The sequence below is a fragment of the Phyllobates terribilis genome, unplaced genomic scaffold (genome assembly GCF_046119375.1).
Source record: "Phyllobates terribilis strain yellow unplaced genomic scaffold, ASM4611937v1 Scaffold_79__1_contigs__length_6888602, whole genome shotgun sequence".
In the NCBI taxonomy this organism is placed as follows: domain Eukaryota; kingdom Metazoa; phylum Chordata; class Amphibia; order Anura; family Dendrobatidae; genus Phyllobates; species Phyllobates terribilis.
The window spans coordinates 3,278,072-3,350,160 of record NW_027362839.1 but is presented as its reverse complement, the minus strand read 5'-3'; positions in this window follow the sequence as shown (position 1 = coordinate 3,350,160).

Sequence of the window (72,089 nt, the reverse complement as noted above, 5' to 3'; positions counted from 1 at the left end):
GTTAGCTGCATACACTACACACATCCCATTTCCGAGGGACAGACCGATGATACTCCCACCAGTATATGTGCAGGTACGACAGTGTCTGTCCCTGGCTGGAGTGGGAGGGGGGGTGGAACATCCCAGTAGTGTAGGGGCAGATAGGGGGAGCAGTCTGGGTAATGCTAGGAGCTCATTGGGTGCTGGTCACCTGAGCTCACACATAGAGGGAGTATATAAGGTGGGAACCATCTTAGATCAGGGTCAGTCTTCTGTAGAGGGTTAGTCAGTCCTGAGAGAGGTCCAGGAGCACCTGCAGAGAGAAGAGAGAGAGAAGAGAAGGACCCAGAGGGGGAGAAGAAGGAACCCCAAGAACCCAGAATTAGACCAGAAGGGTGAAGGGTTGGCACGCAAGGGAACCGGATCCCAAATTAGTGGAGGAGAGAAACAACCCTCAGCTAAGAACCGGAGGCTGCGTCATTACAGGTGGAGCAGCCCCTCACTAAGTCCACTAAGAAGGCACACCAGGCATAGGGTCAGGGAACCCCGAAGAGGTGCACCCACCAAGAGGCCCGAGGGAGCCGGATATAAGTGGACCCCTGGTGAGGAAGGCCAGTAGAAAGGACAGTCAGAAAGGGAGCTCAGGACCACGCTCCAGAATTGCTTGGGGGTTGGCCTAGTCCAGGACCTGGTGGACGCAGCACGGCTCGGGCGGTCACTCAAGGCCGGAGTGACCAACAGAACAGCAGTAAGTAAAAACCCTGAACTGCACAGCCCGACTCTGAGTCTTCTTACCATCCACACTGCACCACCACTACCACCATCCTCTACACCTGACCCCCTGAGGCTATACCCCTCCCGTCGGGGGTTATACTACCCGAAGCTGCACACATACCACCAGCCTCAGCGGACCCTGCTGCAGCGGCGGCCGTATTGACCGCAAATCAACGGGTGGCGTAGTCGACACTAAGAACTAATAACATCTGTAAAGACTGCCACACACTGAGTTTGACACCCTGGGCACGGACCGGGTCGCAGCCACTCGGAGACTACAACCCCCATCTGATCCGGCTCCGGGTATCCCTAACAACACTGGCCCAGGGGGCGCGTCACTTGCCTATGATAAATCTACCATTACCGGCAGTTGCATTTCCTCATACTTATGACAGTGTTGTCATAGGAGTGGGGAAAAAGGTGAGAGATGGCCGGCTATTAAGGGGTGGCAGGAGGCCGGATTTTTTATTTTTTTTTAAATAGGGAAAATTTGGCCTATGGAGAACACAAGAGCTTACAGCTAGTGGACTTGTACATCCTCCAGATGTAAGCGTAAAATGAGAGCCGCAGTCCTAAAAAGTACATTTTGTTAAGACGCTGAGGATGGCAGAGCCGGCAGATCCACCTATGAGCTGGAGGTAAGAATGGAGGACTATTTCATCAAAGTCCTGTGAAGACACCCATGCCAATGTCATTCCAGTCCATGACAGGGGTACCCATTCCAGAAGCCATTGAGCCTTCTCATGGAACATCTATATAGTTAAACAAAACAAAAAAACCTGCAAAGCTTTTTAATGCAACTAAAACCTCTTACATTTTTCTTACATCTGTAAATAACAACAGAATGAAGTGGGTTAAAAGTGTATTTTGAATATTCCCATTTTTTAAGGCACCTAAACAGGAAAGGGTTCTTTACAGTCAGAGCAGTGGGACTGTGGAATTCCCTACCACAAGAGGTAGTGATGGCAGACACTATAACAGCTTTCAAAAAAGGGCTGGACGATTTCCTCGATACACATAACATTGAGGGTTACAGTAAAATTAGACAAAATGTTACACCTATAGAAGTACATTTAATACCAAAATAGTAATTACATAATTAGTATCATAATTAGGTTTGATCCAGGGTTCTAGGACTGATCGCCTTGTCTCGGGGTCAAGAAGTAATTTTTCCCCTGTGACACAAATTGGCTGAAGGTGTCCTGGGGTTTTTGCCTTCTTCTGGATCAACAATGTAGGCATAGGGCAGTATTATTAGTGATAGGAAAGTAAGAATAATACTGTAATAAGATAGCAGGATGTTAATAATAGTAACGATATCAAATAGTCACATTTATAAAAATAAAAACAAATTAATTAATAACTGCAGTAGTACAATAAGTAGTGTAATATTAAATATATAACTAGTAATAACATAATTAGGTTTGAGCCAGGGTTCTAGGACTGATCGCCTTTTCTCGGGGTCAAGAAGGAATTTTTCCCCGTGATGAAAATTGGCTGAATGTGTCCTGGGGTTTTTGCCTTCTTCTGGATCAACAGATTTAGGCATAGGGATTCTGGTAATACCATTATTAGAATCACAAGAGTAATACAAAATATAAAACTAATTAAAAAATTAAATTATAAACGGGTACATTCTTAATTGTTATAGTGCAGCAATGATAAAAATGGTAATAATAATAATAATAATAATATTAATAATACATTTGTGAGGCCTAGTGCCAGTTAGTTAGTAAGTTAGTGTAGTGTTAGTGTACGGAGTACAATTGGGGGAGGAAAGTTGAACTTGATGGACCGAGGTCTTTCTTCAACCTACGTTACAATGTTACTAATATCTGCGCTTTATTCCAATCATAGGCATGTGCCAAACATTTTTCACTGACCGGTAATAGGATTTCCTCCTGCTCATTTTAGCTCCAATTTTTGGTGCTGTCTTGGGCAATGATGAAATACTGAGGTGCGTGATGGCCGGATATTAAGGGGTGGAGGAGGTTGGATTTTTTTTTTTTTTTAAATAGAGAAAGTGTTTGACAAGTCAATGTATTGCTCAACCCGGCCACACAAGGCTTCAATACTTTATAACCCTAGAGACATTGCTTCATCTTCCGGCTCAGCTGTAAATGGAGAAAATCATAATCTTTGAATGGGCGTTAATATACTTTTTTTTTTTTTTTTTAAATCAAAGCAGCAAAAGCATATATAAATATAAGAGCTATAAAATACATACACATTTTGCCAAGACGTTCTTTCTGTAGGCTTTAATTCTGAAAAAGAAGAGGTATAATATAGCAGCACAGGCAGAAATAAGCATGCTGTTACATTGTAACCCAATGAATGAGGTTATGACCCGGAAATATGAGCCCCGAGTCGCCGTCTGCTGTAAAGACTTAATATTCTATTCTGTATTGAATGATCTTAAGGGCAATAAGCACAAGAAGAACAGTTACTCGCTCCAACACTTTTAATGCTCTCACTATTGTAAGACTACAATATGTTTACATGGGGCGTAATTATTGAGGATTCACCATCAAAATCTGCAATAAAGTTCAGTACAGAATTTGTGTTTATAAAGGAAAAATATCTCAGCAGATTTGAGAATTTCTTGTAAGGCATGGATGCTCTTAAAAAATATATATTTAAAAAATAAATCCAACGCAGTTCGCTCTGAGGTCGGTGCTGCCTGCTCCGTTTGGAGGACCCAAGACTGCTAAAGCCTGTGATTGGCAGCAGCGCTCAGGTGACTAGAATTGGATGTTTCTTTATTGTCCCCATCACAGCCTCGGTGCAGGAGATTTTGGGAAGCGAGTGACGTCTTACACTAAAACTATGACAGGGACATTGAACTCTTCTTCAGTCACAAAGAGGGGGCATGATTATAGCACATGAGGCCGGGCTAGTCCCGGCCAATAGATGCCCACCCCCCTCTGGACTAGTATTGGCGGCCAATAGATTGCGCATCCCCACTTCCCCCTCTGGACTAGTCCCAGACAATAGATGCCGCTGCCCCCCCCTCCAGACTAGTCCCAGCCAATAGACCCCCCCTCTGGACTAGTTCCAGCCAATTTGCATATTGCTAGCAGCGATGTAAGAAATGTTTTTACTGCACGTAGCAATCAACTTTTGGTTCCTGCATCATAATGAAGGATAATAACAGTTTGGGAGACTTGGAAGACATCACAGGTTTCCTTTGATAGGAATATCCCATAAAGTGTCATACATGACAAATCTATAGACTGCGTCTCTTGTTGGGATACCCCTTTCACTTTCCAGTAGAATAGGATTTTATAGCAGAAGTATAAAAAAAAAGTGCTAGAGGACACACATGCTCAGTCTCCACAGCCAGATCTCTGTGTCCGTGCACAGGAAACTATTCCCATTGGTCCTTTACAGTGAACAGAGGATAACTGTGCAGAGGACAGGATGGGGGGACATAGGTCCATTAGCATTAAGCTTATTAGATGGACATGCAATTTGATACACACTTTGAACACTGTTAAATGGTTAATTATGGAAATTCATTTGGAATGTTAATTAATAATGGATATTCATTTTATCCTTAATTTTGAGTTCTATACAAGGATTGCCTCAGCCATTGTGTCTAGTTGACATGCGCTATTTGTGTGTGTATTTTTGGTTCACTACCATATGTAGAACAGGTGTGCCATACGACTGGCTATAAAAGCCCATGGTACAGAAAGGGGGGGCTCTCTTGCTCTTCCCACCCCACAAGAAGAATCTTCATGCTGAGAAGCAGTTGACATGTAGGCCTGGACACGTGCTGGATAAAGACATGATTTACCAGCCAGGATCCAAGGAAAGATGGGTGAATCTCAACCATTAAGCTAATTATGGACAAATGGACAATTACTTTATAACTAATTATTATATGTACCTGCTGCAATTTGATTCTTTTTAATGGACAATCCAAAAATAAATAGATACATTTTTTTATAAGAATATCGTGATATTGATACTTTGCGAAGTCCTCAGTAGGAAAAAATAATACAGGAAGAGTATTATTTTACAATGGTGAGCCAGCCAGTCCTGTTTTTTCATTTTTTTAAATTAAGTAAGTGAATTTCTTCCGTGAACAAGGGGGGGAAGTCCTGACGAGCTGAACAGCTGTTGTTCACGTGTCAGTAAATTCACTAGTTTGTCACGAGAAGCAGAAAGGACCTACAGACTGAGGTACTAACAAGGAACAGAATCACACAGGAAAAGAATCAGACGAACTGAAGACAGGACGTGCTGATAAAGGGAAGCCAAGGAATCTTAAGGTAAGCAAAATATGGATATAATTTCTTCTTTTGCTAAACAAAGTAATATTAATTTCAAAGTTAATGTAGGAGATGACATAGAAGTTTTGTGGCTCAGTTTATACAAAGAATGTGAATTGCAGAATTTACAGTTAACTTCTAAATTGGTAAATAGAGAGAAACAGAAATTGAGAAATATTCTACATTTGGTAGATTTTTTTCATAGTCTTGTGTTAGAGATTTCTAAGCAGGAAAATAGTGTAGAAGTGTCAGATGGTGATACTGATTCTGACTGTAATGTGGAAAATGAACAAGAAGTAAGACACGTGTCTGTAACTGAAGGTGACCTTGGGTCTGACCAAGAGACGGACATACAGAAACCTGACATGGGAGGAGACATGACTGACATACGAGAAACCGACATACTAGGTGATGTGGGAGGAGACGTGAGTGACGTAGGAGGAGCGGACGTACAAGAGCCACTAAAAATATCAGAGAATTCAGGAATTACCCAGGCTCAGCTGCAAATTAAAATGAGGAAAAATTTGCTGAAATTATACAAAATCATGCCAAAATATGATGTCAAAATCCATGCCTGTAGAAATTCAGAGACATTTGAGAGCTTTTCTGATAAGTTTGATCTAACCAATGAGGAGAGGAATCAATTATTTAAAATATGGATTCCTGTGACATTGTCCAGACGTTTACATTTAATGCCCTGTGAAAATGACTCTCCTAATGGATGGGAAAATGATTCGGACAGGTTAAGATATTTGATTTATTGTGTCACAAAGGATTTTCCCAACATAGAAGATCTGCAGAAACTAAGGATTGGTAGGAAGGAATGTACATATACATTCATGTCCATATTTGAACGGTTGTACAAAGCTCTCATCAAAAATGGAAAAGTACAACAAATGGTAACAACTTTTGTACAAAAATTCAAATTCCTAGATCCAGTATCTAGAGTTATAGCGTCACAAAAAGAATCCCTATTCAAATGTGCGCAGTTGCTGGATTCTGTTAGAAAACATGAGAATCGTGAAAAGAAAATAAATCAAGTTAAATTTATAAAACCAGGAAAGGTAAAATCTTACCAAAAGCCAATATCAAACTCTTCTAGACTGAGTCATCCCCATAGTGAACTCTATCAAATACGCAGGAGATTTCATATCTGTTATAAGCCATATCAGATGATTCAAAACTCCATATCTCCACAGAAAGAGTTAAAAATGCAAAGCTGTGACTTTTCCCTAGAAAAGAAAATGGCCGAAATAGACGGACAGAGACAGGTGAGACGACCAGGAGAGAGTGACGTCAGGGAATGTGGACAGAAGGACAGGCAGTTCTCTGAGGTTTTGAAGGATAGAAAAATGTCTTTCCTAAATAGGACGTTCCTGGAGATATTTGAGAGAGACAGAAGATTTGGTTTAGGGAGTGGCTAAGGAAAAACTGTAATTATAATGTAGCATAGAAGTGTTATAATGTCTCAATATTTATTTATAATCTTATACAGTAAAATTGTAGTTACATAGTTTCTAATAGTTCATATATATATATATATATATATATATATATATATATATATATATACACTTGTCTAAGTAGAGATTGTGTATAATTGTATTTATATATATATTTATAAAATATATATATATATTAATTAATAAATTAGAACTTCATATATAAATTTAAGTAGCAATATTTTGAATTACATTAGAACCAACCAATATATGTATAAGATATTTAAATAATTCTGTTTCTGTATGAATTTGATATTTAATTTTATCTTCTTATATTTCCTTAGAGGTTTCATTCCAAAGCAGGATTTGATCAAACAACTCTAAAATGGATTTATTTCTTTATTCACACAGGAAGTTGAAAAATTGCATGATTTTATGTGTATAACATTTTAAAATAATAACAATATAACTAGTTGGATTATTATGTGTAGCACTTATGAATTAATATTTTCTGTGCATGAAGTGTTCGTTATAACAAGTAGCTTTACAGCATGACGTGTGACAGCTGCGGCCTTTGAACTTTGAGCTAATAGTATAGATCCCATTCATTCTATTTTCAGCTGATGTAACTTAAAACCTGGCAGCCAGTGAAAAAGGAATCTAAGTCAAGAGTTTTTTCAAGTGTCTGAAATTCCAGTGACTTACTCTCATATTATATAATATGTACTTGGGGAATATTCAAAGAAATATAAAGATATTCAATTTAACTGATAGTTTACAATGCGCATTAATAAATTGGGATACAATTTTGGGTTAAATATATATATATATATATATATAAAACTTCATATGTGGAATGTTTGAGTTGAACAGATCTGTGAATGTCAGAGTGAAGGTGACAGATGAGTAAATCAGCAGCTGCTAAGTGTGATTGATGTGACAGAGGACTCGTATGTTTGTATGTTTGGAAAGAAAAAAAAATGTTTATGTGAAGGTACAAAAATATATTTAATTCTGAGGAAATTATAATACATAATTAGGTATTATCTACATATATATATTTCTATATTTCTTTAATAATTATTATTTCTTGATTTAACTAATAGTGGATAAGAGCAACCACACATCAAATGGTTTACAAAGCAAATTTACATTTAGAATAATTTTCCACATGATAATATTCTTGAATAACTATAATATTATTTTTAATGGTTACCTAAATAGGTACACACCTCTCTTTAGACAAATCTATGCTACTCATCGATATGAAATTTATGCACAATATTTCTAGAAGAATAATTATTTTTAATTTGGTTCTGATATATACATAAATTTTATAAAATAATATTTTTGATTACATAATCACTTTTGATCAATACTTATTTTCCACACATTTTAATAAAGAAGAAACAATAATAAGGTACAATGATATAATTAAGAAGGGTGTTACATGCAAAGTTGCATAGTTTAATAATTTTTTGGTGATACAAGGTTATGACAAATATGAAATCATCCAGATAATGGAGATATAAGGGTATTTTTTATGGAGAATATAATTACTCTGCATTTGTCATTAAAATGTAAAGGCCTTATTTTTATTTTTATTCTTATTTTTACTCTTAATTTTATTTTTCATTTTTAAAATTTTATTCTTACTTTATACTTCTTATTTTTCTATTTTTTCATTTTTTAATTCTCATTTGATTTTATTTCAGTTCAATATCTCAATTGAGAAAACACATTAATATTTAATAAAGTAATGTCTAATACAAGAGTATTGCTTCATTAAATATATATTGTTAAGGAAAAAAATGTTTACATTTTCTGAGTAAACACAACAATTCATTCATTCATTTATTCATTCATTCATATATTTATTCATTTTGATTCAGGAGTATACATTCTTTGGTATTATTGGTTTAATAAAGATATAAACACTTGTTGTTTCAAAACACACTGACACCTATGGGTTGGAAAAGGTAATTACACCTATGACATAAAAATGTTCTATCATATGGAGAACTTGATTAATAATGAATTATTATCTATTATTGTTTATTATTCCAAACATAATTTATTTTAATGTTTTGATAATAATTAGATGGATATTATTGATTGCTATGGTATGCTGTGATATTATAGGTTAGGAAAAATTGCCAGATTTGGTATCAGATTAGGGAATGAAGACTTCAATCAAGACATCGCAATTATGAATTCTATCTTAATAAAGACTTTTCATATTTATAAATCAAAGAGACTCTCAAAGGTTACAAGAAGAAGCAACCGATATCCGGAAGTCTCAGAAGGTAACAGGTGTGAATGCTGAGTGATAATAGACTGTGTCAGATACAATTCACACCACTGATCACCGGGACGGCAGAGGACGATGATCCTATATGAACTGTGTTGTGTTCAAGTTTCATCACGTTCCAGTGGTTTCTTATCACCTGCAACGCTTCAATGAAAGCTGGTGAACAGGTAATACCTGGCGTATGTGTCCTGTATATAAAGGACTGAGTACTGGTTATGGTGTTATATAAAGCAGGGAAGTGTCAAGTTAACCCTTGCTTTACTGACCAAAGACGTCACATCTGTTCCAAAAGTGACACGAGACCAGTGCGGATGACACGGAAGATTCCAGAACTATCCAACGTAAGTCCAGGTGACATCACACAGATATTAAAGCTACATTTCATCTATGGACTTTGTTTTCTTATCAATTGACACACATGATCTTTCTAATAAAGAGTACAGTTTATAGACTGCACAATAATGAATACAATTATGGACTGTACAATATCTACACGCTGTCATTTATTTCAAAGGAGTTTTCATCTAAAGACTGTGTTATACAAGAACCAAGAAGAAGACGAGACGACGACCCGATGACATCAGACGATGACGATTGGACCCGCGATTACTTCAATTTAGATATAGGGAAGTATAATTATACATATTAAATGAATATTAGTCACGGCTTACCATAACATGAATTCACATCATTATATAAGAATAATCAGATATTGATACTATTATTACTATTATTATTATTATGGAAATTTGATGATATTGCCAAGGAAGAAGGAAAGAAACAATGATTGTTATCCTAATGATGAACCTATCTTCTTTTGAGGATTTTCAGTTGAACTCTGTCATCCTCAAAAAAGGGGGAAATGTTAAATGGTTAATTATGGAAATTCATTTGGAATGTTAATTAATAAAGGATATTCATTTTATCCTTAATTTTGAGTTCTATACAAGGATTGCCTCAGCCATTGTGTCTAGTTGACATGCGCTATTTGTGTGTGTATTTTTGGTTCACTACCATATGTAGAACAGGTGTGCCATACGACTGGCTATAAAAGACCATGGTACAGAAAGGGGGGGCTCTCTTGCTCTTCCCACCCCACAAGAAGAATCTTCATGCTGAGAAGCAGTTGACATGTAGGCCTGGACACGTGCTGGACAAAGACATGATTTACCAGCCAGGATCCAAGGAAAGATGGGTGAATCTGAACAATTAAGCTAATTATGGACAAATGGACAATTACTTTATAACTAATTATTGTATGTACCTGCTGCAATTTGATTCTTTTTAATGGACAATCCAAGAATAAATAGATACATTTTTTTATAAGAATATCGTGATATTGATACTTTGCGAAGTCCTCAGTAGAAAAAAATAATACAGGAAGAGTATTATTTTACATGGTCCTGGAAGCGTACCACGATGGAGCGGGACATTTTGGATGGAAGAAGCTGGAAGTCCTGCTACGTGAACGGTTCTATTGGGTTGGCATGAGGAAAGCAGTCGAGAGGTGGTGTCGAGAATGCGGACCATGCAACCTGAGAAGAAAAGACCGTGACAGCCAGAGGGCTCCCCTGCAGCCCATCATCACCAAGCAGCCACTCGAACTGGTAGCCCTGGACCATGTGAAGCTATCCCCGAGCAGGTCAGGCTAAGTCTACGCTCTCACCATCGTAGACCACTACTCCCGGTTCCTGGTAGTAGTGAGAGTCAAGGACCAAACGGCTCAGACAGCAGCCAGAGCTTTCCAACAGCACTTCTGCCGCCCGCATGGTTACTCAGAACGTGTGCTAACTGACCAAGGTCCGGCCTTCGAAGCAGAAGTATTCCAGGAATTCTGCAACCTGTACGGCTGCAAGAAGATCCGTACAACTCCTTATTATTAGTGTTGAGCCACCCCCGTAGTGTTCGAGTTCGGTTCGGTTCGTCGAACACCCGTGTGTTCGCCGAACTGTTCGTCGAACTGTTCGTCGAACACCTTCGAACACCGTTAAAACCAATGGCAGGCAAACAAAAACACATAGAAACACATAGAAAACACCTTCAAAGGTGTCCAAAAGCTGACAAACTGCTCAGAAGACATAACTAACACATGGAAAAGTGACAAGTACATATAGTCATGCGAAAATAAAAGAGGTGGAGGAGTAAAAGGAGGGGGAGACACAGATATAGGCATGTCATGCCCTTCTAAAATCCAAAAAGTGAGAAGCCGACACGGCCAGTCCGCTCCTGCCCGTGCCACCTCCGTGTCGCCGGGTTTGTGCCAGAGCCGCGGTGAACCCTGACGGCCAGCCCCCCTCTCCCAATACTGGTGCCTGTCCGCTGGTGGGTCGAGCGAGCCCCACTGTGGTGGAGGCAGCTCTAAGCTTTTTAATTTAAATTGTCTCTCTAATTTGAATGAATACACTTTAAATCCATTTACAAGGATCTATTGGAGGGCAAGTCTCATGCCAGCAGCCGCGGTAATTCCAGCTCCAGTAGCGTCCACTAAAGCTGCTGCAGTTAAAAAGCTTTTATAAGGATCGAGCTCGGCTGTCCACCGCAAGGCATCCTACTGCCAGTCCCAGCCCCTATGCCTTGGGGTGCCTCCTGATGCTCTTCACTAAGTATCCCATGGTCCCGAAGCATTTCCTTTGAAAAAATTAAGTGTCTAAACTACAGGTGGTGCAGCTTGCTTAACAGCCGGGATAATCCGCTTACTAGCAGACACTGCTACTAGGCACAAAGTATTTCCTGGGCTAGATGCAGTTAAAAATTTGTAATTAGATACTCTCGTTGGATGCTGAGAAAGCATTCCATAGAGTCTCCTGGCACGCCATATATGATTCTCTTAAAAAGCTTGGGGTAGGGGTCTAGGGGACCCTTTTATAGCCAAAATCACGGCCCTGTATCGCAATACGTCACCTAGGCTGAAGATGAATGGAACTGTAGCACCCTGAGGGCTCGGTTGCTAAAGACGTATTGCACCTCACCCAGAGGTGTGATATCTCACTCTCAGGTAAGGATGGAGTGTGGATCAGGACCCGACACCTGCATGCATTACACCACATTGCCGTGGGGCAGGGCGACCAATATGCCCCTGAGATGGGCACGACAGTTCCTGTCCCTGGCTGGAGTGGGGGGAGGGAACACTGAGGAAGGGGAACCCTGTAGTGCAGGAGCAGGGAGGAAGCAGTTCCTGGGTGCATTGAGAAGGGAGTATAAAAGGTGGGCACCATCTTAGTTCAGTGCAGAGAAGTCTGAGCAGAAGTGGCAGGGAGCAGGGGCTCTGCATGAGCTCTACTCCGGAGGCGGGCCTAGTAACAGAGGCCCAGGCCTGGAAGAGGGAGAAGGAAGGAAGAGGAGCGGAGAAGGCTCCAGGAACGAGGAATGAAGGGATCCCAGGGGTGCGGACGGGCGAGTCGCCACCGCACGCCCGAATCCACCTGCGTGGAGGGGTCAGGCCAAAGGGGGAGACCGGTCCCCGAACTAGTGGAGGCAGGAAACGACCCTCAGCTAGAAACCGGAGGCTCTGACATTTTATGTGGCGCAGCCCCTCGCTACACCCGCTAGGAAGGCACCACATAGGGTCAGGGAAACTGGCGCCAAGTTTACCAAGAGGAGGCCCGAGGCAGCCGGACAGAAGTGTTGGTAAGAAAGGCCAGACAAAGGACACACAAAGGGGGTCCTGTGAAGTGCTCCAAAGTTATCTGGGAGTTGTCTGAGCCCCTCACCTGGTGAGCACAGTACGACGTGGGCAGCCGTTACCTGCAGACGTGGTCTGGATAATAAGAACTGTGAGTAAAGGCCCTGAACTGCATCACTGACTCCGTGTCGTTACTGCTGCTGCCCTGCACCATCACCCCCATCCTCCGCATACACTGCCCTGAGGCTATACTCCTCCCGTGGGGAGTTATGCTACGCTCTGCTGCACCCACAACACTAGCCTCAGTGGTCTGCCCTGTAGCGGCGGTTCACTCTGACCCCAATCCACGGGTGGCGTAGTCGGACATTTAAACATGAAAACCACATAAATAGTTCCGCCACTGGTTTGACCGCCCTGAGCCACGGAACTGGGTCGCCGCCACGAAGACTGCAACCACCAGCATCCACCAAAAAGGGTCCGGCTCCGGGTGTCCCAAGGCCCAGGGGGTGCGTCAGAACATTTTCATCACCTTTCACAATCACCAATGGGACAAGGCAGTGATGTCCTCTGTCCCCTCTCTTATACATCCTAGTGACGGAGCACCTGCTCTCATCAATTCGCCATAACCCCAATATTAGGTGGATTGAGGTGGGAGGCACCGAGTACAAGTGCTCTCTATTTGCTGATGATGTCCTAGTATATATCACTCAATCACATATATCCATCCATGCTGTTATGGCTGAAATAGATCACTTTGTTACATGGTAAAATTTTAAAATCAATGCAGCGAAGTCTGAGGCCCTCGATGTCTCCCTCCCCAAATCCATATAGGATTCCATCCAGTCCAACTTTCCCTTTGCCTGGCCCTCACAGGGTATCAAATACTTAGGAATTCCTATTCATAGAGACCTCTCCCATCTATGTTATCTTAATTTTGGGCCCTTTATTGAACAACTCCATACAGACCACGGTTGGCAAGTTAGAACTGTAAGATTCACTACGTGAACCACTGGTGTTTTGTGGAAAAGCACATGTACACTGCGTTCCAAATTATTATACAAAAAGTGTTTAGGAGTGATAAGGGAAGAATTTGTTTGTTTGTCAGTTAAACTCATTGATGGTGATGTGTGTCAGGGCTCTTTATATCACTGTAAGCAATTGCAGACACCTGTGCTAATTAGTTTGGCAGGTGTGTCCAATGAAAGGCAAGACTACTTAAGAAGGCTCTCTCACATTATTAAGCAGCCTACATTTTCTGCCAAAATGGGAAAGAAAAAGGATGTGTCGGCTGCTGAGAAGCAACAAATTGTGGAGTGTTTAGGTCAAGGCATGACTACAATCAACATTGTGCGATGATCAGGATGAAGTGTCCTGGCAATCAAGAAGTATGTAGCTGATTCACAGTACACACGTGTGCGTGCTGATAAGGGCAAATTGAGGACTCTTTCCTACAGGCAATTACGTCAGGTTGAAAGAGCAGCGGCAAAAAAGCCTTGTCATAGCAGCAGACAAGTTTTTGAAGCTGCTTGTGCCTCCAACGTCCCCCGAACAACAAGATGCAGGGTCCTTCAGAGGTTTGCAGCTGTGCATGCGCCATCCTGTCGACCTCCTCTATCCACTTCACACAAGCAGAAACGGCTCCAGTGGGCCAAACATTACATGAAGACTGATTTCAAAACTGTTTTGTTCACGGATGAGTGCCGTGCAGCGCTCGATGGTCCAGATGGATGGAGTGGAGGATGGCTGGTTGATGGACACCCCACGCAAACACGGCTACAGCGCCAACAAGGAGGAGGTGGAGTAATGTTTTGGGCTGGAATCATGGGGAGAGAGATTGTCGGCCCCTTTAGGATCCCTGAAGGCGCTAAAGATGAACTCCATAATGTATGTGGATTTTCTCAAACAGCACTTCCTGCCATGGTTCAAGAAGAAGAACCGTGTATTTCACAGCAAGATCATTTTTCTGCATGATAATGCACCATCTCATGCTGCACATAAAACATCTGCATCTCTGGCTGATATGGGCATAAAAGGGGACAAACTTATGGTGTGACCCCCATGCTCCCCTGACCTCTACCCCATTCAGAACCTTTGGAGCATCATTAAAAGGAGTGTCTATGATGGCGGGAGGCAGTTCACATCTAAGCAACAGCTCTGGGAGGGTATTCTGTCCTCATGCAAAACAATTGAAGCAGAAACCATCCAAAACCTGACAAATTCAATGGACGAGAGAGTTCAGAAGCTCCTTTCGAACAAGGGGTCCTATGTGAAAATGTAACATCACCTAGAATAAAGTTTTGAGTTGAAAACTGTTTGATTTCAGTTTCTAACAACCTGCTAATGCTTATAATTTCAAAAATGACCATTTTTTTGGTCTTTATTAAAATGAAAAGGTTGATCGAAAAGTTTGGGGGATCTAAGAGTGTGGCAACCCAGTAGTCATGATTACTTCGAATTCTGACAATATGAGGGTCATGCTGCAGGTAGTGCAGCAAGAAGGCACTTATGTGCCTTGCGCATCTCGGAGCCCCAAAATTATTTTCCGGGCTAGATGCAGCTAAAAATTATTTTTAATTTTAAATCTGGTGAAGCTTTAGTATAGATGGCCTAATAGGATCAGTGCTGCACACTGCTACAAAGCCCAAATTATTTTCCAGTCAAGATACAGATAAACATGATTAGTAATTTGAAAGCTTAAAACGGTTGGTAGGGTGATTTTAACCAATCATCAAGCTTTTACTCTCCCCAGGATGACACAGGGGTAGAAAAGTCGTTTCGGATCCATGATTTGTTCATCTTTATGAACGTGAGTCTGTCTACATTATCAGTGGAGAGCCGCGTGCGCTTATCTGTCAGCACACCATCAGCAGCGCTGAACACACGTTCAGACAGAACGCTGGCTGCGGGGCATGACAAGATCTCCAAGGCGTAAGTGGCTAGCTCCGGCCATTTATCCAGATTGGAAGCCCAAAAAGAGCAAGGGTCCAGTGACACAGTCGTGGCTTCAATGTTTACTTGGAGATACTCCTGTACCATCGTCTCTAGGCGTTGACTATGTGTCAGACTTCTTGTCTCCTGTGGCCTTGCAAAGGATGGGCTAAAAAAGTGGTGAAATGATTCCGCAAAATTGATGTTACCAGCAGATACTGTGGTTCTGTTACGGTTTGAGTGCTGAACACTTGACGGTCCCACGGTTGGCAAGTTGGAACTGTGAGATTCACTACGTGCACCACTGGTATTTTGTGGAAAAGCACATGTAAGATTCTGCAACAGTCTCTGCTGATACTCCTGCATGCGTGCATCCCTTTCTATGGCAGGAATAATTTCTGCAAATTTACTTTTGTACCGGGGATCTAACAGTGTGGCAACCCAGTAGTCAGGATTATTTCTAATTCTCACAATTCGAGGGTCATGTTGCAGGTAGTGCAGCAAGAAGGCACTCATGTGTGTTGCGCATCCAGGAGCACCAAGTCCCTGTTGTGTTGGTGGCGAGGTAACAATCATGCTTCCTTCCTCTGTCCTCTCCCCCCAACCTCGCACAACAGAAATGTGATCAAGGTCTCCCTCATCTGATGAGTCTTCCATCAGTTCGTCCTCCACTTCTTCCTGGGCTCCTGCACCTTCCTCACTAGTTTGGCTGCTACCATGCGCCCTGGTAAAACCATCTCCCCCACCCTCACATGCCTGCCGCCTTGGTGCTGCCGACCGACTGGACCTTGCAGATGTTAGCCCTTCCGCATACAACTCCTCCTCCTCTACTTCCTCCACCTCCTCTTGTGCCACCACCTGACTCCGAATTCTGTTTAACATGTGCTCCAGCATGTAAATCACCGGAATAGTCATGCTGATAATGGCATCGTCAGCACTAAACATCTTCGTCGCCATTTCAAAACTGTGCAGAAGGGTGCATAGGTCCCTGATCTGAGACCACTCCTCCAGCGTGATTTGCCCCACCTCTGAATCTCGTTGGCCCAGGCTATACGTCAGAACGTATTGCACCAGGGCTTGTCGGTGCTGCCACAGTCGCTGCAACATGTGCAGAGTTGAATTCCACCGGGTAGGCACATCGCATTTTAGCCGGTGAAGTGGCAGGCCCAACGACTTCTGTAGAGATGTAAGTCGCTGAGCTGCGGGATGCGAACGGCGGAAGTGAGCACACAGTGACCGTGCCCTCTGCAGAAGGCCATCTAGTCTGGGATAGTGGGCTAAAAATTGCTGGACAACCAGGTTCAACACGTGAGCCATACAAGGCACGTGTGTGACATTGCCCCGGCGAAGGGCCGCACCCAGGTTTGCAGCATTGTCGCACACGGCCTTCCCTGGTTTCAGGTCCAGTGGAGACAACCATTCATGAAATTGGTTCTCCAGAGCTGACCACAACTCCTCAGCTGTGTGACTCACATTTCCCAGACATTTCAATGTAAAAACCGCCTGATGACGTTGAGCCCTACTGCCAGCATAGTAAGGAGGTGTGCAGGATCCCTTCTGCGCAGTTAGAAAGCTTGTGGCATGACCAGACAGGCTTTGGGTGCAGGTGGAAGACCGAGAGGAGGTTGAGGAGGCAGAAGCAGTGGAGGAACTTTGACATAAAGAGGATTGACGCACAACTCGTGGGGACGGCAAGACTTGGACAGCAGCCCCTTGTCCTGCTGTCACCATAGTTACCCAGTGCCCAGTTAGCGACATGTAACGCCCCTGTCCATGCCTACTCGTCCAAGTGTCTGTGGTGAAATGCACCCTGTCACACACAGAGTTTCTCAAAGAAGCGGTGATGTTGTGTGCGACATGCTGGTGGAGCGCAGGCACACCTTTCTTTGAGAAGTAGTGCCGACTGGGCATCTGGTACTGGGGCACTGCGACGGACATAAGGTCTCGAAAATCCTCTGTGTCCACCAGGCGGAAAGGCAGCATTTCTGTAGCCAAGAGCTTGCAGATGGTGAAATTCAACCTCTTAGCTTTCTCATGGCTAGGAGGAAATGGTCTTTTACTTGTCCACATCTGAGGGACCGAGGGCTGGCTATTGTGCTTAGACGGGGTTGATAAGGGTGTCCCCGGCAAACTGCCGGTCTGTGAGGAAGATGCAGGCGGACATGTTAGGTTGCCTTGATCCAAAGGTGGTGCTATCGATGTCGGACAGCGCTCAACACCAGCTGGTGTTACCACCTCCAAAGAAAATGATGACCTGCCAATCACGCTGGCTGTTGCGGGTAAAGAGGTGGCAGGTCTGCGCCCCAAAACAGGTGTGACTGCTGTCCCCCCAGTCACAGAGGATGAAGAGGCCGCGGATGCACAAGATATGGCAGACGGTGATTGGCCCGGCCGGCTAGGCCACATTGTAGCACACTGAGCTTCCCACTGCAACTTATGCTTCATGTCCATGTGCCGGTTCATGCATGAAGTACTCAAACTATGTATTTTTTGGCCTCTACTTAGCTTTTGCTGACAAATGTTACAGATAACACGAGTTGGGTCATCTTTATCGATCTGAAAAAATGCCCAGGCTATGCAAGGCTTAGCACCCATGCGACCTGAAGAGCCACCACGACTTGTGGTGAGAGGCAGAGTTGTGTTTGAGGATGCAGTTGTTGACGTGCTTCCAGTACTACGTCTCTGTCCAGGAAGGCGCAACCTGACCTCGTCGTCACTAGCATCTTCCTCCACCTCCTCTGCTGACCTCATCTCTTGGCTGACTGTGGGTTGACAGTAAGTGGGATCTCCGACCTCATCATCATCACCCTGTGCGTTATCACACCCGTCGTCCTCAGAGCCAACCTGTTCCTGCCCTGACAAAAAACTAAAGTTGTCGCTCCAATCAGGTATTTGAGTCTTATCATCGTCTTCCTCATTGTCTCCACCAACAGGAGTTACAGTTTGGGAATGAAGGTCTACATTATGGTCAGAACCTTCTGCGTCTGGTCCTGGATCCGACTCATAAAGATTCTGGGCATCAGTGCAGATCATTTCCTCGTCTGGATTCACAGAAGCGCTGGAGTCGACCTCTGATTCCCAGGCTATAGTATGAGTAAACAGCTCTGCAGACTCAACCATCTGTTCTACCTCACACTCAGACGGGCAGCTGGAGATTTGGGAGCTGTGAGGAAGCAAGTGCGATTTGGGTGACACCTTTGAGGACTGGAGTATTTGTGATGTTGAAGTTGATGTGGAGGAGAGCCCACTTAAAGGAGCACTTGATATCCGTTGAAGCACCTGCTGTTTTTGTGCCTCATCTGGAATTTGTAGCGATTGGCGTGGCCGTAAGAAAGGGATCTTATCACATTGTCCGCTAAAAGAAGTAGACATTTTAGTTTGGCTGGAAGATGGTCTTTCTTCTGCACCTACCCCACGGACACAACCTTTTTTCCCCTTCCCAACATGCCTATTCCCCTTTCCACCAGCAGCAGGCCTTTTTCCACTCATTTTGGTGGTTAACTAATTCACAACTCTGGAGTTGTTTGCACAAAAAAACAATGGATGGTAACCGAGCAGAGCTGAGTGGCCAAACTGTGGTATTAGGCCAAAACTATTGGCTGGGTTAGATGCAGAAAAAAAATATTTTTAATTTGCAACCTGATGGAGGTCAGTATAGATGGACTAATAGACCAAGTCCCACACACCGCTAGAAGCCCAAATATTTTTTCAGAGCTAGATGCAGAAAATTTTTTTATTCAATTTGCAACCTGATGGAGGTCAGTATAGATGGACTAATAGACCAAGTCCCACACACTGCTAGAAGCCCAAATATTTTTTCAGAGCTAGATGCAGAAAAAAATTATTTTTAATTTGCAACCTGATGGAGGTCAGTATAGATGGACTAATAGACCAAGTCCCACACACTGCTAGAAGCCCAAATATTTTTTCAGAGCTAGATGCAGAAAAAAATTATTTTTAATTTGCAACCTGATGGAGGTCAGTATAGATGGACTAATAGACCAAGTCCCACACACCGCTAGAAGCCCAAATATTTTTTCAGAGCTAGATGCAGAAAATTTTTTTATTCAATTTGCAACCTGATGGAGGTCAGTATAGATGGACTAATAGACCAAGTCCCACACACTGCTAGAAGCCCAAATATTTTTTCAGAGCTAGATGCAGAAAAAAATTATTTTTAATTTGCAACCTGATGGAGGTCAGTATAGATGGACTAATAGACCAAGTCCCACACACTGCTAGAAGCCCAAATATTTTTTCAGAGCTAGATGCAGAAAAAAATTATTTTTAATTTGCAACCTGATGTAGGTCAGTATAGATGGACTAATAGACCAAGTCCCACACACTGCTAGAAGCCCAAATATTTTTTCAGAGCTAGATGCAGAAAAAAATTATTTTTAATTTGCAACCTGATGTAGGTCAGTATAGATGGACTAATAGACCAAGTCCCACACACTGCTAGAAGCCCAAATATTTTTTCAGAGCTAGATGCAGAAAAAAATTATTTTTAATTTGCAACCTGATGGAGGTCAGTGTAGATGGACTAATAGACCAAGTCCCACACACCGCTAGAAGCCAAAATATTTTTTCAGAGCTAGATGCAGAAAAAAATTATTTTTAATTTGCAACCTGATGTAGGTCAGTATAGATGGACTAATAGACCAAGTCCCACACACTGCTAGAAGCCCAAATATTTTTTCAGAGCTAGATGCAGAAAAAAAATATTTTTAATTTGCAACCTGATGGAGGTCAGTATAGATGGACTAATAGACCAAGTCCCACACACCGCTAGAAGCCCAAATATTTTTTCAGAGCTAGATGCAGAAAAAAATTATTTTTAATTTGCAACCTGATGGAGGTCAGTATAGATGGACTAATAGACCAAGTCCCACACACTGCTAGAAGCCCAAATATTTTTTCAGAGCTAGATGCAGAAAAAAATTATTTTTAATTTGCAACCTGATGGAGGTCAGTATAGATGGACTAATAGACCAAGTCCCACACACCGCTAGAAGCCCAAATATATTTTCAGAGCTAGATGCAGAAATTTTTTTACACAATTTGCAACCTGATGGAGGTCAGTATAGATGGACTAATAGACCAAGTCCCACACACTGCTAGAAGCCCAAATATTTTTTCAGAGCTAGATGCAGAAAAAAAATATTTTTAATTTGCAACCTGATGGAGGTCAGTATAGATGGACTAATAGACCAAGTCCCACACACTGCTAGAAGCCCAAATATTTTTTCAGAGCTAGATGCAGAAAAAAATTATTTTTAATTTGCAACCTGATGTAGGTCAGTATAGATGGACTAATAGACCAAGTCCCACACACTGCTAGAAGCCCAAATATTTTTTCAGAGCTAGATGCAGAAAAAAATTATTTTTAATTTGCAACCTGATGTAGGTCAGTATAGATGGACTAATAGACCAAGTCCCACACACTGCTAGAAGCCCAAATATTTTTTCAGAGCTAGATGCAGAAAAAAATTATTTTTAATTTGCAACCTGATGGAGGTCAGTATAGATGGACTAATAGACCAAGTCCCACACACCGCTAGAAGCCCAAATATTTTTTCAGAGCTAGATGCAGAAAAAAATTATTTTTAATTTGCAACCTGATGTAGGTCAGTATAGATGGACTAATAGACCAAGTCCCATACACTGCTAGAAGCCCAAATATTTTTTCAGAGCTAGATGCAGAAAAAAATTATTTTTAATTTGCAACCTGATGGAGGTCAGTATAGATGGACTAATAGACCAAGTCCCACACACCGCTAGAAGCCCAAATATTTTTTCAGAGCTAGATGCAGAAAAAAATTATTTTTAATTTGCAACCTGATGGAGGTCAGTATAGATGGACTAATAGACCAAGTCCCACACACTGCTAGAAGCCCAAATATTTTTTCAGAGCTAGATGCAGAAAAAAATTATTTTTAATTTGCAACCTGATGGAGGTCAGTATAGATGGACTAATAGACCAAGTCCCACACACCGCTAGAAGCCCAAATATTTTTTCAGAGCTAGATGCAGAAAAAAATTATTTTTAATTTGCAACCTGATGTAGGTCAGTATAGATGGACTAATAGACCAAGTCCCACACACTGCTAGAAGCCCAAATATTTTTTCAGAGCTAGATGCAGAAAAAAAATATTTTTAATTTGCAACCTGATGGAGGTCAGTATAGATGGACTAATAGACCAAGTCCCACACACCGCTAGAAGCCCAAATATTTTTTCAGAGCTAGATGCAGAAAAAAATTATATTCAGTTTGCAACCTGATGTAGGTCAGTATAGATGGACTAATAGACCAAGTCCCACACACTGCTAGAAGCCCAAATATTTTTTCAGAGCTAGATGCAGAAAAAAATTATTTTTAATTTGCAACCTGATGGAGGTCAGTATAGATGGACTAATAGACCAAGTCTCACACACCGCTAGAAGCCCAAATATTTTTTCAGAGCTAGATGCAGAAAAAAATTATATTCAGTTTGCAACCTGATGGAGGTCAGTATAGATGGACTAATAGAATGATACTATGCCCAAAAGATTTTACTTCACTAGGTGCAGTAAAAAAATTGGTATTCTATACACAGGTGTTATATCTTGCAACACAGATAGGCTACTCCACTGACTAACACACTCTGCAATAGGCCAAAAAGGATTAGCTTTGCTAGATTCAGCCAAATGCTGTGAAAAAAACTTGCACAGCACTGGCACAGACCTGCCTGGCAAAAACTGATAGGAACTCATGTAACCTAGTCCTGAAAAGGACTCCAATTACAATTAGTCTTTACTCCCACAACCTATCTATTTAAGAGCACAGACCTCCCTGATAAAAGTCGCAGGAAATGCTGTAACCTAGTCCTTAAAAGGACTGCAATCACAACTATTCCCTACTCCCAAGCTATCTGTATATTTTGTGCGAAAATTGGCTTGAAATTAACAAGGTATAGCACACACAGCAACAGCGGTGCCGTCTAACACGCAGCTGCAGCAGTGAGAAAATGGTGGCGACGGGGAAAATGGCTTGGTCTTATAGGGCAAGGACATGTGACATACACTGCCAATCACACATGCCCTTGCTTGTGTGAAAAAAAGCACTTCGCTCCGTGTGTGCGCTGCTGATAGGCTGACAGATTGCACCTCCCCACTGCAAATGCGGGAAAGAGAAAAAAAAATGGAGATCTTCATTGTTCCTGCAGAGATCCATCCCCTGCCCCTCCCCCCGCCCCGCTGTACACTCAAACTGCGTATTAACATTAATTTTCATCATTACTGAGAAAAAATCCAGTTATGATTTTGGTGCACGAACAGTTATCGAACATAACCTCGAACAGCCGAATTTTTCTCAAATTGTTCGTGTTCGCCGACCGGCTCGAACACCGACCAAAACAGCTCGAATTTGAGATTGGCGAACAGTTCGAGTAGAACAACGCTCATCTCTACTTATTATCTCCAGACCAACGGGATGTGTGAAAAGATGAATCAGGTGGTGATAGACCTACTGAAGACGTTGCCCCTGGAGGAACGTAGCCTGTGGCCAGAAAAGTTGCCAGACCTGGTGGATCTCTACAATCACATTCCAGTGAATTCCACCAACTGCACACCTGCTTACCTGATGAGAGCAAGACCTGGTAAGCTGCCCATCGATCTGGATATGGCAGTTCTGACACCAGAGGACGCCTCACCAGATGCGGATTGAGATACTGAGCGGAAACTACAATACCGTAAGGTACAGGAAAGTGCTGAAAGAAGTCTGTCCCAAGCAAGAGAAAGGCAAGAGAGGACTTACAATCAACATGCACCAGCAACCCCCTTGTCACCTGGAAAGCAAGTCCTAAAGAGAAAAAGGCGGCTCCATAAATTGGATGACCAGTGGGAAAAAGAGCCGTATACCATTCTTGTTAGAACCTTGCTGTTAGGTTTTTTTTCCTTTGCTGGTCACATGACCTTGTTGGCCTATTTAATCCTGCTCCGCCCTTCTGGCTTTGCTGGACTTCATTGTATATCTACTTTCTAGCTAGCCTGTGCTCTGTGTCTTGCTCTGTTAGTTTGCTTGGTTTACTGACCTCTATGTTCTATATATTTTGTTTGTTCGTCTGTCTGCTACTATTTCTGTTAGGAGGTGTCCCATATTCCTCCCAGTCCTTAGTACTTGTAGGGATTCCTCCCCCACATCTATAGGTCTTCGTACAGACTAGCTTAGGACTTTAGCAGGTCTGATCGCAGGATCAGGTTCCCTGTTACATCGTAGGGATTCAGCTGAGTTCTATCGTAGGGACAGATCTCCTCTCTTTCCTTAGCTCTGGTAGCAGAACATAACAGTAAGTCCAGCCAGCAAATTCTCTAAGGAAAGATTTTTTTTTTTTGTTCCATCATGGTGTCGGTTCAGGATTTGGCTAAACACCTGCAGGGACTCTCTCTGGAAGTGGCCGAGCTCCGTCAACACGTGAGTAACTGTTCTGGAGCACATTTCTTGGAGCCTAAGGTATGTTTGCCGGATTTATTTTTTGGTGAACATCGAGAATTTTTTTCATTTAAAAATGCTTGCTTATTGTATTTTCGTTTGAGACCCAAGTCCTCTGGGGATGAATCCCAGCGCGTAGGGTTCATAATGTCACTTTTGCGCAAAGAGCCTCAGGAGTGGGCCTTTTCTTTGCAACCTAGTGATACATGCTTCAGATCAGTGGATAGTTTTTTTTCTGCTTTAGGACTATTATATGATGATCCTGACCGTGTCGCATCAGCTGAGACTGAGTTGAGACGTTTAAAACAAGGATCAGGTAATGTCGAAAAATATTGTACTCATTTTCGTCGTTGGTCCACTCAAACAGGGTGGAACGATTCTGCTCTGAAAAGTCTATTTCTTGCTGGGCTCAGTGAAAGGGTTAAAGACCTGCTAATTGCTTATCCTACACCTGAGGATTTGCAACAGGCTATGCAATTAGCTATACGGGTGGATAGAAGACTGCGTGCTAGGGTTAATGAGAGCAAATCCTCTGCTATGTCAGTTTCTGGTTATGATAATGTGTGTACTAACAGTGGTGAACCGATGGAGATTGGATCGGTGGCACCTCGCTCTCAAGAAAAAGACCGTCGTTTTTCGAAAGGCTTGTGTTTCTATTGCGGAAAATCTGGTCATTTGATTAAAGGCTGTGAGCTTCGTATGAAGAAAGAAAAAAAAATGGTCTGTCACGCCAGTATTGCCTGTTTAAATTCCAAGGGTATATTTTTAGCTGCTTCCACGATTGCTCAGGAAAAATTAATGGAATTTCGGGTGTTTGTTGATTGCGGGTCTACACTGAATGTAATTGATGGGGGATTCGTGGAAAAACTCAATTTAAAACCTGAACCTTTATCATCCCCCATTGCTGTGGTTTCTGTGGATGGTTCCCCTTTGAAGAATATTACTCTCAAGGTCTGTGAATTTCCTCTCACTATTAATGGTGTTCACCATGAGAAATTGGATTTGGTAGTGTTGAATAACTTGCCTTCTCCAGTAATATTGGGATTGCCCTGGTTAAAATGTCACAATCCTGTACTGGATTGGTCTACCAGTGAAATTAAATCCTGGAGCCATAAATGTTATGACAAGTGTTGTAACGGGCGTATTGCAGCTTTGGATAGGGGAGAATTGCCTGTTCCTATTCAGGATTTTTGGAGAGTTTTTTCTGAGAAAGAATCGCAGGTTTTGCCTCCCCATAGAGACTATGATTGTTCTATTGAATTTGTCCCTGGAGCGACTCTTCCTAAAAGTCGTTTATTTAACCTTACTATTCCTGAGAGGAAGGCTTTGGAGGAATACATACAGACAAGTTTGGCCGCCGGTCACATTAGGCCCTCTAAGTCTCCTGTGGCGGTTGGATTTTTTTTTGTAAAAAAAAAGGACGGCGGTTTACGTCCTTGTCTGGATTTTCGTGAGATTAACAAAATTACGGTACGCAATCCTTACCCACTGCCATTGATTCCTGATCTGTTTAACCAGTTATTGGGGGCCAAGTGGTTCTCTAAAATTGACCTTAAGGGGGCATACAATCTGTTGCGCATGAAGGAGGGTGATGAATGGAAGACTGCTTTTAACACTCCTGTGGGTCATTTTGAGAATCTGGTTATGCCTTTTGGTCTTACTAATGCTCCTGCATTTTTTCAGAATCTGATTAATTACATCCTTAGACCTTTGATCGGTAAAAATGTGGTTGTGTATTTGGATGACATTTTGATTTATTCGCCAGATCTGGAGTCTCATTGGCGGAGCGTGCGTGAGGTATTACAGTTATTAATGGACAATTCGCTTTTTGCTAAGCTGGAGAAATGTGAGTTCGCTGTACAGAGAATTAGTTTTTTGGGCTACATTATCTCCAGCAAAGGTTTTGAGATGGATCCGGTTAAGGTTCAGGCTGTGCAGGAATGGCCTAGGCCTATTGGTTTGAAATCGATACAGAGGTTTTTGGGTTTCGCCAATTACTATAGAAAATTCATAAAAAATTTTTCTAGTATTGTCAAACCTCTGACTGATCTCACCAGGAAAGGTGCTGATGCGGTTCAGTGGTCTTCTGAGGCCATTGAAGCTTTTGTGTATCTCAAGGAGAGGTTCACCTCTGCTCCCATCCTTATGCAGCCTGATGTTACTAGGCCGTTTTTGGTTGAGGTTGATGCTTCCTCTGTGGGGGTTGGCGCAGTATTGTCTCAGGATAACGGGGATGGATTACATCCCTGTGCCTTTTTTTCAAAAAAATTTTCGGAGACTGAATTGAATTACGATATTGGTAATCGGGAATTATTGGCTATTAAACTCGCATTTGAACACTGGCGCCACTTCTTGGAAGGTGCGGAATTTCCCGTTCAGGTTCTTACGGATCATAAAAATCTGATATATCTTGACGCTGCCAAGCGCCTGAATGCCCGTCAGGCTAGGTGGGCACTGTTTTTCTCGCGGTTTAATTTCTCCGTTACTTACATCCCTGGTACTAAGAATGTTAAGGCGGATGCCTTGTCTCGCAGTTTTTCTCCCATAGTCGGTGCTGAGAAAGAGGAAAACATTTTACAAGAAGGTGTTGTGATAGCTGCTTTAGACTCCGTTTTGGAAGATGAGATTCTTAAAGCTCAGGAGAATGCCCCATCTAACACTCCTCATGGGAGGTTGTTTGTGCCTGGGACCTTTAGGAGAGATTTGTTTGTTGAGTGTCACGAATCTCGGTTGGCAGGTCATCCCGGAATCTCTGAGACCAAGAGACTGGTGAGTCGCAGTTTTTGGTGGCCTGGATGGCAGAAGGAAGTCATTAAGTGGGTACGCCAATGTACTGTATGTGCTAGATCTAAGTCCTCACATACTCCTGCTGCGGGGTTGCTTTGTCCTTTGGAGGTCCCCAGTGCTCCTTGGACACATTTGGCTATGGACTTTATAACTGACCTTCCCCCCTCTGAGGGTTTTACTGTCATCTGGGTGGTCGTGGACCGTTTTAGCAAGATGTGTCACTTGGTTCCCTTCATCAAACTGCCCTGCGCTAAAACTCTCGCTAAGGCCTTTGTCAAGGAAATTGTCAGACTTCATGGCGTTCCTACTGACATTGTTTCTGATAGGGGTCCTCAGTTCGTGGCTCGTTTTTGGCGTGCCTTTTGTGACAGGTTGGGAATTCATTTGTCGTTTTCGTCCGGATATCATCCTGAATCTAATGGCCAGACAGAAAGGAAAAACCAGGATGTTGAGCAGTTCTTGCGTTGTTTTGTGGCAGACAATCAAGAGGGGTGGTGTGAGTTTCTGCCACTTGCCGAATTTGCTCTGAACAATCATACATCTTCTTCTGCTGGTTGTTCGCCTTTTTTTTGTTGTTCTGGGAGACATCCGTCGTTTGGGTCGTTCTCCAAGTTGGGATCTGCCGTGCCTGAGGAGGAGAATTTTTCCGGTGATTTGGAAAGAGTTTGGACGGATGTGCGTGGTAATCTTCAGGAGGCCAACAGAAAATCTAAAGACTACTTTGATAGGAAACGACAGGAGGTTTTGTTCGCTGTTGGTGACATGGTTTGGTTGTCCTCTAGGAATCTGCGGTTGAGGATTCCTTCTAAGAAATTGGGTCCCAAGTTTGTAGGGCCCTTTAAGGTGCTTCAGGTTGTCAACCAATCTGCTGTTAGGTTGGAGGTTCCTACCTCCTGGAGAATTAATCCGGTCTTTCATGTCTCTCTGTTAAAAAAAGCTGTTGTGTCGGATGGTGACGCCTCTGCCTCTGTTCCTCCGGTGGTGGAGGACGGGGAATATGAAATTTCTCGCATCCTTGACTCTAGACGGTATAGAGGTAGTTTGCAGTATCTTGTGGCCTGGAAAGGTTTCGGACCCGAGGATAACTCTTGGGTGAGGTCAGATGATGTTTCCGCGTCCAGACTTATCAGAGCGTTTCACAGGAGATTTCCTGATAAGCCTGGTCCTAGGGGATCCGGAGGATCCTCTTAGAAGGGGGGGTACTGTTAGAACCTTGCTGTTAGGTTTTTTTTCCTTTGCTGGTCACATGACCTTGTTGGCCTATTTAATCCTGCTCCGCCCTTCTGGCTTTGCTGGACTTCATTGTATATCTACTTTCTAGCTAGCCTGTGCTCTGTGTCTTGCTCTGTTAGTTTGCTTGGTTTACTGACCTCTATGTTCTATATATTTTGTTTGTTCGTCTGTCTGCTACTATTTCTGTTAGGAGGTGTCCCATATTCCTCCCAGTCCTTAGTACTTGTAGGGATTCCTCCCCCACATCTATAGGTCTTCGTACAGACTAGCTTAGGACTTTAGCAGGTCTGATCGCAGGATCAGGTTCCCTGTTACATCGTAGGGATTCAGCTGAGTTCTATCGTAGGGACAGATCTCCTCTCTTTCCTTAGCTCTGGTAGCAGAACATAACAATTCTACCATCAAGTCATGATAACACCAAGGTGTACATCATAAGTAAGGATGGAGGAGAAACGACAGCAACAGTTTCCAGAGACCACCTGAAGAAATGTCCTGAGCAACTACAGCATGCTGAAGAAGGCCAAGATATCCCTCAACCCGCAGAGGAAGTGGAAGGAATGGTCAGCACAGTACTCGGAGAATTTCCCCGGTCATGGACGCAAGTGAATAATGCCATTGTTGTGCCAGTCCTTACATTTCTCCAACCAGCCCCTCAGGGAGCTGTAGAAGTCCCAGTAGAGTTGGAAGAACCATTGGCCCCAGAGACAGAAGATTCCTCATCGGCAGACCAGGAGAATCTACTCTCTGCTAGTAGCGAACCTGTCATACCCACGGTAAGCCAAAGGATCCATAGGGAGCTGCCCAACCTACCAGAGACACCTCCAAACACCTGTAGTGTGGTGAACATTGAACCCACCACACCAGGGGTAAATATAGGGGACCAAGGTAGAACACAGATAGACAGTGTGTTACGTAGATCTACCAGAAGCACCAGAGGTCAAATCCCTGCTCGCTGGAGGATTTAGATGTAACCCATAACTGTAGTATTGCAAATGTTGAAATGTTTTATATGTGTGTACTGATTATGTTTTTCCAGTTACCCGACAGGGTTCAAAGACTTTCAGGTTATGGACAGTGAGTAACCAAAAACTTGCCCTGTAAATAATTGCACCTATAAAGTGCCCCCCTTGCAACAGACCACGGAACAAAAACCTGTCTGGTGTGGCCCCACTTGTGGTCCAACGGGACTGCCTAAGCCTTGCAGCCACGCCCAAGGCCAACTTTGGGGTTTGTTTTGGACACGTCCCCCATTCTACAACTGTACCTTGTTGGGTGAAATGGACACCTGGTTACGGATGATACCGTGACCTATAAGGACTGTAATGCCTGTAAATATGTTCATGTATTGTTATTGCTATTGTTTATTGTTATCTGTTATATTTTTGCAAAATATGCTCAGTCCCAGAGTATTGAAATTTACTAGGGGGGGAATGTGGCACCCCAGAGGGTCTGGTTGCCACAGTGGTAGTAATACCATGTCTGGGAGCAAAGCAGGAGTTTCCTGGTCAGGAACACATTACATGCAACACCTCCTGCCCCAGACCAGAAAGGGGAGGATCCTGCCCTTTATAACTGGATCTGGAGGCGGTGTTAGGGAGTCTGAGTCTAGAGTTCAGTGTGTGGAGTCAAGTAGGACACGAAGGAGTAAAGAGCCAGGGACTGGAGCTGGAGTTAGCTCGTCCTGGATAGTATCCACATAGGACCGGAGTCCGAGGCTGTGGGCATTCCATATCCAGCAGCAGATACCGCAGGGCAGGAGATTGCAGGTCTCCTGGCCCAACATAAGCCAGGAGGCTCAGCCACACGAAAGGACCTGTACCGCCACAGAGGAGTGAGGAATACACAAGGCCCGAGTCGCCAGCCATACGGGTGAGCGCAGCACGTTACACTCAGGAACGTGGGCTACAACACGACTATAAGCGGGATAGCCCAAAAAGTATAGTCAGAACGGCAGGCCTACAACTTCACCTGGCCAGGAGGACTCTAGGATTGTTCCCAGACTGATCAGGCCCTCATCACTAGCCGGTACTCCCGTTGGGGCCCATATAATTGCCAACAGTAAAGACCCTGGGACTGCACTGCAAAGACTCCGTGTTGTCATTACTGATACCTTGCACTACCACCACCATCATCCATACACGCTGCCCTGAATCTCCACTCTTCCTGTGGGGAGTTACATCACCTTGCTGCACATACCACCAGCTTCAGCGGACTGCTTCGCAGCGGCGGTTCCCAATAACCGCATTCCACAGGTGGCGTAGTCGGACTATACATAACAGATATACATAAACTACCCTTAGGTTGACCACCTGGGTCACGGACCGGGTCACCGCCACGGTGACTACAACCCCCAGCATCTACAGGCTCCGGGTACCCCACGGCCCAGGGGGCGCATCACCGGCTGTTCATCTATAGAGAGAAGCTGTGCCAGAGGTACGTCAACCCTAAAACCCATGAGATGGTATGGCAGATCGTAGTGCCAAAGACAGACATCCATATGGTTTTGGAAGCCTGCCACGATCAGGCGGGGCACTTTGGCTGGAAGAAGCTAGAAACCCTGCTGAAGTGTTGGTTTTATTGGGTAGGAATGCGCAGTTCCATTGAGAGGTGGTGCTGGAATTGTGGACCCTGTAGCCTCAGAAGAAATGACTACAGCAGCCAGAAGGCACCCCTGCAACCCATCAAGACAACTCGACCTTTGGAGATCGTGGCCATGGATCATGTCAAGCTGTCACCCAGCAGGTCAGGATATTCCTATAGCCTGACCATGGTGGATCGCTACTCTCGGTTCCTGGTGGTCGCCCCCGTCAAGGATCTAACGGCAGAAACTGCGGCGAAGACGTTTCAGGCGTACTTTTGCAGGCCCCATGGAAACCCGGAGCAGGTGCTGACGGATCAAGGCCCAGCCTTCGAGGATGAATTGTTCAAGGAGTTCTGCCATCTGTACGGGTGTAAAAAGATCCGGACCACACCGTACCACCCCCAAACCAACGGTCTCTGTGAAAAGATGAAGAACATCGTCATCGACCTGCTGAAGACCTTACCACTAGAGGAGAGAAATCAGTGGCCAGACGTACTACTTGACCTGGTAGATCTGTACAACCACATACCTGTGAGTTCCACCAATTGTACTCCAGCATATCTCATGCGAGCCAGACCCGGGAAGTTGCCCATGGACCTGGAGCTAGGTGTAGTGGAACCAGAAGCAGATATGTCCACTGAGGACTGGGACACGACCAGACAAGAGCAGTACAGAAGAGTACAGGCTTGTGTCGAAGACAGTCTCACTCATGTGAGGGACAAGCAGGAAGCAAACTACAATAAAAGTGCGCCCGCAGAACCCTTCACACCAGGAGAAGTGGTGTTAAAAAGAAAAAGGAGAAACCACAAACTTGATGACCAGTGGGAGAGAGAACCCTACACTGTGTTAAATTCAAGATTTGGTAACAGGAAGACCTGTCTAATTAATAAGGACGGAGGAAGAACGACTGCAATGCTATCTAGAGACCATCTGAAGTTGTGTCCAGACCTGCTAAAGCCCCAAGAAGAAGTGCCTCTCACCGTACTGGAGGAGGCTAAAGAAGCAGTACTCCATACTGACTTAGGAGATTTCCCGGCAGATTGGCCTCAACTAGGAGGAGCAGTAATAATACCTGTGATCCACTTATTTCAACAGGCAGAAGACCCTCCACAGCAAGTAGAGCCTGTAAGTGCTTCAGAAGAGCCTGCTCAAGAAGAATCCCTGGTTGGAGCAGAGCAAGAAGGCCCAGCCAATGGTATACTCGCCAGTCCCTTAGAGAGGTTAAGGCAACCCTGCAGTTCCCCAGCACTTAGAACTGACAGAATGGGAGGTAGTGCAAATACTAGTGCCTCATGCATCCCAGTACCACGTAGGTCGACACGTAGCACACGAGGTCAGACCCCTGTCAGATACAGAAAGTAAAGAAGGAAACTCTGACAGTGTAAATAGTGCCCCTGGGGTATTATGTTGTGTATTTTCATGTATGTATTTATTAACTTGTGTTTTGCTTTACAATGGACAATTTAAGTGAAATGGACACTTTTCTTTGTTGCCTTTAGTTACCCGTAAGGGTACATACAGAACTTAGTGGCTGAGGAGTATGTGCAGCCCAAAAACTGATTCTTGTAAATAATTGCACTCCTTGGAGTGCCCCTTTATGTGACCTCAGAAGAAAAACCTGTCTGGAGTGGCACTAACGGAGGTCCAACTCAGGATCGCCATGCCCTGCAGCCACCCCAGGGCCTACGTTGATGGTTTGGGACAGGTCCCTCAAGCTATCAAATACTATGCCCTGTGAGATGGACATCCTGTGAGGGAACCTCACCAAAAGAGACTTGAATTCTGAGGTTGCTTATTGTACATATGTCTATTATTTATAATGTTTATTATGTAACGTTCAAGCAAGTGCCTCCCATAAAGGGAAAATTGTTATTATTGTTGTTATAAAAAGTACTTCACTCTGGGAGTACTGAGCTTTGCTAGTGGGGAATGTGGCGCCCTGCTGTGCATTGGTGCCACAGAGCCTAGAGGGGTGCATGAACAGATTCTTCCACAAGAGGCCCTCATAGCATACACACACCTCCACCTTCCACCTCAGACCACCAGAGGGAGCCGTTAGGTATATAAAAAGGGAAGGTGGAGCTAGGCAGTCAGTCTGGAGAACAGTTTCCTCTGGGACAGAGCTAGTTCCAGTCTTTGAGGATCCAGTCTGTAGAAGGAAGCCTGTTGAGAGGAGCTCCTGCAGTAGCCATCCTGCAGTGGAGCACAGTCCAGACTCATTGAGCTCAGGTAGTGAGCCCAAGGTGTGCCGACGCCATAAGAGCGGTGAAAAGTAGCGAGGCCTACTGCCAGTGTGAAGCCTAGTGAGGGCCCCGAGCAGGCCGAAGGCAAGTGGAGTAAGCGAGCTACATAGGGGGCAGAGGAGCTTAACCATCTCACCCCATAAGAATTTACCGAACGCCGGGTCCGTGTCTGCAAGGATCTCTAGGACCAGCAGAAACAACCGGGATCCCTGGTGAACTACATGTCCCAGGAATACCAAAAGCTGACCGTAATACCAGGGTCAGGAGTCACTGAGGCCCAAGAAACCAGGGAGTGTGAACTCCAACAGAAGGCCCTACCACCAGGTCAGCAGGTGCAAGACAGAGACCAAGTTAGGCCTAGCTTCAGGCAGGTCATAAACTTACTAGGAAAAGGCAAGAAACAGGAGGCCCCACACCCGCTCACTGGGGAGAGTCCTGAAATGCACCCTTCACCCTACAGTACCGCGGATCGTGCCTGAAAACACCACAAGTAAAGGTACTGAAGTGAACTGTCGTGTGTGTGCCTATTCTTCCTTTGACCCGGCTGGGTCCCCTCTGTCCTGCATCCCTTCTCCTACGCTGCCCTGAGGCCCCGCTCCACCTGTGGGGAGCAGAACCAACTAAGCTGCCCAACCACCGGCCTCAGAGGACTGTAGCAGCGCTGGTGAGTCTCACCAGACACCACAGGTGGCGTCACGAACTTTCCCTTTTTCCCATACACCTTTCCCCCAATTCCTTGCTTTTTTTTAAGAGTGACCCCAGGGTACGGCCCCGGGAGCCGGCCACCGCGGCATCCCTCAAAACTAACAGCAAGGCCCGGGCGCTGAGTCCCCATCCCTTGGGGGCGTCACAAATGTTCATCACAATTTTCAGATTTATATTTTTAAAATAATTAGAAAACCATGTGTTATTTCCTTTACACTTCATAAATACTTGCTATTTTATGTTGGTATATCACATATAATCCCAATCAAATACATTTAAGTTTGTGGTTGAAATATGAAAAAATGTGGAAAGGTTTGACTAGCCCAGGGGATGGGGATAAGTCGGTACCCGGGCCTTTGCCTCGCCTTGGTGATGTCGCGGTGGTCGGCTCCCGGGCACGTACCCTGGGGTCACTCTTCAAAAGGGTGGATATTTGTTTATTTTATAAAAGTTTGTGACGCCACCTGTGGTTTCTGGTGAGAATCACCAGCGCTGCGGCAGCCCACTGAGGCCGGTGATAAGGCAGCTCGATGGCATAGCTCCCCACAGGTGGAGCTTGGCCTCAGGGCAGCGTACGGAGAGGGGGATGCAGGACAGGCGAGACTCAGCCGGGTCAGAGCAAGAACGGGGACGGACACGATAGTCACTTCAGTACCTTTTACTGATGGAAAATCAGGCACATCCCGGAGCACTGTAGGGTGAAGGGTGCATATCAGGATCCTCCCCAATGAGCAGGTGTAGGGCCTCCTGTTTCTTGCCTCTGCGTAGTAAGATTTTGACCTGCCTGGAGCTAGGCCTAACTTTGTCTCTGCCCTGCGCTGGCTGACCTTGTAGTAGGGCCTTTTCTCGGAGTACACGCTCCTCAGCTTGCGGGGCCTATGAGTCTCCTGGCTCTGTTACGTATCAGCACTTTAGCGATCCTCGGACTTGTAGTTCTCCAGGGATTCCGGTTATACCTTACTGGGTCGTAGAGATCCCGGCAAGCTTAGGACCCGGTGTCCGGTAAATTATTCGGGGTGAGCTAGGTAAGCTCCTCTGCCCCCTATGTACTAACTCTCCACTCGCCTTCGGCCTACTCGGGCCCTCACTAGGCTACTCACACTAATGGCAGCTTGCCGCGCTTCACCGATCTTATGGTGCCGGCACACCTAAAGCTCACTATTCTGAGCTACAACTGAGTCTGGACTATGCTCCACTGCAGACTGACCTCTCTCAGGATTCTCTTACTGCAGAAACTCTCTCAACAGACTGACTGAGCTCGACTCTGTATTCAGATGTGTACTAGCTGAACTCTCCAGAGGAACTGAACTGCCTGGCTCCACCTTCCCTATTTATATCCCTAATGGGCTCCCCCTGCTGGTCTGAGGTGGAAGGTGGAGATGTGTGAATGTTTATGGGGGCCTCTTGTGGAGGAATCCATCAATGCACTCTTCTAGGATCTGTGATACCAAGCGCAGCTGGGCGTCACAGGTTCACTGGGTATGAATACTTTTTCAAGGCACTGTATATCGGTGACCAGATGTTTTGGGTGACACACAGAATAGCATTGTGGGGTGCATTTGGTTCTCCAGGTCACAGGTTGTGTTCATCTCATTTAAAAAGAAGATAATCATTAGATGATACTAGTCGGTAGAAAGGAACTAGTTGGTAATTGGCAACACATCAACACATTTATTATGTCATTAATTGCAGTGGAGGAGTATGGTTTGGGATGTAAACCCCTATAAAAAAAACTTTGTGTCAGATCAGGCAAATTAGAATATATTTGTCATTCGCATCAGTGATTTCTATGAATGGATGAGATTGCTTAACCAAGACTGTGGCGACTGTGGTGCCTCTGGCTAATGATCAATGTGAAATGATATGACCACCCAAATCAGTGTTTTCTTAGTAGGAGACTGTCCCTAGATATGGGTGTCTCTTAGAGACCTATTAAATTGACAACTTGGCTTTGCAGATACAGTTGAAACCAGAAGTTTACATACAGTACACTATATAAAAAGACACATATGCAGGTTTTTCTCAATATCTGACATGAAATCAGAATAAACATTTCCCGTTTTAGGTCAATTAGGATTACCAAAATTTTTAATATTTGCCAAATGTCAGAATAATGAGAGAGAGAGAATGTTTTAAGGCATTTTTATTACTTACTACAAAGTCAAAAGTTTACATATACTAAGATTACAATGCCTTTAAACAATTCTGGATTGCCCATATGATGATGTCATGTGTTTGGAAGATTCTGATTTTTTTGGCAACATCTGAGTTAATCAGAGACACGCCTGTGTCTTCTTTTCTCATGATGCCATTTATTTTGTGAAGTGCACCAGTCCCTCCTGCAGCAAAACAACCCTACAACATGATGCTGCCACCCTGATGTTTTACAGATGGGATGGTGTTCTTATTTAGAAGATGTGTATAAGGCTGCGTGCACACGATGCGTTTTTCATGCGTTTATGCTGCGGAATTTCCGCAGCGGAAACGCATCAAAAACGCATGGTAATCCGCACCCCATGGTTCCCAATGGCATTCAGCAATGTCAATGCACATGCTGCGGATTTTTCCGCAGCGTTTCTGCAGCGCAAATAAATCCGCAGCATGTTCATTAATTTTGCGGAAGCGCAGCGGAAGCGCCGCTATTGACTTGCATTGAGACGCATAATATCCACGTCTGTACATTTGTACAAGCGGATAACATGCGTCTCAATGTGCGGATGGTACCCAGTTCTGGAGGAGAGAAAACTCTCCTCCAGACCTGGGTACCATAGTACCTGTAAAAAAAAGAATAAAATAAAAAATAAAGTTTATATTCACCTGTCCGGCGGCTTCTCTCTGCTTGCCGGCAGCGTTTCTCCTTCCAGGACCTGAGATGACGTCGCGGTCATGTGACCGCAGGCTGTCTCGCGATGTGCCGGCAACCCGGAAGAAGCCAGGATGAGCGAGGCAGCACACGCTGCGGGGGATCGGGGGTAAGTATAGCTTTATTTTTTTTATTTTTTACGGTCACACTGTATAAATCCATGCCGTTTGCATGGATTTATACAGTGTGACCTAGTTGTCAAGCACTTTCCAAGTGATGCTATCGCCTGGAAAGTGCTTGTCAGTCCGCAAGCGGAAACACATGCGTTAATGCATGTGGATACGCATGTGAATCCGCATGTATTCTGCAGGGAAAACGCATGCACAATCTGCACGCGTTTTTTCTGCCAGGGAGATGCAGAAATGCTGCAGAAATTTTCTGCTTCATTTCTGCATCGTGGGCACTTAGCCTAACAGTTTACACTTTCAACATGTCAAATAATTGTGATCACCTAGGTCTGCTGCCTCTTGAATCTGATGAAGGAGAACAGCAGTAACCATTTCATAACAAAACGCCTGGGTCAGTCCGTTCTGTATATTGCCCTGGATTGTGTTTTTAAAGGTGCCATTTGTATGGCACCGGTAATTCCACTAGTGGAGAACCAAAATGCTGCAAAGGTCACTGATATAAAAATGTTACCTTCTGGTCTGAAACTGCCCCAACTGCAACCTCTTTCATCAGGCGTCACTACTCTTACACTGTGGATGGCACTGTTGATGCAAGTGTGGTGCATGCATCCAAGCATATTAGTGAGGCTGGGGCTGGTGGTGATGTCCAGCTGAAGAGTCTGTGGACCCGGTTCATCAAAGCTAAGCTAAGTGGCTAGCTCCAAGAGTGTTTGTGAGAGCCCTTTTAAAAGTTGCAAAAACTCCATGAACCGTCCCCTGTAACAACTTTTTCTAACTTTGGAAAACCAGAATTGGTTACCTCCATATAATAAAATGTTGAATTCACAGTTTCACTGCCAGTCAAGAGCTCATGTACTATGGTATCTAATTAATACTTTTGAGATATGCTCTGGCATTTTTAAACAGGAGCTGAAAAGGAGCTTACTGTTTTAATATTTTAGCAAAAAAAAATTTTTTGTAAAATCTACTTTAATCATGCCTTAGACTAAGTCCATTGCCCACAGCCCTGCTCACTGCAGATGTACTCCTCAGCCCCTCAGCTTCCTACCTCTTCTCCCTGCCCACAGCCCTGCTCACCGCAGCTGTCCTCCTCAGCCCCTCAGCTTCCTACCTCTTCTCCTTGCCCACACCCCTGCCCTGCTCACCGCAGCTGTCCTCCTCAGCCCCTCAGCTTTCTACCTCTTCGCCTTGCCCACACCCCTGCTCACCGCAGCTGTCCTCCTCAGCCCCTCAGCTTCCTATTCCTTCCCCTTGCCCGCAGACCTGCTCACCGCAGCTGTCCTCCTCAGCCCCTCAGCTTCCTACCTCTTCTCCTTACCCACAGCCCTGCTCACCGCAGCTGTCCTCCTCAGCCCCTCAGCTTCCTACCTCTTCTCCTTGCCCACACCCCTGCTCACCGCAACTGTCCTCCTCAGCCCCTCAGCTTCCTACCTCTTCTCCTTGCCCACACCCCTGCTCACCGCAGCTGTCCTCCTCAGCCCCTCAGCTACCTACCTCTTCTCCTTGCCAACACCCCTGCTCACCGCAGCTGTCCTCCTCAGCCACTCAGCTTCCTACCTCTTCTCCTTGCCCACAGCCCTGCTCACCGCAGCTGTCCTCCTCAGCCCCTCAGCTTCCTACCTCTTCGCCTTGCCAACACCCCTGCTCACCGCAGCTGTCCTCCTCAGCCCCTCAGCTACCTATCTCTTCTCCTTGCCAACACCCCTGCTCACCGCAGCTGTCCTCCTCAGCCCTTCAGATTCCTACCTCTTCTCCTTTCCCCCTACCCCTGCTCACAGCAGCTGTGATCCTCAGCCCCTCAGCATCCTACCTGTTCTCTTTGCCCACACCCCTGCTCACCGTAGCTGTCCTCCTCAGCCCCTCAGCTTTCTACCTCTTCTCCTTGCCCACACCCCTGCTCACCGCAGCTGTCCTCCTCAGCCCTTCAGCTTCCTACCCCTTCCCCTTGCCCACAGCCCTGCTCACTGCAGCTGTCCTCCTCAGCCCCTCAGCTACCTACCTCTTCTCCTTGCCCACACCCCTGCTCACCGCAGCTGTCCTCCTCAGCCCCTCAGCTTCCTACCTCTTCTCCTTGCCCACAGCCCTGCTCACCGCAGCTGTCCTCCTCAGCCCCTCAGCTTTCTACCGCTTCTCCTTGCCCACACCCCTGCTCACCGCAGCTGTCCTCCTCAGCCCTTCAGCTTCCTACCCCTTCCCCTTGCCCACAGCCCTGCTCACCGCTGCTGTCCTCCTCAGCCCCTCAGCTTCCTACCTCTTCTCCTTGCCCACACCCCTGCTCACCCCAGCTGTCCTCCTCAGCCCCTCAGCTTCCTACCTCTTCGCCTTGCCCACACCCCTGCTCACCGCAGCTGTTCTCCTCAGCCCCTCAGCTACCTACCTCTTCTTCTTGCCCACACTCCTGCTCACCGCATCTGTCCTCCTCAGCCCCTCAGCTTCCTACCTCTTCGCCTTGCCAACACCCCTGCTCACCGCAGCTGTCCTCCTCAGCCCCTCAGCTACCTACCTCTTCTCCTTGCCAACACCCCTGCTCACCGCAGCTGTCCTCCTCAGCCCTTCAGATTCCTACCTCTTCTCCTTTCCCCCTACCCCTGCTCACAGCAGCTGTGATCCTCAGCCCCTCAGCATCCTACCTGTTCTCTTTGCCCACACCCCTGCTCACCGTAGCTGTCCTCCTCAGCCCCTCAGCTTTCTACCTCTTCTCCTTGCCCACACCCCTGCTCACCGCAGCTGTCCTCCTCAGCCCTTCAGCTTCCTACCCCTTCCCCTTGCCCACAGCCCTGCTCACTGCAGCTGTCCTCCTCAGCCCCTCAGCTACCTACCTCTTCTCCTTGCCCACACCCCTGCTCACCGCAGCTGTCCTCCTCAGCCCCTCAGCTTCCTACTCCTTCCCCTTGCCCACAGCCCTGCTCACCGCAGCTGTCCTCCTCAGCCCCTCAGCTTCCTACCTCTTCTCCTTGCCCACAGCCCTGCTCACCGCAGCTGTCCTCCTCAGACCCTCAGCTTTCTACCGCTTCTCCTTGCCCACACCCCTGCTCACCGCAGCTGTCCTCCTCAGCCCTTCAGCTTCCTACCCCTTCCCCTTGCCCACAGCCCTGCTCACCGCTGCTGTCCTCCTCAGCCCCTCAGCTTCCTACCTCTTCTCCTTGCCCACACCCCTGCTTACCCCAGCTGTCCTCCTCAGCCCCTCAGCTTCCTACCTCTTCGCCTTGCCCACACCCCTGCTCACCGCAGCTGTTCTCCTCAGCCCCTCAGCTACCTACCTCTTCTTCTTGCCCACACCCCTGCTCACCGCATCTGTCCTCCTCAGCCCCTCAGCTTCCTACCTCTTCTTTTTGCCCACTGCCCTGCTCATCACAGCTGTCCTCCTCAGCCCCTCAGCTTCCTACCCCTTCCCCTTGCCCACAGCCCTGCTCACCGCAGCTGTCCCCCTCAGCCCCTCATCTTCCTACCTCTTCTCCTTACCCACACCCCTGCTCACAGCAGCTATTCTCCTCAGCCCCTCAGCTTTCTACCTCTCAGCCTATAGCCTCTCTGTGCAGCTCCTCTGCCCCATCCTCCCTCAGCTGCTCTCTGACTGCTCTCTGACAGCAGCATCCCCTCAATCCCCTTGTGCTCTAGAAGTACTCAGCTCAAGTGCCCTCTCTCCTTGCGTCACTTTCCTCTACTTTTCTCATAGCCACACCAAGTGCCAAGCAGCCCAGAATCAGCCTGACGACAGCTACTGGGCTAAGTATCGCACTATTAGGCTGCATGCCCACTATGCGTTTTTCAAGCGTTTTTGCTGCGGAATTTCTGCAGCGAAAATGCTTAAAAAACGCTTGGTAATACGTGCTCCATGGTCCTCAATGACAATCCTCATGTGCTGTGCACATGCTGCGGAAATTTCCGCTGCTTATTATCATTGCGGAAAAATACGCATCAATTGCCGCCATTGACTTTCATTGAAACGCATAATATCCGTGTCAGTACATTTGTATACACGGATATTATGCGTTTCTATGTGCAGATGGTACCCGGGTGTGGATGAGAGGAGACTCATCCAGACCCAGGTTCCATAGAACCTGTTAAAAAAGAATTTAAAATAAAAAATAAAGATTATACTTACCTTCCGATGTCCTCCCGGGGTTTTCTCCCCTCCGTCTGGTCTTCTCTATGGGTCGCGGTGTTGTGAAGGACCGGCCATGATGTCATTGAGTCATGTGACCTGTCACATGACTCATGGACGTCACCGCAGGTCCTTCACACCACCGCGAGCCGCCCAAGACACCAGACCCATCGGAGAGAACATCGGGAGGACATCGGAAGGTGAGTATAAAATAAATTTTTTATTTTTTACCATTCTTATTCTTTTTTTTTAACTAACTTGGTCACACTATATAAAATCCATGCCGGTTGCATGGATTTATATAGTGTGACCAAGTTGTCAAGCACTTTTCCAAGTGATGCTAATGACGCGCCCCCTGGGCCTGTGCTGTGCAGGGGATACCCGGAGCCGGATCGCTGGGGGTTGTAGTCCTCCGTGGCGGTGACCCGGTCCGTGCCCAGGGCGGTCAAACCAGTGGCAGTCTGAGTGTGATAACAAATGTCCGACTACGCCACCCGTGGATTGCGGTCAGTGGGGACCGCCGCTGCGCTGCAGACCGCAGAGGCTGATGTTGTATGCGCAGCCAAGTATGGGATGACTCCCCACGGGAGCAGTATTGCCTCAGGGCAGCTAGTGTGGATGATGGGAGTGATGGTGTGAGCGTCCCAGTACTGATGGTGCTGGTGCGGCGATGAAACACAGAGACGTGTGGTGCAGTTCAGGGTCTTTACTGATGGAATAACGCAGACCCTCCCGGGAGTACTGGTTAGCAGTAGGGGCCTGGTCAGTCTGGGCCGGCTGCTCTTCCAGCTCTACCTGGTCTTCTGTAGGCACTTGAGGGGCTGGGTGGAGAAATGTGAGGACGGGCACCACGATAGCATTGTTTACTTGTGTCCAGGACCGGGGAAAGTCTCCGAGTACGGTGCTGATCATTTCCTCCTTTTCCTCTACGGGTTGAGGGTCTTCCTGATCTTCATCCGTGCTTTGCAACTTCTCCGGGCACTTTTTCAGGTGGTCTCTGGAGACAGTGGCTGTGGTCTCTCCTCCATCCTTGCTGATGACGTACATCTTTGGATTATTGTGGCTTGAGGGCAGTACGGTGTATGGGTCCTTTTCCCACTGGTCGTCCAACTTATGGAGCCGCCTTTTTCTTTTCAAGACCTGCTCTCCAGGTACCAGGGGAACAGCGGGAGCATGTTGGTTATAAGTCCTCTCCTGCCTTTCTCTTGATTGACAGAGACTTCGCTCGACGCTCTCCTGTACTTTCCGGTACTGCTGCTGCCGTTCTGTATCCCAGTCTGCCTCTGGCGAGGTGTCCTCGGGTATCAGGACTCCCATATCCAGGTCAATAGGCAGCTTACCAAGTCTTGCTCTCATTAGGTAAACCGGGGTATAGTTGGTGGAACCTACCGGGATGTGGTTATACAGGTCCACCAGATCGGGCAGTTTCTCAGGCCACAGACTGCGTTCTTCCAGGGGCAATGTTTTTAACAGATCTATCACCACCTGGTTCATCTTCTCACAGAGTCCATTGGTTTGGGGGTGATAGGGCGTTGTTCTTATCTTCTTGCAGCCATACAGGTTGCAGAACTCCTGGAAGACCTCCGCTTCGAAGGCTGGTCCTTGGTCCGTCAGCACTTGGTCCAGGTACCCGTGTGGGCGGCAGAAGTGCAGCTGGAAGGCTCTAGCTGCTGTTTGTGCTGTTAAGTCTTTGACGGGGACCACCACTAGGAATCGGGAGTAGTGATCCACGATGGTTAGGGCGTAGACATACCCGCTTCTGCTTGGAGCCAGTTTAACATGGTCCAGAGCGACCAGTTCCAGCGGCTGCCTGGTGATGATGGGCTGCAGGGGAGTCCTCTGGCTGGCACGGTCCCTTCTTCTTAGATTGCACGGGCCACAGTCTCTACACCACCTCTCAATGGCTCCTCTCATGCCTATCCAGTAGAACCGTGCACGCAGCAGGAACTCCAGCTTCTTCCATCCGAAGTGCCCTGCCCCATTGTGGTAGGCCTCCAGCACCATAGCTGTGTCCCGTCTCGGTACCACCACCTGCCAGATCAGTTCATGTGTCCGGGAATTGACCATTCTGCGGCACAACTTCTCCTTATAGAGAAACAGTCTGCTCTTTTCCGTCCACAGTTGCTTGGTCTCTTCCGGAGCGTCTGGGTCCAGGCGGGCGTCAGCCTGGGTCAGCATCTCCTTCACCAGACGGACTGCAGGGTCACTGTCTTGCGTCTCCGCCCAGTTGTAGTGGGGTAAGGGGTTGAACGTAGCGGACCGCTGGCCCCTCACACGGTGGGAATACTGGGTAATCCCATGACGGTGAAACGCAGGGAGTTCGATCTCTTCCAATTCTTCTGGATCCTCCCCTTCGTCCGGTAGGTTTGGCATCCTGGACAGGGCGTCCGCATTGGTATTGGAGCGCCCTGCCCGGTATTTGATTGTGAACTCATAATTGGACAGGCGGGCCATCCATCTTTGCTCCAGGGCACCCAGTCTTGCAGTGTCCAGGTGTGTCAACGGGTTGTTGTCCGTGTACACGGTGAACCTGGAAGAGGCAAGGTAATGCTTGAAACGTTCGGTTACTGCCCACACCACTGTCAGGAACTCTAGCTTGAACGAGATGTAATTCTCAGGGTTTCTTTCCGTGGGTCGCAGTTTTCGGCTGGAGTAAGCAATTACCCGTTCTCTCCCCTGCTGGATCTGGGACAGTACGGCCCTTAGCCCGATGTTGCTTGCGTCCGTGTGGAGGATAAAGGGCTGGCTGTAATCAGGGTATGCCAGGATTTCATCCCCCGTGAGGGCCATCTTCAGCTGGCGGAAGGACTCCTCTTCCAGCTTTTCCCATTTGAAGGGTGGCTTCTGGTTTTTGGCCTTCCTGGACTGGCCTATCAGGAGGTCCTGCATAGGAGCTGCCTTCTTGGTAAAACCGGGAATGAATCTTCGGTAGTAGCCTACCAACCCGAGGAACTGCCGTACTTCCTTTATGCTGGATGGTCTTGGCCAATCCTTAATCACGGTGATCTTGTCAGGGTCGGGAGCCACTCCGTCAGCACTCACCACGTGTCCCAGGTACTGTACCTTTGGCTTCAGTAGATGACACTTCGAGGGTTTTACCTTTAGGCCATAGTTTGCCAGGGCTTCAAACACTTCTGCCAGGTGTTCCAGATGGTCCTCATAGGTCTTGGAATAGACGATGACGTCGTCCAGGTATAATAGGACCGTCTCGAAGTTCCGGTGTCCCAGACAGCATTCCATCAACCGTTGGAAGGTTCCTGGTGCGTTGCAGAGCCCGAACGGCATACAGTTAAATTCGCTGAGTCCCATCGGGGTGGTGAATGCGGTCTTCTCCCGGTCCGCCTCTGCTACAGGAACCTGCCAGTACCCGCTAGTGAGATCCAAAGTAGAGAAGAAGTTAGCAGATTTTAATGCAGCTAAGGACTCTTCTATCCTTGGTAACGGGTACGCATTTTACTAAGCACTCTCTCTTACTCTTGAACCACCCGATAGACTCCCTGTTTTTGGTGTGAGGGAGTGGAGTCAGTACCCAAATGCAGTTGCTGACACCAGTCCTCCATTGGTTTCTTAGAGCCGTTACCTTCCTCTGGTTGAGATGGAGGCAAGGGTTCCACGGCCTGTACAGAGTTCTGGTTGATGGTGAACAATTTGGCTAGCGTGGCATACCGGGGCAGGTATACTTCTCTCTCCCCGATATTTATGATGTGGACGGGCACCCTCCCATGACGTACATCGACCACCCCCCGTGCTGTCAAAATGGTGGGCCTACTGTCTGAGTAGACGGGTTCTACCATTGCTTGGTAGTCTCTACCTCTTAGACCAATAGCTGCCCGGCACCAAATCATCATCTCACTTTTTGGGGGCATGGCAATAGGGAACGGGTCACACATTCTCACGCTACCTATCTCACCAACAGATAGTTCCACCTGTTGCCGTTTCATCAGTGCCCGGACACGCTGCTGGCTGGAACTGGCGTTCTTGGCAACCTGTTGCAAAATAGGAATCACCTCTGCAAGACAGTTTTCGATTACATTAGTACCTAGGGTTATTTTTGGGTGACTCTCGCGACGGTCAATGTCCACAATGATCAGTCCTTGTGCCGGCAGTTCAACTTTACCGACCTTGATGGTCACTTCCTTAAATCCTATCTGTGGCACGGGCTGACCATTGCTGGCGATAATGCTCAGGTCGTCATCTGGATAGCGGGTTATGTCCGAGTCATTCCAGTACCGCTTGAAGAGCAAGTACGGGATGGTAGTCACCTGTGACCCAGTGTCTAGTAGGGCACTCATAGGAATGCCATCCAGTACCACAGGCAAGACCGGACGTCCCCCTACGTATTTATCACGCCAGTTTGATGGGCCTGATGATCTTATGCCTGGGGGTTGGCCCTCTACCCCAGGTTGTGCCCGTTTAAATGACAGTACCTTGCCATATGTCCGGGTTGATTGCAGCGGCGGCAGATGGGTCGTCCGTCCTCGTTGTATCTGTCGCTGGGTCTCCCTCTGGCCGGTGGGGTCCTCCTCAGTCGGCGCCACGGGACGTCCTCCGGTCCGGATGCCAGCTGGATCTTTCCTGGAGAAGAGACCTGTAAAGACTGCACAGTTCTGGTTAGCGCGGCAAAGCTTTTAGTCAGCTCTTGGACCTGATGGTGCAGGTCTGTAGCGGGGTCATTGTTCAAAGCCTGCGCATCAGCTCCCACAGGCTCTGCAGACAAGGGCGCCGCGTCCTGGTGACAAGTGATAGCAGGGCGCCTGTGGGTCACAGCGCCACCTGGTGCCGGTTCTCGGAGCACCCGGATGGCTCTGTCCTTGAACTGTGCAAAGTCCAGGTCAGGGTCCTGTAAGGCCATTGCTCGCAACTGGGTTCGGTGGGCATTGCAAAGTAGACCCTCAATAAATTGTTCGGTCAACAGCTTGTCTTCATTTCCCACGCTGTCAGGGTCTGCCTGCTTAATGGCTCTCAGGGCCTCTTGTAGGTTTAGAGCATAGTCTCTTATACTTACATGTGCCCGCTGTTTGCACCCGTAAAATCTGAGTTTTATCTCGGTAGAGGTGCGGGTGTCAAATGTGTCTTTCAGCCGGGCTAGTATCTCTCTGACAGTCCTCTTCTTCCCAGGTGACCAGGACTTTACCTCCCTTTGGTCTGCCCCGATTAACTGGGCCACCAGGATGCTCACTTTTTGCTCTTCTGGAAGAGGCTATCCAGTCTTTCCCTAAAGTCACTTAGAGTATGTGACTCCCCTGAGTACTGGGGTAGCCAGGTTGCCCCCGGGATATAGGGCATGGTGAATGGCATGACCGCTGCTGTGGTTGCGCTGGCGGCCGGTGTGGCGGTGGAGCTCCCCTCGGTGTCCGACATCCTCCTTCCCCCCTAGTGGACCGTGGCCTACCTTGCGATGCTCTTTTTCCGTAGGCCGCGGCTCCGCAGTCAATCGTCGGGGTAGAGGACCTGGAGTCGCGCTCCGATGACGTCAGCGTCTCTCTCTTCCTACCTTCCAGGACCTTGCGCAGCGTCAGTGCGTGGGGCAGAGCTTCGGATCTCGCGCGCTTTCGGCGTCCACGCCCCTCTTCTTCCCGTGCGGCGTCCCGAAGATAGCGTCCGAAGGCGGGAAGCAGCTGCGGATGGCGGGAAGATGGCGGGAAACGGTCCAAGATGGCGTCCGATGGCGGGAAACGACTCCGGACGGCGGGAAACTTCGCCACAGGTAAGTATAAAAGTCTTTTTTCAGGCACGCAGTACCCGGTGGTTGCGGGCACGAAATCCTGCCGACTACGCCAAAGTTGACGCGCCCCCTGGGCCTGTGCTGTGCAGGGGATACCCGGACCCGGATCGCTGGGGGTTGTAGTCCTCCGTGGCGGTGACCCGGTCCGTGCCCAGGGCGGTCAAACCAGTGGCAGTCTGAGTGTGATGACAAATGTCCGACTACGCCACCCGTGGATTGCGGTCAGTGGGGACCGCCGCTGCGCTGCAGACCGCGGAGGCTGATGTTGTATGTGCAGCCAAGTATGGGATGAAGTATTGCCTCAGGGCAGCTAGTGTGGATGATGGGAGTGATGGCGTGAGCGTCCCAGTACAGATGGTGCTGGTGCAGCGATGAAACACAGAGACGTGTGGTGCAGTTCAGGGTCTTTACTGATGGAATAACGCAGACCCTCCCGGGAGTACTGGTTAGCAGTAGGGGCCTGGTCAGTCTGTAAGCAAGTAGGATCTCCCCTGGCCAGATGGAGTTGTAGGCCTCCCCGTCTATCTGCACTCTTTCCTGGCTACCTTGCTCTATGCGGGTAGAAGTAGCCCACGTCCCTGAGTATACCGTGTGGTGCTCATCCGTATGGCCGGTGACTTGGGGCCTTCCGTTAGCCTCCGCTTCACGATGGCGTTGCTGGTCCCTTGCTTGTGACCGTGCCTCCGGGCTTCTAAGGCCAGAGGACATGAAATCCCCTGCCGGTTGGATTCTGCTGCTGGACCTGGATGTCCCCACAGCCTCGGACTCCGTGTCCGGGTTTAGTGTCTTCAGCCAAGGCGAGCTATCTAGCTTCCAGCCTCTGGCACTCACTCCTGCTCTTACAGAGCTCCTAGTTCTTGCTTTCCCTCTGTCTGCTGTCCTCCAGACCTGACTGCGTCTCTGTCTGGGACTTCACACTGACTCTGACTGTTCTGCAGGCTCTGTCTGTCTAATCCCGCCCCAGACCCAGTTTATAAGGGCAGATTCCTCCCCTCCCAGGTCTGGGTGGGCCGTGTTGCATGCTTAGGGCTCCTGACCAGAGAAACCTCCCACTTGCTCTCAGACATAATATTTCTATTACTGTGGCAACCAGACCCCTGGGGTGCCACACTAAAATCGCTTGGAAAAGCGCTTGATAACCCGCATGCTGAAATGCTGCAAAAAACGCTCAACAAACGCTTCTACCTGGCTGGAAAAACACATGAAAAAAACGCATGTGTTTTTCCTGCAGGGAGAAGCGTAAAAAATCTGCAGCATTTCTGCATCGTGGGCACATAGCCTCATAAACCCCTTGATTGCTGTAGGGATAGTAGGTGATAGGCGGGTGGTTTGTAATTAATGTTTGTATGCTTTTAGGCAAGTGGGTGGGAAGTATAATTAGGTTATTGGTGGGGTTAATTGTATATCCGTATTGTGTGCTATTGTTAATATTATTGTGTACTGTGGAAATTGGTAGTATATTAACTGTAGACTTGTGTGTAATAAATGTATTTTATTGATACACGGTTTCGTCTCAGTTAGTCGCCGTTAGTATCGCATATAGCAAAGGAATCAGAGTAGTAACAGGTGAGGTATTAGCCGGATACCGATTATTAATAGTCAAGCCTGACATTAATAATTAATATACGGAACACCACCCTGTAACATAAGGGCAGATATTATGGCGCCTATACTTACATGCAGCTCATAGGTGGATCTGCCGGCTCTGCCATCCTCAGGGTCTTAATGAAATGTACTTTTTAAGACTGCGGCTCTCATTTTACACTTACATCTGGAGGATGTGCAAGTCCACTAGTTGTAAGCTCTTGTGTTCTCCATAGGCCAAATTTTCCCTATTAAAAAAAAAAAAAAAAAAAAAAATCCGGCCTCCTGCCACCCCTTAATAGCCGGCCATCTCTCACCTTTTTCCCCACTCCTATGACAACACTGTCATAAGTATGAGGAAATCCAACTGCCGGTAATGGTAGATTTATCATAGGCAAGTGCAAGATGTTATTAAAAAAAAAAATCCAACCTCCTCCACCCCTTCATAGCCGACCATCACGCACCTCAGTATTTCATCATTGCCCAAGACAGCACCAAAAATTGGAGCTAAAATGAGCAGGAGGAAATCCTATTACCGGTCAGTGAAAAATATTTGGCACATGCCTATGATTGGAATAAAGCGCAGATATTAGTAACATTGTAACGTAGGTTGAAGAAAGACCTCGGTCCATCAAGTTCAACTTTCCTCCCCCAATTGTACTCCCTACACTAACACTACACTAACTTACTAACTAACTGGCACTAGACCTCACAAATGTATTATTATTATTATTATTATTATTATTATTATTATTACTACTACCATTTTTATCATTGCTGCACTATAACAATTAAGAATGTACCCATTTATAATTAAATTTTTTTAATAAATTTTATATTTTGTATTACTCTTGTGATTCTAATAATGGTATTACCAGAATCCCTATGCCTAAATCTGTTGATCCAGAAGAAGGCAAAAACCCCAGGACACATTCAGCCAATTTGCATCACAGGGAAAATTTCCTTCTTGACCCCGAGAAAAGGCGATCAGTCCTAGAACCCTGGATCAAACCTAATTATGTTATTACTAGTTATATATTTAATATTACACTACTTATTGTACTACTGCAGTTATTAATTAATTTATTTTTATAAATGTGACTATTTGATATCATTACTATTATTAACATCCTGCTATCTTATTACAGTATTATTCTAACTTTCCTATCACTACTAATACTACCCTATGCCTACATTGTTGATCCAGAAGAAGGCAAAAACCCCAGGACACCTTCAGCCAATTTGTGTCACAGGGGAAAAATTCCTTCTTAACCCGAGAAAAGGCGATCAGTCCTGGAACCCTGGATCAAACCTAATTATCATACTAGTTATGCAATTACCGTACTCCTCACCACATTACCGCCCTCCTCACCACATCCCCACAGTCACTTCTACCTCCTACCCACGATCTATCCCAAACTCTCGTAACCCTTCTAACCTTATACCCATCCGCCCAGCCCCCGCCTCCCCAGTCCCCCTAACAGGAGCTCTATGGAACGCTCGCTCTCTCTGCAACAAACTTTCCTACATTCACGATCTCTTCATCACTAACAAGCTTTCCTTCCTCGGCATCACTGAAACCTGGCTCACCCCCTCCGACACGGCCTCTCCTGCTGCACTTTCGTACGGCGGATTCCACCTTTCCCATGCCCCCCGACCCACCGGCAAGCATGGTGGAGGAATAGGTTTCCTCCTCTCAGATAACTGCTCCTTCACCCATATCCCTCTGCTGCCCTCAATTACTGTCCCCTCTTTTGAAGTGCACTGCGTGCGCATCTACTCCCCCTCCAACTGGCTGTCATCTACCACCCCCCAGGATCAGCCACCACTTTCTTTGACCACTTCACCACTTGGCTACTTCATTTCCTCTCTGTTGACATCCCCACTATCCTCATTGGCGACTTCAACATCCCCATTGACACTTCCCTCTCAGCTGTCTCTAAGCTCCTATCCCTCACTTCCTCCTTTGGTCTTTCCCAGTTTTCTTCCACACCCACCCACAAAGACGGCCACACGCTGGACCTCATCTTCACCCGCCTCTGTTCCCTATCTAACCTCTGTAACTCACCTCTCCCTCTCTCTGACCACAACCTACTTACATTCTATACCCTCTCCTCTCCAGGGCAACAATCCCCACTCCACAAACTTGCATACCTGTGGCACCCCAGGGGTCTGGTTGCCACAGTAATAGAAATATTATGTCTGAGATCAAGTGGGAGGTTTCTCTGGTCAGGAGCCCTAAGCATGCAACACTGCCCGCCCAGACCTGGGAGGGGAGGAATCTGCCCTTATAAACTGGGTCTGGGGCGGCATTAAGTCAGTTAGAGCTGGAGAGGGAAAGCAAGAACTAGGAGCTCTGTAAGAGCAGGAGCGAGTGCTAGAGGCTGGAAGCTAGAAAGTTCGCCTTGGCTGAAGACACTAAACCCGGACACGGAGTCCGAGGCTGTGGGGACATCCAGGTCCAGCAGCAGAATCCAACCGGCAGGGGATTCCATGTCCTCTGGCCATAGAAGCCCGGAGGCACAGTCACAAGCAAGGGACCAGCACCGCCATCGTGAAGCGGAGGCTAACGGAAGGCCCCAAGTCACCGGCCATACGGGTGAGCACCAGACGGTAAACTCAGGGACGTGGGCTACTTCTACCCGCATAGAGCAAGGTAGCCAGGAAAGAGTGCAGATAGTCGGGGAGGCCTACAACTCCACCTGGCCAGGGGAGATCCTACTTGCTTACAGACTGACCAGGCCCCTACTGCTAACCAGTACTCCCGGGAGAGTCTGCGTTATTCCATCAGTAAAGACCCTGAACTGCACCACACGTCTCTGTGTTTCATCGCCGCACCAGCACCATCAGTACTGGGATGCTCACACCATTACTCTCATCATCCACACTAGCTGCCCTGAGGCAATACTTCTCCCGTGGGGAGTTATCCCATACTTGGCTGCACATACAACATCAGCCTCCGCGGTCTGCAGCGCAGCGGCGGTCCCCACTGACCGCAATCCACGGGTGGCGTAGTCAGACATTTGTTATCACACTCAGACTGCCACTGGTTTGACCACCCTGGGCACGGACCGGGTCAGCGCCACGGAGACTACAACCCCCAGCAATCCGGCTCCGGGTATTCCCTGCACAACACAGGCCCAGGGGGCGCGTCAACTTTTGGCGTAGTCGGCAGGATTCAAACCAACCCGCCCCAACGGGTATTGCGTGCCTGAAAAAAAAAGACTTTTATACTTACCTGAGAGAAGTTTCCCGCCGTCCGGAGTCGTTTCCCGCCATCGGACGCCATCTTGGACCGTTTCCCGCCATCTTCATCTGTTTTTCCCGCCCTGGCAGAGCGGACGCCATTATGTGCGCACCAAAAGACAGCAGGAAGCCGCCTCCCATCGTGGGCCAGGTCCCAGAGTGGCGCCAAAGAAGGGGCCTGCCCCCAGCAACTATGAGTGCAGCAGTGGAAATGTCCATCAACGTGGGGGGGCTGCCCCTAAAGGTGATTGTCAGCAGATGCCCCCAAGACCACCCCCCATGGGGGCGGATAGGAAAGAAAACTGTGGGGCCGGGTGCGGCCTGGATCAGTCTGGACCTGCTGCACCCGGAGATGGAGGGAGCAGCGAACCCCTCCAGCACCCTGGCCCGCAGCCTGCTGCAAGCTGAGCCACCCTGCAGCTTAACGGAGTTGCTGGCACAGCTGTCCAGAGACCCGGACTGCGCGCGAGCTGCGCTGGAGGACCTAAATAGGAGGATGGTCCGGGCGCAGCGGGATGTGTTTGCCGGGTGGAAGGAGGAGTTGGCCCGGCAGCACGTAACCGGCCAGCAGGAGACACCGCGAGGACCGAGCAGTGAGCTTGCCTCTGAGGGCGGTGAAGATGGACCGGCGGCTGCGGACGCCGCCGCGGAGGAGGCAACGGAGGCCGAGGCAGGTAACGGGGACGCCACCACTCTACGCCCTGAGATCACCAGCCTGCCCCCACCCTCCGTTGCGGGACCCGAAGCCCCGGGGACCGTACCTGACACCACGCCTCCACCGCCGCCAGCTAGGCCTCAGGCTGCAAGCGTCGCTGACACGCCCCGCCCCGCGCTGTGCCCTCTGAACCCGGGCGCCGTAAAGCAGGAGACGTCACAGGCCGGGACGCAGGGCCTGGTACACCCGGGCGCCGCTGCCCCACCAGCGCCCCCTACCGTGACTGTGCCATCCCCGAGCGCGACCATCAGACGACACCGGCCTGGTCGTAAGGCCGAGTGCCCCCGGGCGCTGCTCCCCAAAGGGGGTCCCGAGCCATACCACCCCTGGGTGCGGATCTCTTCGCCCAGCACACGGCCCATGGTGTGGCCGGCCGAACTGACCAGCGGTCAGCCCTGGAGAGCTCCACCCCCGTGTGAGCCTCTGATACCGGCTCCGGAGCCCGCGGAAGTCGCCCCGCCTGCACTACAAGAAACACAGGCGGACGCAGATCGTCACCTGGACTGCTGCCGTCAACAGCTGGCCACCTATGAAAGGGAGCGGCGGCAGAGGCGCATCAGGGAGGAGCGACTCCAAGCCCGGAGCGCAGAGCAGAAGAGGAGAGCCCGTCAGGACTCCCAAGCCATACGCGGTCCCCGAGCCACCGGGACCGTAGTAAAGTTCCAGCTGGAGCACGGTTGGGGCTTCATAAGAGACCCGGAGGCTGACACCGACGTCTTCGTCACCTGGAGAGACGTGGAAAGCCACTTGCCAGAGGAACATCACGTCCGTGACCTGTACCCCGGCGACGTGGTCACCTACACCCGGCACAAGGGCGCAAAGGGACTGTACGCCCTCCATGTCCACCGTCTAACGGAGGAGGAACTGCGGTACCGCCCAGACATGGACTACCCTGAGGGTCCGGACGGATCTGAAGACTACCCGGAAGAGCGAGGAGGACACCGTTACCAGTGAATGGTAAAGTGGAACTGTGCATAGTTACCCGTAAGGGTACAGAGAACTGTTTATTGTTGTGGAACTGTTGACTGTGTGCAAGTTAACCCCCTCAATCCCTAACCAGGCTGAGGACTGTGAGCAGCCATTCCACTATCCCCACCGGCCGAGGACTGGGAACGGCCAATCCCTTGTAAATAGTTGCGCTTCTTAAAGCGCCCCCTACTGGTTTTATAAAAAGACTGCAACGTCTACCTCGGGACCGAGAGTCCCTCCAGTTTACAAGTTTACTGAAGTTTTTGCACTTAAAAAGAAGATCGAGCACCTGGTCACAAGTTGCACCGCGGCCAGGATTCAAGAATGTGTTTTGAGAATGTTTTCCTTGCGAGTGTTTTATAATGAAAAAGTTTTATATGCTGTTAGAGTAATAATGCAAATGTTTTATGTGATGTTATATATGATAAAAGAGTACCAGTAACGTTAAAAGAGAAGAGTGCCTCCCATAAAGGGATGGGTTAATAGTTATTGTCTTATATACGAATGTATTCTAAAATTTTTGTATGTTTTAAATTGTTTTTGCTCTTTTCCAGCCCGAGGACGTGCTGTGATTTACCACGGGGGAATGTAGCACCCCGAGGGCTCGGCTGCTACAGGGGTATTGCACCTCAAACCAGAGGTGTGATATTCCACTCCCGGGTAAGGATGGAGTGTGGACCAGGACTCGTTAGGCTGCATGCACCACACACACCCCATTTCCGAGGGACAGGTCAACGGTGCTCCCACGAGACAGGAGTGCAGGCACGACAGCTTCTGTCCCTGGCTGGAGTGGGGAGGGGGAGGAAAACCCAGTGGTGTAGGAGCAGATAGGGGTGGGTCTCTGGGCATAGGTAGGAGCCCATTGGTTGCTAGTCACCTGGGCTCACACATAGAGGGAGGTATATAAGGTGGGCACCATCTTAGAACAGAGTTCAGTTCAGAGAGGAGTTCAGCCAGAGAGGGCTGACAGGGAGCTGTGGCTCAGTCTGGGCCCAGCTCCATGAGGCGGGCCTGGCGTAGAGGCAAGAAACAGCAGAGAGAACAGGAACAGAAGAGAAAGGAAACAAGGAACAGAACATTAAGAAAGGCCCAGAGACACAAGGACAGAAGGAACCCCATAGGCCCAGGAGATTGCGGGTGAAGGGTTGGCAGAGCAGGGTACCGGGACCCAAATTGGTGGAGGCAACAGATTCCTCAGCCAAAGACCGGAGGTTGTGACCACATCCTGGTGCAAACCCTCACTACATCCACCAGGAAAGCATACCACGTAGGGTCAGGGAAACCGGAGATAGGTTTCGCCAATAGAAGGCCCGAGGAAGCTGGACAAAGGTGGGTCACTGGTGAGGACGGCCAGAGAAGGGAAGAGAAGGGAGCCCTGTGCCAAGCTCTGGAATTGCCTGGGAGTTGGTCGAGCCCCTTGCCTGGTGGACGCAGCACGGCTTGGGCAGTCATCGCCTGCAGGATTGACACGAATAACAACTGTGAGTAAAGCATTGGAAACTGCAGCCCCACGTCTCTGTGTTTCATCGCCGCACATCCCCACTGACCGCAATCCACGGGTGGCGTAGTCGGACATTTGTCACATTACTAATACTGCCACTGGTTTGACCGCCCTGGGCAGGGACCAGGTCACAGCCACGGAGGACTACAACCCCCAGCGATCCGGGTATCCCCTCCCCTACACAGCACAGGCCCAGGGGGCGCGTCATACCCTCGCAGAAATCTCAAACACCTTGACCTACAGTCACTCTCTGAATCCCTTCTCCCTCTTACAGACATTAGTTCCTTACATGATGCAGATGTTGCTGCCACTTTATACAACACCACAACAGCTGCAGCTCTCGATTCAGTCGCCCCCCTCACACATACCAAAGCTCGCACAACCAACAGACAACCCTGGCACACCAGCCTAACTAAAGAACTGCGATGGCCCTCCAGGGTTGCTGAGCGTAGATGGAAAAGGTCCCACTCCAATGAGCACTTCATCGCATTTAAACAGTCCCTCACTACCTTCAAGTCCACACTCACTGCAGCAAAACAAACATACTTCTCATCTCTCATATCCTCCCTGTCTCACAACCCCAAACAACTATTCAACACCTTCAATTCTCTCCTCCGTCCCCCAGTGCCTCCTCCCTCTCCTCTTATTTCAGCCGAAGACTTTGCCTCATTCTTCAAGCAGAAGATTGACACCATCAGACAAAGCTTTTGCCTAAAGCCCCCACAGCCCCTCCCCACACCTACTCAACCCTCCTCCTCCAAAACCACATTCTCCACCATTACAGAAGATCAACTTTTCTCTTTACTCTCCAAATCACACCTCACCGCCTGTAAACTTGACCCAATCCCGTCCCACCTCATCCCAAACCTTACCACTATCTTCATCCCACCCCTAGCCAACCTCTTCAACCTGTCACTAACAACTGGTGTCTTCCCCTCATGCTTCAAACATGCCTCAATCACACCAATCCTCAAAAGCCTTCCCTTGACCCATCCTCTCTGTCTAGCTATCGCCCTATATCACTTCTCCCCTATGCCTCAAAACTACTGGAACAACACGTCCATTCTGAGCTGTCCTCCCACCTCTCCTCCTGCTCCCTCTTCGACAGCCTACAATCTGGTTTCTGACCGCACCATTCTACTGAAACTGCACTGACTAAAGTCACCAATGACCTACTAACCGCGAAATCTATGCGACACTACTCTGTCCTCCTCCTCCTAGACCTGTCATCTGCCTTCGACACAGTGGACCATTCCCTCTTACTACAAACTCTCCCATCTCTCGGCATCACAGACTTGGCCCTATCCTGGATCTACTCATACCTAACAGACAGGACATTCAGTATCTCTCACTCACAGACCACCTCCTCATCTCGCCCCCTATCTGTCGGTGTCCCCCAAGGTTCAGTTCTAGGACCCCTGCTCTTCTCCATCTACACCTTAGGCCTGGGACAGCTCATAGAGTCTCATAGCTTTCATTATCACCTCTGTGCTGATGACACACAGATCTACCTCTCTGGACCCGATATCACCTCCTTACTAAACAAAATCCCACAATGTCTGTCTGCTATTTCATCCTTCGTCTCTGCTAGATTTCTAAAACTTAACATGGACAAAACAGAATTCATCATCTTTCCGCCAATTCATTCGACCCCCCCAACTCACCTATCCATCATAGTCAATGGCTGCCCACTCTCCCCAGTCCCTCAGGCTCGCTGCTTTGGGGTAACCCTGGACTCTGAACTCTTCTTCAAACCACATATCCAAGCCCTTTCCACTTCCTGCCGACTCCAACTCAAAAATATCTCCCGGATCCGCACATTCCTCAACCATGAATCTGCAAAAACACTAGTGCACGCCCTCATCATCTCCCGCCTTGCCTACTGCAACCTCCTGCTCTGTGGCCTCCCTTCCAACACTCTTGCACCCCTCCAATCCATCCTAAACTCTGCTGCCCGACTAATCCACCTGCCCCCCCGCTATTCCCCGGCCTCTCCTCTCTGTCAATCTCTTCACTGGCTCCCCATTGCCCAGAGACTCCAGTTCAAAACCCTAACCATGACATACAAAGCCATTCACAACCTGTCTCCTCCATATATCTCTGACCTAGTCTCCCGCTACATACCCACACGCAACCTCTGATCCTCACAAGATCTCCTTCTCTACTCCCCTCTAATCTCCTCCTCCCACAATCGCATACAAGATTTCTCCCGTGCTTTCCCCCTACTCTGGAACTCTCTACCCCAACACATCAGACTCTCGTCGACCGTGGAAACCTTCAAAAAGAGCCTGAAGACCCACCTCTTCCGACAAGCCTACAACCTGCAGTAACCATCGCTCCACCATACCGCTGCACGACCAGCTCTACCCTCACCTACTGTATCCTCATCCATCCCTTGTAGACTGTGAGCCCTCATGGGCAGGGTCCTCGCTCCTCCTGTACCAGTCGCCGTCACATTGTGTTCAAGATTATTGTAATAGTTCTTGTATGTATACCCCTTCTTGACATGTAAAGTGCCGTGGAATAAATGGCGCTATAATAATAAATAATAATAATACTATTACCGTACTACATGTACTACTATAGTTGTAACATTTTGTCTAATTTAACGGTAACCCTCAATGTTATGTGTATCGAGGAAATCGTCCAGCCCTTTTTTGAAAGCTGTTATAGTGTCTGCCATCACTACCTCTTGTGGTAGGGAATTCCACAGTCTGACTGCTCTGACTGTAAAGAACCCTTTCCTGTTTAGGTGCCTTAAAAAATGGGAATATTCAAAATCAACTTTTAACCCACGTTATTCATTATTTACAGATATAAGAAACATGTAAGAGGTTTTAGTTGCATTAAAAAGCTTTGCAGGTTTTTTTGTTTTGTTTAACTATATAGATGTTCCATGAGAAGGCTCAATGGCTTCTGGAATGGGTACCCCTGGCATGGACTAGAATGACATTGGCATGGGTTTCTTCATGGGACTTTGATGAAATAGTCCTCCATTTGGCGATCTGGGTTTATATATTATGGCGCCTATACTTACATCCAGCTCATAGGTGGATCTGCCGGCTCTGCCATCCTCAGGGTCTTAACAAAATGTACTTTTTAAGACTGCGGCTCTCATTTTACACTTACATCTGGAGGATGTGCAAGTCCACTAGCTGTAAGCTCTTGTGTTCTCCATAGGCCAAATTTTCCCTATTTAGAAAAAAAAAAAAAAATCCGGCCTCCTGCCACCCCTTAATAGCCGGCCATCTCTCACCTTTTTCCCCACTCCTATGACAACACTGTCATAAGTATGAGGAAATCCAACTGCCGGTAATGGTAAATTTATCATAGGCAAGTGCAAGATGTTGTTAAAAAAAAAAAAATCCGGCCTCCTGCCACCCCTTAATAGCCGGCCATCACGCACCTCAGTATTTCATCATTGCCCAAGACAGCACCAAAAAATGCAGCTAAAATGAGCAGGAGGAAATCCTATTACCGGTCAGTGAAAAATATTTGGCACATGCCTATGATTGGAATAAAGCGCAGATATTAGTAACATTGTAACGTAGGTTGAATAAAGACCTCGGTCCATCAAGTTCAACTTTCCTCCCCCAATTGTACTCCGTACACTAACACTACACTGACTTACTAACTAACTGGCACTAGACCGCACAAATGTATTATTATTATTATTATTATTACCTTTTTTATTATTGCTGCACTATAACAATTAAGAATGTACCCGTTTATAATTAAATTTTTTTAATTAATTTTATATTTTGTATTACTCTTGTGATTCTAATAATGGTATTACTAGAATCCCTATGCCTAAATCTGTTGATCCAGAAGAAGGCAAAAACACCAGGACACATTCAGCCAATTTGCATCACAGGGAAAAATTCCTTCTTGACCCCGAGAAAAGGCGATCAGTCCTAGAACCCTGGATCAAACCTAATTATGTTATTACTAGTTATATATTTAATATTACACTACTTATTGTACTACTGCAGTTATTATTTAATTTGTTTTTATTTTTATAAATGTGACTATTTGATATCGTTACTATTATTAACATCCTGCTATCTTATTACAGTATTATTCTAACTTTCCTATCACTACTAATACTGCCCTATACCTACATTGTTGATCCAGAAGAAGGCAAAAACCCCAGGACACCTTCAGCCAATTTGTGTCACAGGGGAAAAATTTCTTCTTGACCCCGAAAATGGGCGATCAGTCCTAGAACCCTGGATCAAAGATCAAACCTAATTATGATTCTAATTATGTAATTACTATTATGGTATTAAATGTACTTCTATAGGTGTAACATTTTGTCTAATTTAACTGTAACCCTCAATGTTATGTGTATCGAGGAAATCATCCAGCCCCTTTTTTTGAAAGCTGTTATAGTGTCTGCCATCACTACTTCTTGTGGTAGGGAATTCCACAGTCCCACTGCTCTGACTGTAAAGAACCCTTTCCTCTTTAGGTGCCTTAAAAATGGGAATATTCAAAATACACTTATAACCCACTTCATTCTGTTGTTATTTACAGATGTAAGAAAAATGTAAGAGGTTTTAGTTGCATTAAAAAGCTTTGCAGGTTTTTTTGCTTTGTTTAACTATATAGATGTTCCATGAGAAGGCTCAATGGCTTCTGGAATGGGTACCCCTGGCATGGACTGGAATGACATTGGCATGGGTGTCTTCACAGGACTTTGATGAAATAGTCCTCCATTCTTACCCCCAGTTCATAGGTGGATCTGCCGGCTCTGCCATCCTCAGGGTCTTAACAAAATGTACTTTTTAGGACTGCGGCTCTCATTTTACACTTACATCTGGAGGATGTGCAAGTCCACTAGCTGTAAGCTCTTGTGTTCTCCATAGGCCAAATTTTGCCTATTTAAAAAAAAAAAAAAAAAAATCCGGCCTCCTGCCACCCCTTAATAGCCGGCCATCTCTCACCTTTTTCCCCACTCCTATGACAACACTGTCATAAGTATGAGGAAATCCAACTGCCGGTAATGGTAAATTTATCATAGGCAAGTGCAAGATGTTGTTAAAAAAAAAAAAAAATCCGGCCTCCTGCCACCCCTTAATAGCCGGCCATCACGCACCTCAGTATTTCATCATTGCCCAAGACAGCACCAAAAATTGGAGCTAAAATGAGCAGGAGGAAATCCTATTACCGGTCAGTGAAAAATGTTTGGCACATGCCTATGATTGGAATAAAGCGCAGATATTATGGCGCTTATTCTTACCGCCAGCCCATAGGTGGATCTGCTGGCTCCGTCATTCTCTGTGTCTTCATTCGGGGTCCCTCGACGTCTCCATGGTCACCTTCATTCTTGCAGCGTTTGTTCCAGTGATGTCCAGTCTTCTGATTTTCAGTCTTCCGGAGGCTCAGGTGGGCCGCTCGCTCTGATGACTATAGAGCTGGGGTCTGCTCAAGGGTTTCCAAGTTGACAAATGAAAATCCCTCAAACAATGCCTGGTCCTTTGTTGATATAGGTGCTGTGGCCTCTGCTGCTTCTAGTTTCTCCAGATGGAATGGTTTATGACGACGGGGAGGCTGAGATGGCTATAAAGGAAAAAAGGAATTATAACATTAAAATTATGACTTTATATCAGAGTCTCCATTAAAAACAAGTTGTGTTGATTGAAAACTAGTAAAAGAATAGACACAAAGATTTTAATACTAAGAAACCATATCTGCTCATATACTTACTACAGGGACGTATGGTGGAGGCAGTTTCAGGGCTTCCACAGAGACCCAGTCGATACGCTGAAAAAACCTGTGCTTTCTGATGTTACCGTTGGCTCCTAAGCGACTGGCAGGATCTTTCTGAAGGAGCTAATAAAGATAAAACCAAAATCCATGAATGTAAACTGGAGAGAAAATGATGACTACTATGCAGAGATGAGCAAATCCACTTGATGCGAACTGAATTTGTGTTGAATTTTTGTGAATCTGCTGAACCCGGTGAATTTCAACAATTTGTGATTTGCTTCTTGGGAATCACCTAAAATGATTGCAGCCAATTTTCATACAGTATTACTAAAAATTACATCAGCCAGAGAAGACTTATAGGACCTCTGATGTAAGCCGTCCAGGCTTCACCATAATGCTTTAAGGTGTCACATCACATGTTATAGCACAATCAGGAGGGACTATCATAGCCTGTATGAAAGCCAAAGCAATGAATGTAGGAGTCATTTTGTGGTGAATCTGGATAGGGAGAGCACATCACAGCTTAGCAGTAGAGATTGAGAGAGAAAGACATAAAACAGTAAAAGACTGCACAGATAGTATGTGACAGCACAGCAGTAAAGAACGGTTACCACAAGTTTACCCATTTATGTTGAGTACTTGCGATTTTAACATTTTTGGGAAAAAATTGGAACAAGCTGGTTAATTTGAATTTCAAAAGGTTTGCTCATCTCTACAACTATAACATTGTATACATCATAGTACTAATGACTGTTAAGACAACTGACCTGTTTAATGATGTTCCTGATGCCGGAGGATTTATCGTTGAGTGTCTGATGGTAGGCGCACTCATCGGTAACCATTTCTTTTAAGATGACACCAAAAGAATACCAGTCTACTCCGGCGTTATACTCCTTCCCAGCCAAAATCTACATAAAGAAGAAGAAAATAGATAAAGAGTTGGTCAAAAAGTTCCATATCTTCAGTGTAACAAAGTTCTCAGCATAATAATTGTAAGACTATGTAATATAGTGAGAGTGGATGATTCCTCTGGTTGTGGCATCACTTGAATATTATGATTACTACACTAATGACTGAAAGGAGCCATGCTGCTCTTCTGAGCTCCAGAACCTTTGTTGGCTGACTTGTAACTCTTTGGGTCTCTAATGCTGGCAAAACATATAGCATGATCATGTATTGTGGCCGGACTCACAGATTCCGGAGAGATCATCTATTGTGTATGGAGACATCCCAATTCAGCTCAAACACTGGATGCTGAATTTCAGTGCCCGATCCTTTGTGTCTGGCATGGTCATACTCCCCCCTCCCATTCAGAACGCATGTACACTCAGCTGAGGCAAGCTGCCTATCTAATGTGTATGGCATGCCAGATGTCAATGTCAGAATGTCCCATTTACTGTAATGGACATTTGTTGGATTATGTGTGTGATCCAGGCAGACATACAATTATAGTATGAAAAAAAGAGAAAATCCTTGTTCTTCTCACCTCAGGAGCCATGTAGCCTGCAGTCCCAGCGTATCCAGTGGCTGTTCGGTCTCCATGCATGTTGTCAATTGAGAGACCGAAATCCGTGATCTTAATATGGCCCGTTTCAGCCACCAAGATGTTCTCGGGCTTGAGGTCTCTGTGGATGACGCCCTTTGAGTGGAGATGTTGGATTCCACAGACGAGTTCAGCGGCATAGAATCTGACAGAGAGACAAGAAATTAGTGACTGTCTACAGAAATACAAGAAATCCTGCCCTATACATAGTGTAATAAAGTGGCCGGTCAGGATTCTGTCCAGGTTCTGATGACTAATATATTGCTTTAGTCTAATCCATATTGCCATCAAAGAGCAATCAATACTGATGACAGAACTGCTGTTTATATATACTGTATATTTCTATTCGTGTATAATTACATAAAAATAAAACTTTACCTTGCACTGGGGATGTCAAGCTGCCCCTTCATCAGTAAGTAGCTGTAAAAGTCCCCGCAGCTCACGTATTCCAGACCAAGGAGCAAATGCAGCTGTTGTACAGAGCAGAGATATAGGTGAATTGCCAGATTATTACAGTACCTACACATCTACTACACAATAGGACAGAATAACTATAGGCTACATGGTAAATGCCTGTCTGATTGTCCAGATACAAACATAGAGACATAACTATAGTAGGTACATGTGTTGCAGTCGCACTTAGCCCTGGAGCCTATGGGGCCAAAATATCCTTTTGGCCCATAAGAGAACACCAGTACTATTAAAGATCTGTAATGGTTGGGGGCCATGTTGGAAATTTTTCATTGGGGCTGTAATGCAGCGGCTTGCGGCATTACTGTAATGGTCCAGGGTGTGTTTTGGCCGACCATGTACCTCCCGAGGTGACTGATCACATGACTGTGACATCGCACAGGTCCTGTGCATACAGAAGGTCTGATCACATGACTGTGACATCAGCACAGGTCCTGTGTGTGCACTAGAGGATATATAAACCCTGGTAGATTTGAGACAGGTGTGAAAGGCGTGAGGCCTGTTCCCGTGTGTGGGACACCGTTAGCCTGGAGAGGCTTAGTGAGGCCTAGTGAAGCCTGAAAGGCAGAGGCTGGATCCTTACGTGTAAGCGATACCAGTAGCCTTGGAGGGCCAGAGGCTTGGAAGGCAAGAGTCCTGGAAGGCAGAGGCTGGATGTTAGGTGAGAAAACATACCAGTAGCCTTTGAAGGAACGAGGGCTGGAGACCCCCATCTGGGCAGCTGTAAAGCCACAGTGGTGGCAGAACAAATCTGACTGAAGCAGCTAAAACCCGGCAAAGGTAAAGCACTGCATTATATGGACGTTGATATAAGTGACTTTGCTGATGGCTGTAACTGGAGCCAAGTGGGCCTGTCTGCCACTTGAAAGGCTCCTGGACATTATATGTGTATGTCGGCGAGCCACTGAGTTGGACTCGGTGATAAGCAGTAGTGAAGTGTAATAAACTGCTGGATTGTGAAATACTGGAAAACGTGGCTGGTGTGCTTTAATTGACCCGATGCAGCGAGTGTCCCCCAGCATGATGACTAGCGCTGCCTTACAGGGCCTATAAACTTCAAGCAACGCCACTATACACATATACACATACAGTATATACTCACACACATGCACATGTACTGTATGTACACACCAATGTGTAAGTGTGTCTATATACAGGGTCGGACTGGGGCACCGGGACACCGGAGAATTCTCCGGTGGGCCCGGGTCCTCAGCGGGCCCCCGAGCAGGACACACGGGTGCCCCTGGTTAACATGGCCGCCGGTGCTCCGCACTGCAAGGGCCTGGAGGGTCAGGGGGGCCCTTGCAGTGCGGCTGATGAAGGCAATCTGGCCTGCTTCTCGGTCCCATGGGCAGATTGCCCTCATCCTGTGCGGCAGGCAAGGAGCGATCCCTCCAGCTCCACTGCCGACAGGAGGAAAATGGCAGCATAGCTGCAGGGATCCGTCCTCACCTCTGCTTTCTGCCCGGCGTTTCCTCCCTCACACAGGCTCGCGCTGCTTGATGACGTCATCATGCAGCATGGGCCTGTGTCAGGGAGAAAGATGCCGGGCAGGAAGCAGAGGACAGTGCTGCGGGGGAGCGCGCTGAGAGATAAGTTTTGGGGTTTTTTGAGGGAGAGCAATGGTGATTGAGGAGGTGGGGGGAGATATGACATGGTGGGGGATATATGGCATGGCAATGGGGGAGGTGGGGGGAGATATGCATGGCATGGTGATGGAGGAGGTAGGGGGAGATATGACATGGCATTAGTAATAGAGGAGGTGGGGGACATATGGCAATGATGGTGGAGCAGGTGGGGGAGAAATGGCAATGATGATGGAGTAGGTGGGGGGAGATATGGCAATGATGACGGCACAGGTTGGGGGAGATATGGCAATGATGACAGAGCAGGTGGGGGAGATATGGCAATGATGACGGAGCCGGTGGGGGGAGATATGGCAATGATGGTGGAGGTGGTGGGGGGAGATATGGCAATGATGGAGAAGGTTGGGCAGATATGACAATGTTGGAGAAGGTGGGGGAGAGCAATGATTGGGATGGGGAAGAGCAATTATGGAGGTAGGAGAGAGAAATGATGGGGAATTATTTGGACGCTATTTGCTGTTAATATCTGGTCTGGTCATGGCATGGTGGTATTTCTCCCTTGTATGTAGTAATATTCGGTCACTATGGGGTGGTAATATCTGGTCTGGTCAAGGTGTGGTGATATTTCTACCTTGTATGTAGTATTATTCGGTCACTATGTGGTGGTAATATGTGGTCTGGTCATGGTTTAGTGGTATTTCTCCCTTGTATGTGGTATTATTCGGTCACTATGTGGTGGTAATATGTGGTCTGGTCATGGTGTGGTGGTATTTCTCCCTTGTATGTAGTATTATTCGGTCTCTATGTGGTGGTAATATGTAGTCCAGTCATGGTGTGGCAGTATTTCTCCCTTGTATGTGGTACTGTTTGTGTTGGTACAGTGGATTGTGTTGTGTATGGCAGTCATCTGTTCTCTCTGATATTAATTAGGAGAAGATTCTTTGTTTCCATTAGTGATTAATTAAATACTTGGAACAAGATGCACTTACAGGGGTTCTCCGATGAAAACAAGTAATCACCTCTCCACAGGATAAGTGATAAGTTATTGACTAGTGGGGGTCTGAATGCTGGGACCTGCACCGATTGGTAGAATGTGGAGCTTTTCTCCCCATTAGACTGGAGCTCATGTGCGACTTGACCACTGATCCATTCATTCCCTCAGTGGCTGTTTTTTTTTTTTTTCTGGAAACCCCAAAGAGAATGAAGGGAGCTGCAGTCAGACGTCCCACCTGCCGCTGCATTTTAAAATGGGGATAAGTATCCTGACAGGGATAAAACTTCCCCATTCTTCTGATCGGTGCGGTTTCCAATGTTCGGACCCAAACGATCAGTCAGTTATCACCTATCCCGTGGAGCCCTTGGATCGGTGATAACTTGTTTTAACCAAAGAAGCCCTTTAATGCAAACTACCGTAATTGTACATCCTAGTTATAGCATGTGCACAGTAGATGTGCAGGAGCCGCCTGTGATTTACAGCAGACGCTCCACTATAACGGGGATATCGGCTATCAGGTATTTACATATAGCTGTAGGGTGGGCCCTGAGGATCAATTCCTCCTGTGGGCTCCAGACACCCCAGTCCGACACTATCTATCTATATATATATATATGTATACGAGAGTTGCCATTAAAATGGTATTGGTTGTATATCTCATACTTATGTTCAAAGATATATTGACCTCTAGAACCATGCCACTACTACAAGCCCAACAGGCACATGCTCACTGGGCTGCAGCCCTCACCTACATTGTGGGCCATCGGACGTGGTTTTGCAGCTGCTGGCCTTTTAATATTTTTTCATGTCCATGTCGTGTGTACCCGCCCATGCGCGCCCATGCACGACGCACACGCACAGCGTTCAGTACACCGCAGTGGCGTACTCTTTGCCAGGCCTAGTGCCAGATAGTGTTATCAGGATGTTCTTGGTAGGAGGGGCTACCGCTCTCTGCGCGCCGGCTCCTTACTTTCCTGCAGGCTCATCTTCAAGCTCTGGGAGGGCTGCATGCTACACTGATTCATCTCCAGGCTATGAATGAGTTAACAAGCAGAGGCCATGTAATGTATGTACATCAGCCCTAGTGTATCCTACTGTATATGATGTGTATACATCAGCCCCAGTGTATCCTATGTGATGTACATACTGTACATCAGCACCTGTATATCCTATACGATGTATATACATCAGCCCCAGTGTATTCTATACGATGTATATACTGTACATTAGCACCAGTATCTCTTATATGATATATATACATCAGCCCCAGTGTATCCTATACGATGTATATACTGTACATTAGCACCAGTATCTCTTATATGATATATATACATCAGCCCCAGTGTATCCTATATGATGTATATACTCTACATTAGCACCCGTATATCCTTTAAGATGTACTATATATACATCAGCCCTAGTGTATTCTATATGATGTGTATACATCAGCCCCAGTGTATCCTATGTGATGTACATACTGTACATCAGCACCTGTATATCCTATATGATGTATATACATCAGCCCCAGTGTATCCTATACGATGTATATACTGTACATTAGCTCCAGTATCTCTTATATGATATATATACATCAGCCCTAGTGTATCCTACTGTATATGATGTGTATACATCAGCCCCAGTGTATCCTATGTGATGTACATACTGTACATCAGCACCTGTATATCCTATATGATGTATATACATCAGCCCCAGTGTATCCTATACGATGTATATACTGTACATTAGCTCCAGTATCTCTTATATGATATATATACATCAGCCCTAGTGTATCCTATACGATGTATATACATCAGCCCCAGTGTATCCTATATGATGTATATACTCTACATTAGCACCCGTATATCCTTTAAGATGTACTATATATACATCAGCCCTAGTGCATCCTATATGATGTTTGTACATCAGCATGTCACAAGGAGGTTTTCTCTAACATCACAAACTGTGATGGCGGCGTCCAAGTCTGTGGATTCCACAGATTCATATACTGCTCCTTGTAACTCCATTGATAGCTATGGTCAGTGCAGGGTGACTAGGGCATCGACTCTTAGAGCTGCAGCTCCTTGGCAGGTGAGCAAAAGTTAGTCTTTGCTGGGCTGAGGTTGTTGACTGCCTTTGATCACATGCTAGAGGAGAACCAGTCGTGTCTGCTGTTTCTCCATTTAAGCCGGCTGTGCTTTGCTGGCAATGCCAGTATAGTTTTTCTCTATCCTGTTCTGGAAAGGTGAACACATACTGGTTTAGTGGTTATTGCTAAAGTTGTTGCAAGCGTTGTTTGGTAACCCTTTCCTTTTTCCCTAGGTGTCTTTATATTACTTTGTTGCCTCTCGGGTTTTAGACTTTATATTCCTTTGTGTATTTCCCTGAGAGCGTGTTGTGTGACTGTGCTTCAGTTCTGTCCTATCTTGTTTTGTATTCCCCCCATACACTGTACAAACTAGTGCTGCTTAGGAGCATAGTAAGGAACGAGGCTCGGGCATCTCCACATTCAGGAGTAATCCTGGGATCAGAAATAGCTAGGGACCCCGAGCCTGAGGGTCAGAATAGGAGCACACTTGCTATCCCACAGTCACACCATGACACAGCCCCAGTGTATTCTATATGATGTATATATATCGGCCCCAGCGTACCCTATATGATCTATGTACATCGCTCCCAAGGTATCCTATATGATGCATATACACTGGCACAAGCATATCCTATATGATGTATATACATAGTCTCCAGCATATCCTATGTAATGTATGTACATCATCACCAGTGTATCCTACATGACGTATATACATCAGCCCCAGTGTATCTTATATTATGTATACTGATCAGCCCCAGCATCCTATATGATGTACAGGTGCATCTCACTAAATTAGAATATCATCAAAAGTTAATTTATTTCAGTTCTTCAATGCAAAAAGTGAAACTCATATATTATATAGAGTCATTACACACAGAGTGATCTATTTCAAGTGTTTATTTCTGTTAATGTTGATGATTATAGCTTACAGCCAATGAACAAAAGTCATTATCTCAGTAAATTAGAATACTTTACAGCAACAACAGCTTGAAAAATGTTTTTAAAATCCGAAATGTTGGCCTACTGAAATGTATGTTCATTAAATGCACTCAATACTTGGTCGGGGCTCCTTTTGCATCAATTACTGCATCAATGCGGCAATGTGGCATGGAGGCGATCAGCCTGTGGCCCTGCTGAGGTGTTATGGAAGCCCAGGTTGCTTTGATAGCAGCCATCAGCTCGTCTGCATTGTTGGGTCTGGTGTCTCTCATCTTCCTCTTGACAATACCCGATAGATTCTCTGGCCAATCAAGCTCAGTGATACTGTTGTTTTTAAACCAGGTATTGGTATTTTTGGCAGTGTGGACAGGTGCCAAGTAGGGTTGAGCGAGTATGTTCTGACCGAGTATGCTCGGGCCGAGCTCCGAGTATTTACAGCTGCTCGGTGATGAGGTTAAATCGCTCCCGTGTGCATGATTTGCAACTGTTTGACTGCTTTATTACATGTGAGGAATGTGTAAGAAATAGACATTCCTCACATGTAATAAAGCTGTCAAACAGTTGCAAATCATGCACACAGGAGCGATTTAACCTTATCACCGAGCAGCTGTAAATACTCGGAGCTCGGCCCGAGCATAGTCGGCGAAAGGGTTAATAGAACATACTCGCTCAACACTAGTGTCAAGTCCTGCTGGAGAATGAAATTTCCATCTCCAAAAAGCTTGTCGGCAGAGGGAAGCATGAAGTGCTCTAAAATTTCCTGGTAGACGGCTGTGCTGACTTTGGTCTTGATAAAACACAGTGGACCTACGCCAGCAGATGACATGGCTCCCCAAACCATCACCGATTGTGGAGACTTCACACTAGACCTCAAGCAGCTTGGATTGTGGCCTCTCCACTCTTCCTCCAGACTCTGGGACCTTGATTTCCAAATGAAAATTGGAACTCTGGGACCTTGTGGAGTGTGTCAATGACTGCCTTCTGGACATCTGTCATGTCAGCAGTCTTCCCTATGATTGTGGAGCCTTCTGAAACAGACTAAGGGACCTTTTAAATGCTTAGGAAGCCTTTGCAGGTGTTTTTTTGTTAATTATTTTAATTCACTGAGATAATGGCTTTTGTGTTTTCATTGGCTGTAAGCCATAATCATCAACATTAACAGAAATAAACACGTGAAATAGATCACTCTGTTTGTAATGACTCTATATAATATACTAGATGGTGGCCCGATTCTAACGCATCGGGTATTCTAGAATATGTCTCCCGACGGTGGCGTACTTATTTTAAATCTGCCGCCAATTGGCCGGAGACCGTGTTTAAATTTGGCGCCACAATCGCAGATTGGTCGCCGCGGGCGGCCGCGAGCAATCAGCAGAGCGGTGTTTAAATTTGGCGCTGAAATAGCTGATTGGTCGCGGCCGGTGGCTGCGACCAATCAGCGAACCGTGTTAGTGAGGACCGGGGAGCATCCACCTGCCTTATAATGCCCCATGCAGGTTGTCACTTCCCCCTCCCCCATATAATGCCCCATGCAGGATGTCACATCGCCCCCTCCCTTATAATGCCCCATGCAGGATGTCACCCCCCCTCCCTTATAATGCCCCATGCAGGATGTCACTCCCCCCCATATAATACCCCATGCAGGATGTCACATCCCCCCCTCCTTTATAATGCCCCATGCAGGATGTCACATCCCCCCTCCCTTATAATGCCCCAAGAAGGATGTCACATCCCCCCCATATAATGGCCCATGCAGGATAATGCCCCATGCAGGATGTCACATCCCCCCTCCCTTATAATACCCCTTGCAGGATGTCACATCCCACTGTATAATGCCCCATGCAGGATGTCACATCCCCCCCTTCTTTATAATGCCCCATTCAGGAAGTCACATCCCTCCTATAGAATGCCCCATGCAGGAAGTCACATCCACCCTATATAATACCCCATGCAGGAAGTCACATCCCCCCTATATAATGCCCCATGGAGGAAGTCACATCCCCTCCATAGTGCCCCATGCAGGATGTCACATTCACCCCACCCTTATAATGCCCCATGCAGGATGTCACTCCCCCCCACCATATAAATGCCCCATGCAGGATGTCACCACCCCCCTTATAATGCCCCATGGAGGAAGTCTCATCCCCCCTCCCTTATAATGCACCATGCAGGAAGTGACATCCCCCCTATATAATGCCCCATGGAGGAAGTCACATCCCCCCCTCCCTTATAATGCCCCATGCAGGAAGTCACATCCCCCCTATATAATACCCCATGCAGGATGTCACATCCCCCCCATAGTGGCCCATGCAGGATATCACACCCCCCCTCGCTTATAAGGCCCCTCCACGATGTCACACACCCCCACCCCACCATTTAATGCCCTATGCCCCCATACAATAAAAAAAAATCCAATACTCACCTCAATTCTCAGCTGCTGCTCCGGACTCCAGCGTAGCCGGCATCTTCCCGCTGCGCTCTGTGACCGCTCAGGAGAGAGTGCAGTGTAAAGACGTCACCGAGCCCTCTGACCTGAGACGTCACAGAACGGCAGTGGAAGACACAGGAGCTGCTGCGGAGGCACAGGGAGGGGTAAGTATGGCGCCGGGTGCTGGGGCCCTGAGCAAGCGGGGGGGGGGAGAGGGGAGAGGAGCGGAGAGGAGAGGAGAGGAGAGGGGAGGGGGGGCGTCACACTTGCCGTCGGGAGATAAGCGGCCGTAGTCGCTGATCTCCTGACGGTAGCTGCATGGAGGTCAGCGGCGCCTCCGGTCAGGGGACTTATGCTGCGAGCAGCCGGCTGCATCTCCTGGCTGCATCGCCGCTGACCTCCGTGCGGCAGATGAGCCGCTAACGGCCGCCATCTTTTTCTGAAATGCCGCGTTGCTGATTGGCCGCGCCAGACCAATCAGCGACGCGGGATTTCCTGAACAGAAGGACAGGCAGACAGACGGACGGGATCAGACAATTATATTAATGACTCTATATAATATATGAGTTTCACTTTTTGTATTGAAGAACTGAAATAAATTAACTTCTTGATGATATTATAATTTAGTGAGATGCACCTATATATACATCAGCACCAGTGTATCCCATGTGATGTATATACATCGTCCCCAACGTATCCTATGTGATGTATATACATCGTCCCCAACGTATCCTATGTGATGTATATACATTGTCCCCAACGTATCCTATATGATGTATATACACAGGGGTGGATTAAGAGTAGCCAGGGCCCCGGGCAGTTTAAAAGGTGTGCCCCCCCCCCCCCCCCGCAGGTAACGGATGTATCACGTGACATGTCACATGATCCCCTTTGATAGATCATGTGATTGGACATGTGATCAACACACAGATGTTCTGATCACATCTATAGACAGAGAATGAGGAAAAAAAATTTCCATAACATAGCACTATATATAGTAGATCAGGGTGGCAGATTAATTTTCCGGAGGGGCCACATGAGAGATCGTGACTGTTATGGAGGCCGATCCAATAGGCTGAAATTAATTCTGGTCCATATTAATATTAACAAAATAATTAAAAAAAATTATATTAATTGTATGACTTAATATTGAGCAGAATTAAGTATGCTGACATCCCTCTATATACAGTATGAGCCCCCGCATAGCTCCCTAGATACAGTATGAGCGCCCGCATAGCTCCCTAGATACAGTATGAGCCCCCGCATAGCCCCTCTATATACAGTATGAGCCCCCACATAGCCTCCTATATACAGTATGAGCCCCGCATAGCTCCCTAGATACAGTATGAGCCCCTGCAGAGCCCTGTACATATAGTATGAGCCCCCACACAGCCCCCTACATACAGTATGAGCCCCCACATAGCCCTGTACATACAATATGAGCCCACACACTGCCACCTACATACAGTATGAGCCCCTACATAGTTATTTAGATACAAAATGAGTCTGCACATAGCCCCTATATACAGTATGAGCCCGCACATAGCTCCTTATATACAATATGAGCCTGCACATAGCTCCCTATATACAGTGTGAGCCCGCACATAGCTCCTTATATACAATATGAGCCCGCACATAGCTCCCTATATACAGTATGAGCCTGCACATAGCTCCCTATATACAGTATGAGCCTGCACATAGCGGTCTAGATACAGTATGAGCCCCCGCAGAGCCCTGTACATATAGTATGAGCCCCCACACAACCCCCTACATACAGTATGAGCCCCCGCATAGCCCTGTACATATAGTATGAGCCCACACACTGCCACCTACATACAGTATGAGCCCCTACATAGTTACTTAGATACAATATGAGTCTGCACATAGCCCCTATATACAGTATGAGCCCGCACATAGCTCCCTATATACAGTATGAGCCCGCACATAGCTCCCTATATACAGTATGAGCCCGCACATAGCTCCCTATATACAGTATGAGCCCGCACATAGCTCCCTATATACAGTATGAGCCCGCACATAGCTTCCTATATACAATATGAGCCCGCACATAGCTCCCTATATAAAGTATGAGCCCGCACATAGCTCCCTATATACAGTATGAGCCCGCACATAGCTCCC